The following is a 62,348-nucleotide window of genomic DNA, read 5'->3' on the forward strand; positions in this document are numbered from 1 at the left end:
TCTAAAGTTTGTATGGAGAATTGGGGCGGTTCGTCGCTGTTGTGTACAAGCAAAAATTGCATTCAATATGTGGAAGTACACTAACAAAAATGATGGTAATGTTCATCAGAGAGTGATGACAGATTTTTTTGTAAAAAAGTGTAATATTGCATCAGGAAATGATGAATTTTCTTCAGATTTTTGTAAATTTTCACCAGGTTCACATTTTTACATATTTTTTTATGTAATATTAATCAAAAATGAGGTAATATTCAATCTACCAAATTTTCAACATTTCTAAATTCAACTATTTTTTTCTGTGTAGGTTACGTGGCTCGATCAAGTGCAATGACAGATGTAAACTAAAGTTATACAAAATCAAAAAAAAAAAAAAAATAAAGAACGAAAAATAATAATTTTTGGTCAACATTTGATCTTCAAAAAGTATTCAAAAGACAAAAACTTTGAAAAATATTATTTATATTTATTTTAAGTTATCAGAAATTATGGAAAATAAACAAGTAAATAACATCTACAATTTTAATAATCAAACAACAAAACATGAAAAAGAAATTCCCTGAAACTTCCAAAACGATGTTTGTTTGCATTTTTAAGTTGGCTATGTCAGTGCATTTTTTATTACCAAAAAGAAAATTGTGCATCAATATTAATACAATCCATTTAAAATTTCATTTTGCATATAGAAAATTTCGTATTCTTGAGAGCGGTTACTATAGAAAATAAAGTCCAAAGTCTTTTTTTCAAGATATTAAATGAAATAAAAAAACTGTTTAAATTTTTCGTTAAATCCAGATTAAATCCCAAAATTTGGGAAAATGTGCATTAATAATTTTATATTTGTGCAATTTACAGCGTTGAACAAGACTCCTAATCGGTTTCAGTTGTTTCAATAATTGCAGCCTGTCCATGTTCGCATACACAGAAAAAAATGATGGTAATATTCATCAGGAAATGGTGACAGATTTTGTGGCAAAATAAATGATAAATTTTACCTCAGAAAATGATGAATTTTCATCAGTTTTTGATGAATATTCATCAGGTTCACATTTTTACACATTTTTTATGTAATATTACACAAATAAAGAGGTAATATTCAACCTACCAAATTTTCAACATTGCAAAATTCAACTTTTTTTTCTGTGTAAATGTCCCATATGAATTTTCATAATGTTTGAAAATATTTTCAAAGGTGACAAAACATTCTAAAATTTTCCTCTCTTGACATTGTTGAGATGCAGCTTCTCAAAGTTTAAATTTGATGAAAAATCATGTTTTCCCATTGTCACCCCTTATTTTCAACTTGTCCTGGAAACTATTGGATCAATTTTCAATGTGAAAAATATAACCTATGGGAAATTTGTTGCACTTTCCTGCCAAAAATCATCTAAAAATTAAAAAAAAATAATCGAAATTATGAAATAAGAAAAAAAATTCAACTCGAAAAGTGTGCACATTATCAAAAATGTTTTGAATTGTTTTCGATTGGTAATCAAAACATGATCTTAAAAAAAATATTTGTCATTTTTTCAAAACAAAATTGAAATTCAAAAAATCTTATTTTGGGATTTCAAAAGTATAAAAGTCAAAAGTAAAATAAAAGAAAAAAATCCTAATCCTAATCATAACCTACAACTTTGCCGAAGACACCACATCGATTAAAACCCCATTTTCTATGATAAAGATTTTCGAACGTTCATAAGCCCGCTTTGTATGACCATCCTTTTAAATAGTATGGTGACTTTTGTGGGAAAATAAATTATGTAAAATTGCTTTAGGGTAATTCTCTACCAACTCACACGAAATCGGGAAAAGTTGCCCCGACCCCTCTTCGATTTGCGTGAAACTTTGTCCTAAGGGGTAACTTTTGTCCCTGATCACGAATCCGAGGTCCGTTTTTTGATATCTCGTGACGGAGGGGCGGTACGACCCCTTCCATTTTTGAACATGCGAAAAAAGAGGTGTTTTTCAATAATTTGCAGCCTGAAACGGTGATGAGATAGAAATTTGGTGTCAAAGGGACTTTTATGTAAAATTAGACGCTCGATTTGATGGCGTACTCAGAATTCCGAAAAAACGTATTTTTCATCGAAAAAAACACTAAAAAAGTTTTAAAAATTCTCCCATTTTCCGTTACTCGACTGTAAAAATTTTTGGAATATGTCATTTTATGGGAAATTTAATGTACTTTTCGAATCTACATTGACCCAGAAGGGTCATTTTTTCATTTAGAACAAAAATTTTCATTTTAAAATTTCGTGTTTTTTCTAACTTTGCAGGGTTATTTTTTAGAGTGTATCAATGTTCTACAAAGTTGTAGAGCAGACAATTATTAAAATTTTGATATATAAACATAAGGGGTTTGCTTATAAACATCACGAGTTATCGCGATTTTACGAAAAAAAGTATTGAAAAAGTTACTTTTTGTGTTTCTCTTTGTTTCGTCGTCCGTGTCTGTCGCGGGTGACCATGAACGGCCATGATCGATGACGACCAACTTTTTCAAAACTTTTTTACGTAAAATCGCGATAACTCGTGATGTTGATAAGCAAACCCCTTATGTTTATATATCAAAATGTTTGTAATTGTCTGCTCTACAACTTTGTACAACATTGTTACACTCTAAAAAATAACCCTGCAAAGTTAGAAAAAAACACGAAAATTTTAAATGAAAAATTATGTTCTAAATGAAAAAATGACCCTTCTGGGTCTATGTAGATTCGAATAGTACATTAAATTTCCCATAAAATGACATGTTCCAAAAAATTTTACAGTCGAGTAACGGAAAATGGAAGAATTTTTAAAACTTTTTTAGTGTTTTTTCGATGAAAAATACGTTTTTTCGGAATTCTGAGTACGCCATCAAATCGGGCGTCTAATTTTACATAAAGTCCCTTTGACACCAAATTTCTATCTCATCACCGTTTCAGGCTGCAAATTATTGAAAAACACCTCTTTTTTCGCATGTTCGAAAATGGAAGGGGTCATACCGCCCCTCCGTCACGAGATATCAAAAAATGGACCTCAGATTCGTGATCAGGGACAAAAGTTACCCCTTAGGACAAAGTTTCACGCAAATCGAAGAAGGGTCGGGGCAACTGCTGTGTGAGTTGGCGGAGAATTACCCTTAATGGACATAAGGAATGCATGAGTCTTCCAAACAAAAAAAAAGGCAAAATATCAAAATTCTAGATAATAATTCAAAAACAGTTGAAATAGGAAACTTTTTTAGCGATTCTATTTACATATGTAGTTATGGAAATGAAAAAAATAAACAATAAGTTGAATATATTCCTTTTTTTTAAACACTTTTCCTCAGGACACATCAATTAGATCCGTTTTTTGAAAGTTAAAGAATTTTCTGACTGAAATTTTGAGTTTGTGTCAAACTGCTTTCCAAAAATTAGAAAATTTTGAAATATACACCCAGAACTGGACATCGGCATACGAGAGGATAAAGAGAACGATTCGGTAGTAAAATGGTACCGTGTGCGGACTGAGAGGATAAATCCCGAAACTACCAAGAGTACTTTACTCATGGGTTCATCTACAAAAAAAGTTCATCTATCAAAAAAAAGTACCGGTACCGAGACGTGAACCCAAGACCTTCGGCATAATGAACCGTGCCTTTGCCCATTGGGCCACCATGGTTCGGTGACTAAATAGCGGTCATTTGTCCATATAAGCCGCTCAATAGGATGAACTGTTCCAATGGACGAATGAACACGCGAGAGGACTATACTCTCGCAAAATAGCACTTTCTTCACGTTTCTTTTCGTGAGGACTATCCTCTCGTTCTTTAACTTTGGGTGTGTGTTTCTCTAGGTTTATCAATTTGAATTGTGCAAATGTTTATGCTACTTATTTTAGTAGAAATACTCTTTTATTCAAATTAAATATTGTTAAAAATATAGGAAATGCAACAAGTTACAACTTGAAGCGTCAACTTCAGCCACGACTTCTTCTCGATCATTCTCACGAAACCCGCAACATCGCTGAAGTTTCAAACAATCCCCCTTACATTGCGTAACCCAAAGTCGGTGTGAAAGTATGTGCTCGGCCCGTAAAGTATCTGCTCGATTCACAATAAGTACATTTCCTTGTTACCCTGGCGCGGCCACGTCACTCACACTTTCGCGCGTTGTCAGACATCATTCATGGACACAATTTTCCTCAAGTTTTTCCCTCGTTCGGGTGCGCGCAATTTGAAGCTTCATTGGCGAGCTTCGGCTCACAATGGACGGGCAAAAAAAAAAAACATTTTGTAAACATTCGAGCAGACACATTTCCTTTCGATTTTTTTTTTCGAGGAGATACACGCATGGAAACATAAATCCATAAAGAGGAAGCTCCGAAAAAAAGAGAGAAAGAAAAACGGTAGCGAAGAAGAAGCGAACCAAATTAATATCGTATAGGAAAGAAATAATCATAAAGAAAAGATAAGACAAAGAGCGAACGCAAAGCTATAGAGAGAAAAGAAAGAAAGAGTGAATTATGCAGGGAGCGAATGAAGCAAGAAGACGAAAAGGTAGAAGAAGCAAAAAGGTTATTTTGATTGTAGTTTACAAACTTTCACTCGCTCTAGCCATTAGCGTATTCACGCAAATGAGGCTCTGTGAATCTTTTTATTTTTACTTCTCTTTATTGTCTTCTTCTTTTCTACTTGCTGCTCATTTTTATGATGCCTCTGGTCTGGTAGTCAAAATGTGTGCCGGCGCTGCGATTGGTTTCGCCTCGGTAAGATTCTCTTCATTAATTCATTACGAACTCTTTACGCTAATAGTGTATCATGCACACAATCAATACAGGCTTCAAAACAACGAGCTCGGAAGATGTATGTGAGTGCCGACGAAAGTAAAAGTGCTTGGAGAGATTTGGCTTTTTTAATTTATTTGCAAAATTAAAAAATCTTTTGTTTCAATGTCAAAATATTTCTTTTTATGTTTTAAACGGTAATTTGTAAATCAAACTTTGAATATACCCAAATCAAACTACGCTGACATTCAGTGATGACTAAGCGACTGACAGCAATTTGCAGCTTTTCAAGCAACAACTGACGAAAATATCTAGTTATCCTTGCTGTTGAGCAGTTCGCGTCTACGGATGCGTGACATTTCGCCGAATGGGACATTTTGTCGAAGGATTTTTCGCCGAATAAGAAAAAAACATCGACAAAAAATGTATTTTTTCGATTTTTTAGCTGTTTACGAATAAAAAATGATTTCCTGATTTTTTTACATTTTTGCTAAAATGAGCATTTCTTCGATTATTTCAAAAATAATGTTATTCATTTCTGTGAGTTTTTGATTTTTTTCAGCATGATAGGTTTGTTGAAAATATTTTTTTCCAAAGAAAACAAATCTAAGAGTTTTTGATCCTTTTCAACATGCCCAGGGCTTTTTAAAAATATTTTTATTAATTTTTGTATGAAAAAAAAAAAAATCTTTGATTTCATTAAAAAATATTGTTATGTTGAAAATAAAATAAAAATCTGTGAGTTTTTGAATTCATTTTAAAATACCAGTTAAAAAATCATTACGTTCTTTCCAACACAAATAAATCAATAAAACAAATTCTGAAGGTTCTTGCATTATTTTCCAAAAAAATAAAATTTTGGAAGGTTCAAAATTTTCATGGTTGAATATTTCCTTTTTTTTGAGTAATTTTAGCTAAAAATTGCGAAATTCAACAAAAAAAAAGTCAAATTTAACAAAATCTGTCACCATCCCCAAATTTAATATTAACCTATTTTTTGTTGTGTAAATCTTTGAAAATAAATCGTATTTTTGAATCATTTCTTGCATTCTTTTTCAAGAGACCTGTTTTTTTTAAAGTGTCCATAAAAAATCTGTGAGTTTTTGCATTCTTTTCAACATTAGCAATATTTTGAAAATAAACCGTTCTTGAATGTTTTCTGTTAGTTTTCACATTATTTTCAATATGATCAGTTCTTTGAAAGTAAATCGTATAGTTTAAAAAGGGGTTTTTTTTTATTTAAATCGATGTTTTAAATGCTTTTAACACAGTCCAGTTCTTTGAAAAAAAAACATTTTTTTGCATTCTTTTCAACAGTTTTTCTTAAAAACTTGTTTTTTTTCAGCAAACAAATATTTCTGTAATCTTTTGCATTTTTTTTTTGTAAATACCAGTACTTAAGACATTTTTTCTGTTTTTTAACATCTGTGAGTTTTTGCATTCTTTTCAACATGCACTGTTCTTGGAAAATACATCGTTTAAAAAAATGTCTGTGGGTTACTGCCAGGGTTGTTAAAATATCAAAATATCAGCTCTCAGCAACTACAATTATCCCGCCTGAATATTCATGCCTCAAATACAACTGCTCTTTTCTCTTCATTGAAACTCTCAGCGCCGAACATAGCCGAACACGTTTTCGTGTTTACCCACTCGCGATTGACATTTTCCTTTTCTCTCTCCTTCCCGCTTCCACGATCATCCTACCGCAAAAGCGCTTAACCACAAAAGCCGCCACAAAACCAATTTCACAAACGCAGTTTGACGGGACGTCATGCGTGGTCGGATCATAATCGCCATCTCGCGTTCTCTCATTGCAGTTTTTGGAGAGATTGAGAGACTCAGCGGTGAGAGCGCATAGTCGAGGAAAAGGGGAAGAGTGATAGAGAGAGAATGACATCGCTGGGAATCACGAGACACAAGAAGAGATCTCACAAGCTATAGTGACGGCCACTGTACTCTCGGATATTTTTGGTGCAGAGATAATCTATTGATAGCTTTTTTATCACTCATTTGCAACACTGGTTACTGCATTCCATTCAACATGACCAGTTCTTTGGAAATAAATTTGTTTTGAAAACAAAAATTCAAGGATTTTTTTCATTCTTTCAAACATGAAAGTTTTTGCAATCCTTGAAACATGTAATTCTTCATGTTATTTAAAGAGATGTTTTTTAAATTTATTTTTGAGTGTTTGTGCATTTTTCTTTGCATTCTTGAATAGTTCCTTAAAAACTAGCAGCTTGAGGAGCATTTTTCAATTATTTTAGAATTTTTAAACATGGGCCAAACATTTTTTGGACAGTATTTGAAAATTGGCAGTTTCTATGTTTTTAAAGAGTGATCTTCATTTATTTCTCTCAGGTTTTGCTTGTTTCAAACATGAGCAGTTCCTTTAAATCAAAGCTAAAGTGTTTTAAGAAAACGAAGGTCTGTGAGTTTTTTATTGGGAGATTTAGAATTAATGATCAGCAGTTCTTTTCAAAATAATTAGGTTTTCAAAATAAAACTGCAGTTTTAGCATTCATTCCAACAAGAAAATTCTTAGAACTACAGTGAACTCACTCGTTGTCGATATTAAAGGGACCGTCGAGAGCGGGAGAAAAAACTAGCAGCTCAAACTCAATTATTTTAGAATTTTTAAACATAGGCCAAACATTTTTGGACAGTATTTGGAAATTGGCAGTTTCTATGTTTTCAAAGAGTGATTTTCATTTATTTCTCTCAGGTTTTGCTTGTTTCAAACATGAGCAGTTCCTTTAAATCAAAGCTAAAGTGTTTTAAGAAAACGAAGGTCTGTGAGTTTTTTATTGGGAGATTTAGAATTAATGATCAGCAGTTCTTTTCAAAATAATTAAGTTTTCAAAATAAAACTGCAGTTTTAGCATTCATTCCAACAAGAAAATTCTTAGAATTACAGTGAACTCACTCGTTGTCGATATTAAAGGGACCGTCGAGAGCGGGAGGTTTCAAATTTTAGAACGAAAAATTAAAGCATGCTGCTTAAAGGGACTGAATAATTTATTGACAGCTGGGCAGCTGGATTCGAGAAGATCGAAAGTCAGAGAGTTGACTGAATTTTGATGCGAAAACAAGATTCTTCGAGAAGTCTTTTTTTTGAGGTTTGACATGTTGAACAAAATGTTATTTTCGGAATAAAAAACTGTGAATTTTGCATGTTTTCAAAAACAAAAACCGCAAGAATAATACCAAGCTTCTTCTCATGATTTTTAAAGCAGAAAATACTTTCGGTCTATTCGGCGAAATGACCTTCGGCGAAATGTACCAGATCCGAGAGCTCATGTAAGCTCCAGCTTTACAGAGCGGGACATGGCGTTACATCGTGCTGCCATCTGTTTTTTTTAGTGCAAAAGTGGAAAAGTGCTGAGTCATCGTCTAAAAAGACGGCGTCCTATCTCGCCCAATAAAAAGTCGATAAAGTAGTCGGTTTCGATGGAGGAAAAGTGGTCTAAAAATAGCGACGCCATCCCCCTATTAGGAAAGAGATTATGAGAGCAAAGAGTATGATTACATTCGGCCTCTCGTCTATCAATAAGAATTTATGGCTTAGACGAAGAGGCGAAGAGTTTCAGTTCGAATCCAGGTGGAATTTTTTTTTTCGAGTTTTCGACAGTTTTGAGCACTAGCGTGCCCAGAGCTTCAAGGAAGGTGGGGCAACAATATGAGTGTTTTGAAAATTTCGTCGGTTATGGACACTCCCTGATCAATTTTAGAACAAATTTCTGAGGGTGGTGAGGCAACAGCCCCTGCTAGTGGTTTTGAGTAAATTATTCTAACAAATCAATGAGTTCACGGTAAAATTCCCCCAAATTTGAGTGATTTCTAAGTCCTAGAGAACTTATTAGCAGCGTTCCAATTTCAAAAAGTTACCTCACATATTTCCCCAAGACCTTGAACGTGGCTAATCCTCCACTGGCCAACTCCGACGACGCGATACCACAAACACTAAACGGCAGGAGGGAAGTACCTAGTGTTCCAAGTGTCCGGATAATCGACATGTGCACCGCAAACGGCAGTAAAGTACAAACATCCAACAAACATCCGCGTTTCTTCGCGGAATCTTCGCCCGGTTTTCTTGCTGCCGGTGGAACTAATTAAGACAAGCGAGAGAGAGCAGCCCGTCCGTCGCGGTTGGACACGACTTGGCCGCGCGGAGGGACTAAGCTAGTTAGTGTTACGAGACGACGCTCGCGGTAATTACGGGGCAATTTGAAGTGAGTGTGATATGGCAAAGTGGGGTGCACCGTTCCTTGGTTCGCGCGGGATTATGCTGCCGGGGCTTGTTTGCCGAGTTATTAGCAGAGTCGTGGAACGCGCGGTCGGTTACTTCCCCGTTTTGGCGGGGACGGACGTAATCTCGACCCAGAGATCGGACCAAATCTTGGCGTTTTTTTCTCTGGTGATGCATTGCTCTAACGTGGATTATGAGGTCTTTCGAAGCAATTTAGATTCATTAGGCTGGTGATGCAGTGATCTCGGAACTGGTCGTTGGGGAAAATGGGATTCGTGGAAGTGGTGAACAACTTGGTGGAATTAGCTGGTACCAATTGGATTTTATCAGATTTTCAGTATTTTTTTTTTCAATTTTGTGAAATTATTTAGAAAAAAAATGCTTTAAATAGTCTACATTTAATATTCAATCCAAACTTCTCCAGAACCAATCGATTCCGTCCAAGCTTGTTTTTCACAAAAAAAAAAAAAAAAACAAATCGATACTTCCTGAGAAATCATCGAACTCGAACCCCGCGACCTTGGTGCAATTATTCATAAGTGGGGGACCCAGAACTCATGGTTGTTGTTTTTTCCCATTCCTGCCCTGGTTCTCGCGACCATACCAAGCAGGAAGCCTCAAATTATGTGTGACTCTCTGCAAACAAGTCGCCTTCAGACGACAGTAAACAGATGGGAGGAGAGGGGTTGGGGCACTCAATTAGGATCAATTATGCATCGATCGCTTTTGCGAGCTCATCCAGTTGTCTCTGACTGGGTGATTGGTTAACCCTTTAGAGTTCATACAAATTCCTTCATTTTTTTAAGCATTTCTTAAATTTGAAATCAAAACTGAATTCTTTAGCAAATTCGACCAAATTTGTCAATATTCAAAAACATTTCAATTGAAATATCTGAGATCTGACTTTTGATAGGCGAAAACTAAACTAATTTGAGTGATTCTCGTTTTATTTGTTCTGTTAAGGATGTCAAAAATCATCTACGACAAGGTAGATACCAAAATAGATGCATCTACTCTAAATTACAATGAAAAGGCATTTCCAACTTTTTTCCAAGGCTTCAAAAAATGGGAAATGTAACTTCAACCAGTTGTATCTCGGCGAAAAATCTACAGATTTGAGAGATTTTTATTGAATTTGATCTTGAAGAATGTTCAGAATAATCCTTACCAAGGAAGATCCAAAATAGGTGCATCTACCTCAAGTTACAGAGGAAAAGGTATTTCCAACATTTTTCAAGGGTTCAAGTAGTTGGAATGCAACTTCATCCAGCTGTATTTCGGCATAAACTCAACCGATTTGGATGATTCTTGTGTTATTTGATCTAGAAGGATGTCCACAATCATCTCCAACAAAGTATTTCCAAAAAGAAGCATTTACTCTAAATTACATTAAAAAAGATATTTCCAACTTTTTTTTCAAGTATTGTATCTCGACGAATTCTCAACTGATTTGGATGATTCTTGATTCATTTGATCTGGAAAGATGTCCAGAATCATCTCTACCAAGAAAAGTCCGAAATTTATGCATCCACCCGAAATTATAGGTGAAAAGATATTTCCAACATTCTTTGAATGGTTCAAAAAGTTGGAAATGTAGCTTTAACAGGCTGTATCTCGGCGTAAACTCAACCGATTTGGATGATTATTTTTCCATTTGGTCCGAAATTATGTTGAAAATCATCTCCAACAAAGTAGATCCAAAAAGAGACATTTTACCTTAACTTACATTGAAAATGGCATTTCCAACTTTTTTTCAAAGGGTTCAACAAGTGAGAAATACAACTTCAACCAGTTGTATTCTACCGGATTCTTTTCCGATCTAGATAATTCTTGTGTCATTTGGTCTAGAATGTTTTTCAGAGTGGGAGTTGGCTGCCATCGAGAGCAGAGCCTGGTGGTGTGTGGTACGCGGAATTTTAATTGTTCAGTCGGTTGTTTTTATAGTAAATCGCGTGAAAAGTAGTGAAAATATTATACAATGTGTAGATTTGCATGTGGAAAGTGAAGATTTCCTGCAGTTTTGGGAATTTGGACAGTTTTTCGCGATTTTTATTTTCTACACCGCTTGGTCAAAGGTTTATTTTTGGAAGTGTCATCAAGCAGCGCTCAAGTAATTTCATCTGCTACTGGAGAAGGTGTTGCAGATAGAGAAGAAGTACTTGGAAGCTGCTCGCGATAGAGGCTCGTGAGCGCAGCTGGAATTCCGGACGCATACGACCAAAATTAGGGGACAACTCCCGGGTGCTTAGGACTACCAGAAACCAGAAACTTGGTGAGATCTATCCAAACTGAAATTTTCACATTTTGCCTACTTTTTAACAATTGTTAAATACGCGCTGATCCCTGTCTTGCCTGATGGGATTGGAAGTTTCAAGATAGGTCGAGGACCCGTCTGGTTCTTGCTCTATGTTTAGGCGGGGCCAGACAATGCCCAATGACCTCGAAATTGGGCCGCTAGGATCTCTGCCATTCTGAAATGGGGCATTGGAAGCAATGCGAGGGCTGTCACCACCTAATACCCGGGACTGAGATAAGCTGTATAGGCACACCCCAAGTCTGATACAAACTATACTTTCTCATGCCGGCCAGCGGGTATGGATTGGCCCACACACACATACACACACATCGTTACCAAGGTAAATCCAAAAACAGATGCATTTACCCTAAGTTTCATAGAAAAAGGTATTTTCAATTTTTTTTTCAAATTGTTCAAAAAGTTGGAAATACAGCTTTAACTGATTCTTGTTCCATTTAATCCGGGAGTTTGTCAAAATTGATCTCCAACAAAGTAGATTCTTTCCAACAAGGTAGAATACCTTTCTAAAAATATACAACATGACAAGTTTTCATCATAAGCACAATTTTTACAACCTTTCGCACTTTTACCAAACACATTTTTTAGCATAACTTTTGAAGTACTTTACTAAACTTCATAATTTTCTAAAGGGACTTGTGGGATCCCAAGACGAATCGAATGACACCAACCCGGCCAAAATTGGAAATGCTAGTCTCGAGATAATCGAGTGACAATTTTCATTGAAAATCCTTACAAACCGACTTTTGCTCAAAATTTAATTCTGAGTCAATATGTATACGTGAAGGTGGGTCTAGGAGGTCTAATAAAGAAGTTTATTTTTCGAGTTATTTTACAGTCTTTCTTCAGTGAAAAAGGCAAAAAACGGATTTGAAAGGGTTAGCCCACAAGTAATTGTATGCAACCTGCACTTTGCTGAAGATTCCCCAGTAGGGTGGTCCAAATTCTCGGATAACTAATGGTGCTTTCAATTGAAAATTTGAGCTCGATTTTACCATGGGAACTTTGTCAAAATGTCCTGAGCAGTTCTCCCTGCAGATCCTACAGCGGATGTTAAAAAACTTTCCCCTATTTTTTCGTATAATTCTACGATTTTTTCCCACAAACTTCAAGGGTTCATGGAGAGAGGTTCCCGTGCTTAAATATGTAAGCCTAGTTATGAGTCAAAATGAAGATAGCACCATGAAGTACCCGATATTTGACCACCCTATTCCTCCGTCTCGATTGCCAGACCAAATGACACCGGACTCGGTGCAATCATGGACAAAGTGTCCACCGTCAGAGTGACGTGCCCTATTTCCCTTCGACTCCTTGAAGGTATTGCCGCAACTCGAGACATCCGGATCCAATTTCGATATGTTTACCACGATGGGCAAGGTCTGATTTAATGGCGATCAAGATTAATGATACCCCTACTGATGGCTGGTGGAACCCTCTGGAGAACGATTTTATTGCACCATATCGATTGGGGGTTTCTGGCGGTGGGAATGTGTAATGATGTTGACATTGCTGGGTTGACGACAGGTTGATTACTTTTGCCGTGGTGAAATACCTAATAATATCACAAAAGCTATCAACGATGATATTTCCATCGGAAATGATCACAATCGTCAACTAATAAGATTCAAGTGTTTCAAAACATTCATCTAATAAAACCTGAATTTCAACCTAATCAACCAGGTATCAAACAAACTTGAAACAAATCTCACCAAACATAAAAGCGCATAAAACTCGTTCCCAAAACGAAAGCATAAAACGTCGCTCGCTCGGATCGCTAGACCGTGAGCAGAAGCTCACCCTTAATGATCAAAATGATGATCATCGCCGCCGCCGCCGCCGCGAGTGAATGGGGAGTAGGTTCGATGGTATACGCGATAGTGAATCGTAAATGCCAAACGTCTAAAAACAAACACTGAGGGAGGAGGGAGTGCCGCGCAACATAAAAAGTGATGGTTGAGATAGTCGAGAGCTGTCGAGGTGATGGTAGATTGCCAAACTAAATCGAACGAAAAGTGGTCGCATCGCGCGGTCGTTGCACTCTTGCGGTGGAATAGGTGCAACCACCTTATTTTTTAAAATTTTATCTTTTTATTTTTTTTTTCAAAATTTTAAACGCAGAGATCATTTTAGAAAATGTTTTATTTTTACTATATTTTAAATAAAAAAAACCAAATTATCCAACCGTATTGTGCAATACCGGTATTCACAGTGGCACATAAGTACATTCAGGTAATTCAGCGTGTGTCGCTATAAAAAAAAGACGCACGAGGCCCAGATTGATCTTCATCATCGGCAGCAGCAGTATCGTCAGCGCTTTGAGTAATGGCAGCTCCACGAACTGACTGACTGACGTGGGGTAAAATCAACCGTCCCCTAACATGACAGTTTTCGTGAGTTGCGCGTATCCACCGACAGATGGCAAGTGGGCCTCACCGGAGTACGCCCATCAAATATGCTACTCAAAATTTGCATAGGAAACTTTTTTTTCGTGACGGCTTTTGTGGCACGCTCACTTCAACAGTTCTAGACTAATATTTGAACGTGGCGTATCTCTAAACAAGTTTTGAAAAAAATGATCCCATAATGCTTATTTTGTCGTTTTATACCAAAACAAGGCAAAAACTATATTTAATTAAACTATTCGCCATTTTCAAAAATTTTGCTAGATAATATCGAAGGCCGCCATCTTAGGCCCACTGGGCCCACAAAACGGGGTACGCTCAGTTTGTATGGGAGCTGTCAACATGCTCCCGGGCTGGGTAAAATGCCGTCAAAACAATGGGAACATAGTTGAGTTATCGCAGCTAGCGCAAATAGGGGAAATGTACCTATTTTAAGCACCTTTATGATTTTTTTTTCTTATTCTGGTTTGATTTTTTTTAATAATTCAAAATATTTAAAGTAGATAAAAAGTAGATCGAAATTAGATACTTTTACCCTACCTAGCATGCTGCATGTCCGCACATCAATTGTTTTATTAACGTGAAAGAGATTCCTTCGATCGGACAGTAAACACGATGGACCATCACGGGGACAGTTTTTGACTATTGCAACCGTGGGAAAGCGGGCGTTTCGGCAAAACCATTAAAAAGTTCCTGGATTTCGACATTTGAAATGATTCAGTTGTTTTATTACTTTTTTTTTTTAATTTCAAACGAATTCTGAAATTTGGGCCAAATAAATGCACAGTATAAATTTTCAAAATTCAAGGTTAATTTTGCTCATGAGAGTAAAAAAATCATAAAATGCTTAGATCGGTTAAAATACTGGAAAATCTATCAAAAATGTAATCTTTTTCCGACTCATAAGCGAAATTTAGTTAAAAAATTAAAAATAAACCAGATATGTGACAAGCAAAGAATTTTAAATCAAACTTGTACTTGCCTAAAACTGCCTTTTAATGCCTAGTTGTCCTACTTGGATCCTGAGTACTTTTGAAATATTCCAAACAAAAAGCTCATTCAAATTCTTATTGCGGGGAAACCAGACAGAAAATGTCCTAATGTGTTAATTTTAAATTAGACGATTGATTTTTATATTGAAAATGGGTTTATTTAAAAATAATTTTCTTTTTAATCATTTTAAAGGCTATTTTAAATTTCGATTTTTTAGACCACATTTCGACAAAAGACTTAAAAGTTTTGACATTTTGCAAATTTTAGATAGTAGCATAACTGAGCAGGGTGACCACTTTGGGAAAATCGTGTAAATATCCGGAATTTGATTCCACCGGAAAAAACTCAGGAAAATATAAAAAGATTATTTTAAATTCGATAAACTTCACATGAATGAATTGAATATTTCTCATTGATCTTTGAAAAATATTTGCAACCGCCTTGCAGATTGTTGATAAATCATTGAAAAAAATCGTTTTTTAAATAATTAGATTTGAATACTTTTTCTTCAATTTCTGAAATATTTGGCTCTTAACATACTTTGCAATACAGTGAAAACGTAGCCCAGTCACCGAATGCTGCTCGCTAACTGGGATGAACGATAAATAACGAGGGAACCACCGATGCATAATATTTTCCAAATGAAATATAAAAATAAAAGTTACTCAAATTTATTTCAAATGCTTACTTTTTATATTTTATATTGTGACTTGAAATTAAATAAAATTTTGAAAAAAAGTTTTTTATTTATTGAACATGAATTTTGCATCCATTAACCCCTCGGTCGTTTCGGTTTGTTTTGGTTTTTTGACGTTTGTCTGCTTTTTAACTAAGCTACAATCTGGTGAAATGACTCAAAAGATGGAATTGTTTAAATCAAAAACATTAAAAACTGATAATTTTGCACAATTCCATTTTCATGTGAAAAGATTAAAACTAATTGTTTTTTTTAGAATGTTTTTCTAGAATTTTTCTCATCAATACCTAAAATTATGCTGAAAGTATAATATCGATCAGAAAAATAATGTTTCCAGAAAAACCAATTTTCCGATATTTTTTATTAATTTTATGTATGGACAATAGGGTGCCCAGAAAAAATGACCCCCTGCTCCACAAGCGGAAAACGGGTTTTTGGGTTATTTTAAGCATCTGTGTAAATTTTGAGCGGAATTGGATGAGTTTAACCCATTGATACCCGAGCCTAAAGTTGGTGAAAAATACTTTTTTCATACAAAAATGACTTTTTTAAATTGCCAATAACTTTTCAGGATTGAGTTTTACAGCTTTGGTGTGTTCTAAAAAGTTGTAGAGCATTAAATTTCCAATAAGAATCTCACTTTTGAGAATATTTGGATGGAAGTAGCGCACCATGCAGACCAAACCGTAAGAAACTTGGGTTTCCCATACATTTTTTCGATTTTTCCCATACAAACTTCACCTCCGAGTATCAATGGGTAAATGATGACCGATTTTGCTCATATTTGGCCCAGAGTCCTAAAATAGGTCAAGGAACAATATTCAGCTTGTGGAGCGCCTAATGGATAACTGTCAAAATTGTATGTCGATTTGTATGGCCGAACTAATGATGCAAAAGAGAATTTTTTGATGAATGAGAAAGTACTCACCGAATTTCAACCAATAAAAAAATAAAATCATAAAAATTGCAAGTTATTGAGAGAATCGCTCTTCAAGAATTCATACGAGCTTTTTAAAAAGGAGTTGGCACAAAACATTAAGAGTATTTGCATAAGTGTTGTAAACTATGTATTTTGTAAAATGTTGTCTACCCAATGTAAACCTTGAATGATAATGATTTTCAAAATGTCCTAACTGCCTTCTCATGCTTTCCAGTAAAGACTAACATAATCCTCTAGAACAAAACGAAGATTTTTTGAATTTTAGTTTGAAAAAAACTGAAGGATGTATGAAGATAAAAAATCCAAAGCATAATATGGAAATTAAAGGTTTGGATTGATATGAATCGACACTTTTTTGTTTCAAAATGTTTAAAATCAGGCTTGAAATTTGTTTTGTTTTTGCCAAAAAAGGCAAAAGTATGAAAAAGTGCCAAGACACTCACAGTAACTGCTACACCCTTACCAAAAATCATGTTTTTTTGAGTTCCAAATCCCACTTTTTTTACGATTTTTTGAGTTCAGGTACCTACTACAACCATAAAAATAATTATATGGGTTGAACTGAAAAATTTGTATGAAAAGTGGGATTTGGAACTCTGAGTTCCACGTTCAATGAAGAGAAAAATCATGAGTCACTCATCATTTCTTCATTTTTTTTTTGTAATCACCTTAATGCTGTCAAAACAACACCCCCTCGCCAAAAGTGCTTGTAATCCCTTCGTATCGCATAAAATCAGCTCAAAACTGATTGATCTCACCCCGCTAAGTGAGACCGCGCGCGATCAAATTGCTTCGAACACAGCCCTTTCCCCGTGGATAGTGGTTGCACGTCGAATCACGATTTTAGTACCAGCCTGCCAGCGCAACAGTGAGTAGCGAGAAGCGTTAATTTAATTAAGCGATTATTTACGGCAGATGCTTCAAAGTTGGCGAAGTTACTCTGCGAGTGTGTGAGGTGTGGAATTTTTTTCTCAATCAGGCTTCCAGATTCCATTCGTGGGAAGGTTGGCATTATTTTAGTGATGGGCAGGAATTTGAATTCGTTTCGCTTTGCGAAAATTTTGCCATCAAATTAGTTTCGTTGACAAACCTTGTGCTGACCCAATTTTTTCAGCGGTAGCTTCTCCCAACTTTTAAAAACTAGCTGTAACAGATGATACCCGGCTGACATTTCGCGATTCAAAGCGTTCATTTGAAATGGCAAACCCATCCCCATTATTCTGTGGCATCAAGTTAGTCGACGATCATCAGTGAGCTTTGAAAAGGTTGGAAAGCACTGCCAAACGAATTGTCGATTGTGTTAGGTTAGCATGCCTACTCCCTCCTCTTCTGGTGTAGAAATGATTTGAATACAGAACAAAAGCGATAGCATCGCTTGAACTCTACGCTTTTTGGAGAAGGGGCTCGGACAATCGATCGTTAAAGTTGTTCAATGGATTTTGATAACGTTTGATTCATAAATCACATCAAAATATCTTTTTTCCTGTTGGGATGGTTGAACTTTTCCACTTTTTTGCATTTCCTATTGAGGAAAAGTTATACAGATTGTACTAACATGAACTTATTGATTAGTTTTTGTTGACTCACCTTCAAGTATACCTTCCGTTTCAAAAATTGAACAAATGTCTTTCGGTTTGTGATTCCACAGAAACCGTTTTAAAATGAAAGAAATGTTAAAAAATAATTTAAAATTATACTAAAACGATTTTGGACAAGTTAAAGAGTAATTACCCAGATTTTCGCATTTTTTTCTAGATTTCTACACAGTAAAAAAATCATGGTAATATTACATCTGGGAAGGAGTACAGCTTTTATGTCAGAAAAAATGTGTAATTTTACCTCTGAAAATGTTTAATTTTACCACTTTTCTGGTGTAATGCCACTTTTCAGTCTAAATTGAGGTAAAATTACAACATTGAAGAGGTTATAATTAACCATACAAAATTACAAAATTTTTAACTGTGTAATTTTGTATATTTTTTATTGATTTAATGCATCTATCAAAAGAAGAATGTTGCATCCTTAGTTCTTCCATACAGGACTCCATAAAATTTTGCGGGCTACACAAAAAAAAACCTTTATCCTAATTTTTTTTAAGATTGGGAAATTTAACGGAAAAATTAAAAATGAAAATTTCACCTGATGTAAAATTACACTTTTTTTGACACAAAATCTGTCACCATTCCTAGATGTAATATTACCATTATATTTTTCTGTACGGTCATACAAAATTGGCATGTTAATATTAGAAAATCTATATCTTAAGAAGGGATTTTCTGATCGAATTTGTGTCTTCGGCAAAGTTGTAGGTTAGCTTCAGACTTTTCTGAAAAATAAGAACACGGAAAAAAAACTCCCGGTTTTTTTATTTGACTTTTCATCACTATAAATAGGTATTTTTGGTTTTTTATAAGGTATCACTAGAAGACATTTTTTGCGCAAATAGCTTAGGATGGTGCAAAAACTGGTACCAAAAATATGATTTTTTGAAAAAAAAATTGTTTTTGAGAAAAATTTAAATGCTGTCGAATCAAACATGAAACATTATTTTTGAACGCAAAATCAAATTTGCAATCGAAAATGACTTGACTTTTTTTATATAAGGCGCGTTTTCAAGTTATATGCAGTTTTAAGTTATTTAAAAAAAGGTATTTTTTTTTGCAATTTAAAAATGTTTTTTGAATGAAAAGAACCCTTTCAAAAATCATCTTTTTAAATCTGAGAAATCTTCCTAAAATTTTCATTTTTTTTTACTATTTTGATAGGGCAGTTGGTTGATGAGTTTTAGCCTTTAAAATTTTAATTTTGTGAAAAATTAGTTTTTCTCAGTGATATCGAATCAGTCTTTATTTTCCAACAAGCAATATCTAGGAAACAATGTTTCGGATTTTCAGTGTAAAGAAAATAAACTTATTTCTAAATTCAAAAATTGAGAAAAACTGTTTGAAAGGGCTTAGAACTTATTTTTATTTTCAGAAGCTGGGCTTGATTTAGAAGGCTGAGAAAGATAAACTTATGGGAAATAGGACAAGCATTCCAGTAACAATATTTTTGAGGCAGAAAATTCAAGTTTTACTCATAGGAATGGCTAAAAACCACCCAAAAATTGGGCTAAATTCTTGTTTTTCAAAATTTTTATATAAAAAAACGATGTATCTTTAAGGTTGGAATTAGGACAATGGTCAATATAAAGACTTTTATGTAAAATTGTATGTGGAATCAAATCCCGCGAATGGTTTTTGAAAAAAATAAATATGTTTAGAAGTTTTAAATTAGAACACTTAACAAAAAATGTTTTAAAAATGCAGGCTTAGCCTATTTCCATTAAACAAATTGACTTTAAAACCTTAAAATTAAAAATGAAAATGAAAACAGCGTTTATTTTTTTTCAGTATATTTTTCTCAGAAACCCCGTCAAATATCCTATAACTCTTTGACCACATTCGATCGGTTTCGAAATGCAGCAATAATAAAATTACGAAATACATAAAAAAATAAATAATTTTCGCCTTTCTGAAATGTCATTCTCAAGTGCAACTGGCTCTATTGCTCAAGATAGAATTGTTAAAAAAAATACTTAGAAAACTTTTTTTTTAATATCGATTAATTGGCAACCCTGTCTAAAGCTATGTGTACTTAAATGAAACATGAATAGCCTTTCAAGGTTGGAGGGAAGAATTTTGATAAATATTACTTCCGAAGTCGTCTTACTCGTACCGAGAGAGTAGTATGAGTCATGAACTTTAAAATCTGGCAACCTTGTCATGGAGTTTTTTTTTTAAATCACGATGGAGTTATTTAACAATTTATGGTCGATTGTAATCAACTTTAATGAAAATGACTTTTAGAACCGTGTAATTTTTAAATTTATTTTAGAGTTCTGGAAACCCTGACGGATTTGTCAGTTGGAATTTAATCTTATTACATTTTACAAGATGTATATCTGCCAAACCTGGAAATCTGGGAACACTGCCAGAAGATATCGGTATTTATTTGAAAAGTATTTTATTCAGCCATTATAATAAAAAAATGAAGCATTAATAACACAACATTGAAAAAAAGTTTATAATTTAGCATAAATGAATTTTTTTTAATTTAAATTTTGAGCTAAAAAAATATAAAAAATGATCTTGCATCAAAAGCATGACTCCAAACGTGGCAACAACTCGATCGGTTATTTACGATTGGTTTGAGGAAAATAAAAACAGTCCACTAAAAGTATAAAACTCTTCAACAAAACCCCCTCGTTTTCTTCACAGCTTCCACATTTAGGAATGAATCCGACGTGCCATGTCCATCGGGGACGTTTCGATGCTCGGAGGGCAAGTGCATCCCTCAGACGTCGATCTGCAATTATCAGAAAGATTGCGAAAAGGGCGAGGACGAGCTGAACAATTGTCGTAAGTACCAGCAAAACAAAATCTAAATTGTGACGTTTCGGCGTCCCTTATAACCTTCTTCAGGGTATTAAACAATCCAAAAAATTGCATAATCGTTAATTCACACCCCCTAACACACACGCGTGGTAATTGATCGGTAATTGGGCCTTGGCACGTGAGTTAGACAGAATGTGCGGAAAAATGAAAGGTGTTCGATAACACTACTCGACAAAACAAAACTTGTGTCAAGGGATTGACGATATCTCATCCGTTCCTGAGAGAAAAGGCATCCCCGAATCCGATGCATTCGACAGAATTTGATTTTATGTCCACGCGGACTGATGCAAATCTGGTAAATTTTTTAACATAAAAAATCGAACAATTTAAAAAAAACCATGCGTCTCCTCCCAATTATATGAGCCATCTACAAGAATATGGAAGCGCCTGGTGCATAGCCATTTCCTTTAAGCACAACGGAAACAACCAATACAAATGTATAAAAAGTTGTCAAGGGGTCCACAGCTAGCATTTTTGTACGATTATAAAAATAAATATTAAAAGTTTAAAATTAATTTATTTAAAAACATATTTTTGATTTATTTGTTTACTAAAATTTTATGTATCTTAAAGGTCTTAAAGGTCATCCAAGGACTCCCTGGAGTTAAGATCTACGAGTCTACCGCCGTAACAAGCAAAAGGTCGTGAGATTTTGACCCCGGATCATGTGCGTATAGCATCAATGGATATGGTAGACTACTATATGAATGTGTTGGGATGTTCATGGTCATCCAAGGACTCCCTGGAGTTAAGATCTACGAGTCTACCGCCGTAACAAGCAAGAGGTTGTCGGATTTTGACCCCGGATCATGTGCGTATAGCATCAGTGGATATGGTAGACTACTGTATGAATGTGTTGGGATGTTCATGGTCATCCAAGGACTCCCTGGAGTTAAGATCTACGAGTCTACCGCCGTAACAAGCAAGAGGTCGTCGGATTTTGACCCCGGATCATGTGCGTATATCATCAGTGGATACGGTAGACTACTATATGAATGTGTTGGGATGTTCATGGTCATCCAAGGACTCCCTGGAGTTAAGATCTACGAGTCTACCGCCGTAACAAGCAAGAGGTCGTCGGATTTTGACCCCGGATCTTGTGCGTATAGCATCAGTGGATATGGTAGACTACTATATGAATGTGTTGGGATGTCCATGGTCATCCAAGGACTCCCTGGAGTTAAGATCTACGAGTCTACCGCCGTAACAAGCAATAGGTCGTCTTATTTTGACCCCGGATCTTGTGCGTATAGCATCAGTGGATATGGTAGACTACTGTATGAATGTGTTGGGATGTCCATGGTCATCCGAGGACTCCTGGTGTTAAGATCTACGAGTCTACCGCCGTAGCAAGCAAGTGGTCGTCTTATTTTGACCCCGGATCTTGTGTGTATAGCATCAGTGCATATGGTAGACTACTGTATGAATGTGTTGGGATGTTCATGGTCATCCAAGGACTCCCTGGAGTTAAGATCTACGAGTCTACCGCCGTAACAAGCAAGAGGTCGTCGGATTTTGACCCCGGATCATGTGCGTATATCATCAGTGGATATGGTAGACTACTATATGAATGTGTTTGGATGTTCATGGTCATCCAAGGACTCCCTGGAGTTAAGATCTACGAGTCTACCGCCGTAACAAGCAAGAGGTCGTCGGATTTTGACCCCGGATCATGTGCGTATAGCATCAGTGGATATGGTAGACTACTGTATGAATGTGTTGGGTTGTTCATGGTCATCCAAGGACTCCCTGGAGTTAAGATCTACGAGTCTACCGCCGTAACAAGCAAGAGGTCGTCGGATTTTGACCCCGGATCATGTGCGTATAGCATCAGTGGATATGGTAGACTACTGTATGAATGTGTTGGGATGTCCATGGTCATCCGAGGACTCCCTGGTGTTAAGATCTACGAGTCTACCGCCGTAGCAAGCAAGAGGTCGTCTTATTTTGACCCCGGATCTTGTGTGTATAGCATCAGTGCATATGGTAGACTACTGTATGAATGTGTTGGGATGTTCATGGTCATCCAAGGACTCCCTGGAGTTAAGATCTACGAGTCTACCGCCGTAACAAGCAAGAGGTCGTCGGATTTTGACCCCGGATCATGTGCGTATAGCATCAGTGGATATGGTAGACTACTATATGAATGTGTTGGGATGTTCATGGTCATCCAAGGACTCCCTGGAGTTAAGATCTACGAGTCTACCGCCGTAACAAGCAAGAGGTCGTCGGATTTTGACCCCGGATCATGTGCGTATAGCATCAGTGGATATGGTAGACTACTGTATGAATGTGTTGGGATGTTCATGGTCATCCGAGGACTCCCTGGAGTTAAGATCTACGAGTCTACCGCCGTAACAAGCAAGAGGTCGTCGGATTTTGACCCCGGATCATGTGCGTATAGCATCAGTGGATATGGTAGACTACTGTATGAATGTGTTGGGATGTTCATGGTCATCCGAGGACTCCCTGGAGTTAAGATCTACGAGTCTACCGCCGTAACAAGCAAGAGGTCGTCGGATTTTGACCCCGGATCATGTGCGTATAGCATCAGTGGATATGGTAGACTACTATATGAATGTGTTGGGATGTTCATGGTCATCCAAGGACTCCCTGGAGTTAAGATCTACGAGTCTACCGCCGTAACAAGCAAGAGGTCGTCGGATTTTGACCCCGGATCTTATGCGTATAGCATCAGTGCATATGGTAGACTACTATATGAATGTGTTGGGATGTTCATGGTCATCCAAGGACTCCCATGAGTCTACGAGTCTACCGCCGTAACAAACAATAGGTCGCCGTTTGGCTTAAGTGGTAAGCAAGGATATACGCACAAGATCCGGGGTCAAAATAAGACGACCTCTTGCTTGATACGGCGGTAGACTCGTAGATCTTAACTCAGGGAGTCCTCGGATAACCATGGACATCCTAACACATTCATATAGTAGTCTACCATATGCACTGATGCTATACGCACATGATCCGGGGTCAAATCCGACGACCTCTTGCTTGTTACGGCGGTAGACTCGTAGATCTTAACTCCAGGAGTCCTGGATGACCATGAACAACCCAACACATTCATACAGTAGTCTACCATATGCACTGATGCTATACACACAAGATCCGGGGTCATAATAAGACGACCTCTTGCTTGTTACGGCGGTAGACTCGTAGATCTTAACTCCAGGGAGTCCTTGGATGACCATGAACATCCCAACACATTCATATAGTAGTCTACCATATCCACTGATGCTATACGCACATGATCCGGGGTCAAAATCCGACGACCTCTTGCTGTTACGGCGGTAGACTCGTAGATCTTAACTCCAGGGAGTCCTTGGATGACCATGAACATCCCAACACATTCATACAGTAGTCTACCATATCCACTGATGCTATACGCACATGATCCGGGGTCAAAATCCGACGACTCTTGCTTGTTACGGCGGTAGACTCGTAGATCTTAACTCCAGGGAGTCCTCGGATGACCATGAACATCCCAACACATTCATACAGTAGTCTACCATATCCACTGATGCTATACGCACATGATCCGGGGTCAAAATCCGACGACCTCTTGCTTGTTACGGCGGTAGACTCGTAGATCTTAACTCCAGGAGTCTTGGATGACCATGAACATCCCAACACATTCATATAGTAGTCTACCATATCCACTGATGCTATACGCACATGATCGGGGTCAAATCCGACGACCTCTTGCTTGTTGCGGCGGTAGACTCGTAGATCTTAACACCAGGGAGTCCTCGGATGACCATGGACATCCCAATACATTCACAGTAGTCTACCATATCCACTGATGCTATACGCACAAGATTCGGGGTCAAATAAGACGACCTATTGCTTGTTACGGTGGTAGACTCGTAGATCTTAACCAGGGAGTCCTTGGATGACCATGAACATCCCAACACATTCATATAGTAGTCTACCATATCCACTGATGCTATACGCACATGATCCGGGTCAAAATCCGACGACCTCTTGCTTGTTACGACGGTAGACTCGTAGATCTTAACTCCAGGGAGTCCTTGGATGACCATGAACATCCCAACACATTCATATAGTAGTCTACCATATCCACTGATGCTACGCACATGATCCGGGGTCAAAATCCGACGACCTCTTGCTTGTTACGGCGGTAGACTCGTAGATCTTAACTCCAGGGAGTCCTTGGATGACCATGAACATCCCAACACATTCATATAGTAGTCTACCATATCCACTGATGCTATACGCACATGATCCGGGTCAAAATCCGACGACCTCTTGCTTGTTGCGGCGGTAGACTCGTAGATCTTAACACCAGGGAGTCCTCGGATGACCATGGACATCCCAACACATTCATACAGTAGTCTACCATATCCACTGATGCTATACGCACAAGATCCGGGGTCAAAATAAGACGACCTATTGCTTGTTACGGTGGTAGACTCGTAGATCTTAACTCCAGGGAGTCCTTGGATGACCATGAACATCCCAACACATTCATATAGTAGTCTACCATATCCACTGATGCTATACGCACATGATCCGGGGTCAAAATCCGACGACCTCTTGCTTGTTACGACGGTAGACTCGTAGATCTTAACTCCAGGAGTCCTTGGATGACCATGAACATCCCAACACATTCATATAGTAGTCTACCATATCCACTGATGCTATACGCACATGATCCGGGGTCAAAATCCGACGACCTCTTGCTTGTTACGGCGGTAGACTCGTAGATCTTAACTCCAGGGAGTCCTTGGATGACCATGAACATCCAAACACATTCATATAGTAGTCTACCATATCCACTGATGATATACGCACATGATCCGGGGTCAAAATCCGACGACCTCTTGCTTGTTACGGCGGTAGACTCGTAGATCTTAACTCCAGGAGTCCTTGGATGACCATGAACATCCCAACACATTCATACAGTAGTCTACCATATGCACTGATGCTATACACACAAGATCCGGGGTCAAAATAAGACGACCTCTTGCTTGCTACGGCGGTAGACTCGTAGATCTTAACACCAGGAGTCCTTGGATGACCATGAACATCCCAACACATTCATACAGTAGTCTACCATATCCACTGATGCTATACGCACAAGATCCGGGGTCAAAATAAGACGACCTATTGCTTGTTACGGCGGTAGACTCGTAGATCTTAACTCCAGGAGTCCTTGGATGACCATGGACATCCCGAAGTACCCATAGACCTTTGAGATACATAAAATTTTAGTAAACAAATAAATCAAAAAATATGTTTTTAAATAAATTAATTTTAAACTTTTAATATTTATTTTTATAATCGTTCAAAAATGCTAGCTGTGGACCCCGAGAACTTGACAACTTTTTATACATTTGTATTGGTTGTTTCCGTTGTGCTTAAAGGAAATGGTTATGCACCAGGCGCTTCCATATTCTTGTAGATGGCTCATATAATTGGGAGGAGACGCATGGTTTTTTAAATTGTTCGATTTTTTATGTTAAAAAATTTACCAGATTTGCATCAGTCCGCGTGGACATAAAATCAAATTCTGTCGAATGCATCGGATTCGGGGATGCCTTTTCTCTCAGGAACGGATGAGATATCGTCAATCCCTTGACACAAGTTTTGTTTTGTCGAGTAGTGTAATAGGCTTCGCTCCTTTCTTTTTCCAGCTCGCAGTTGTAATACCTCCTCCCAAAAAAAAAAAAAAAAAAAATCAGAAAATACAGAAGAAGAAGAAGAAGAAGAGTTAGCAGCTGCCATAATTTACACGAGCATGAAGCGTTGGGGCACGTGCAGATCGTCGGACCACATGTCCGAGCGCGCGCGCTCCATGATGATTAGAGTGTGGTGCAGATCGAAACAGCGCCGTGAACATAGTTTGAGTACGATGGGCAGCAATCTCACAGTTGGTTTCCGCGATTGATTAGGACGTGAGTTTGTTGGAAGGGGAGATTGATTGTAGTTACTACACCTTGTAGGGGTGGTATGCAAAGCTTGTTCAGGATAGCAAAACATTGTTGCAATTCTTCAATTATTGAATGTTGCTTTTTGAAGAGCTTCGAAATCTATGTTTGTCATATTTTTAATGATATATCTAGACCTTAATGCTTTTTATGCAGCTTATCTATTTTATCAATTTTATTCGCAAGAAATCGATATTTTCATGAAATTTTGGTAAATCGACGATCGTTGACCTAGTTCTTGAACATTCGTTCTATAAAATACAGATTCTTGATTCTTTATTTTTTTAAACTTAAAAACAAGGATTAAATCACTTTCTCTTACATTTAAATGATTCTTATAATATTTCTTGAATAAATTTCATAAATTTGCTAAATTTTTAAAAATTAAGTAAATTTTATAAGTTTGCTAAATTTCATTAGTTTCATAAATTTGCTAAATTTTATAAATTTTCTAAATTCATAACTTTGCTAAATTTTATAAATTGGCTTATTTTCATAAATTTTCTAAATTTAATAATTTTGCTAAATTTCATAAATTTGCTAAATTTCATAAATTTGCTAAATTTCATAAATTTGCTAAATTTCAAAACTTTGCTAAATTTTATAAATTTGCTAAATTTTATAAATTCCATAAAATTTCAAAATTTCGTAAGATTGTTGATTTTTATTAATTTGCAAAATTTTATAAATTTGCTTAATTTCATAAATTTGCAAAATTTCATACATTTGCTTAATTTCATAAATTTGCAAAATTTCATAAATTTGCTAAATTTCATAAATTTGCTAAATTTCAAAACTTTGCTAAATTTTATAAATTTGCTAAATTTCATAACTTTGCCAAATTTCATAAATTTGCAAAATTTCATTAAATTGCAAAATTTCGTAATTGTTGATTTTCATAAATTTGTAAAATCTCATAAATTTGCTCAATTTCATAAATTTGTATAATTAATTATAAAAATTCATAAGTTTTTCATAAGTTTCTGAATTTGTTAAATTTAAAAAAATTGCTAAATTTCATAAATTTTACAAATTTGCTAAATTCATAAATTTGCTAAATTTGATACATATGCTAAATTTTATATATTTGCTAAATTTCATAAATTTGCTAAATTTCATAAATTTGGTGATTTTCATATATTTGTTAAATTTCATCAATTTGCTCTCAATTTCATATTTTTTTTAAATTTCATAAATTTCATGAATTTGCTAAATTTCATTAATTTTATAGATTTTCAAAATTCATAAATTTGCTATATTTCATAAATTTGCTATATTTCATAAATTTGCTGAATTTCATTGATTTGCTAAATTTCATAAATTTGCTAAATTTCATAAATTTGCTAAATTTCATAAATTATCAAAATTTCATAAATTTAATAAATTTGCTAAATTTTATGAGGAAATTTTGTAAATATAAATCATAAATTTTAGAATATTCATAAATTTGCATAAATTTTCTAAATTTAAATTAATTTTCTCAATTTCATAAATTTTCTAAATTTTATAAATTTGCAAAATTTCATAAATTTGCAAAATTTAATAAATTTGCATAACATCATAAATTTGCAAAATTTCATAAATTTGCATTACTTCATAAATTTGCAAAATTTCATAAATTTCATAAATTTCATAAATTTCAAAATTTTTATCTTAAATTTCATCCCAAATTTCATCTCAAACTTCATCTTAAATTTCATCCTATTTTTTATCCTAAATTTCATCCTAAATTTGCAAAATTTCATAAATTTGCAAAATTTCATAAATTTCAAAATTTCATAAATTTCAAAATTTTTATCTTAAATTTCATCCCAAATTTCATCTCAAACTTCATCTTAAATTTCATCCTATTTTTTAATCTAAATTTCATCCTAAATTTTATCTTAAATTTCATCCTAAATTTCATTCTAATTTTCATCCTAAGTTTCATCCTAACTATCATCTCAAATTTAGTCCTAAATTTCATCTTAAATTTCATCCTAAATTTTATCCTAAATTTCATCCTGAATTTCAACCAAAATTTCATCCTAAATTTTACGTAAATTTTATCCTAAATTTCATTCTTAACTAACTAAATTCCACAATTTTTAATTTTTTTTTAGAAATTTCGTAAATTCGTAAAAATGGATAATTTGGGGAACAAAACGGTTTTGGCGCTGTACCGTGAAATATATTTAATCAAAAAATTAAAAGAGACTGAGAATTACAAATAAATAGATAAATGATTATGAAAATAGAAGGCCTTCTCTAAAAATAAAAAAAAAAACTAAAAGAATGATACAATTATTTAAAAAACATAAAAATTAAACAGATAAAACATAAATCAAAGGAAGTAATTGATTCAGTCTTCTAGAAAAAAAATCATTTTTTTTTATTTCCTGTTAAAAATCGATTTGCACACAAACATTTTTTCAAACTTGCCAATGTTGCCAGTAAATTTTTATGTTTTAAGAGATTTTTTATTTAGTGCATAATTTTCGAGGTAAATCCACTGAAAGTTTGATTTTTGCTAAAATAATGTAATTTATCGGGTTTTTTTTTCTTGCAATACTGCCCATAGCTGCATATTTTTCGAAAACATAAAAAGATTTTTTTTTATCTCGTCGATAAGTATTATCAGAATTTTTAAATTTAACACTCACATTTGAAAATGGCCTAATATATAAAACAAGGCCTTTTTTAAATATTAGTTTTAAGTATTGTCTATGCAACCACTTAAGTTGCCGTCAAAAGATTTTGAAGAAAAAGATAAGAGAGTTTTTTAAGGGTGATGCCATAAATTTCACAGCATTCCCCAGAGAGGACTAATTGCATCACAAGCTTGGGCAAAGTTTGTTTCCTGGAACACGAATTATAATTTCAAGAGGTTTTTAAAAAATCCATAAATTGTTATGGTTGGTACCAAACTTCAAAGCCAAAATGTCAGGTTTTGTCGCAACACGGAAAAAATCAGTTCATAAAATCGTGAACATTTATTCACGATTTCGTGAACAAATTTTTCTCCGTGAACCATTCAAGCTCATATTTGGTGTTCAGACTCAGTAAACCTAAGCGATAATGCTTTCAAAAATGGGTGATTTTTTTAACATCTTTCTGTGTTTATATTTGATCATCCCAGGAAACATTCACTGGTTCATATGGGATGTGGTCATTTCCAATTCGGGTTGGACAACATTGTCTCTGTTTTATTTTTTATTTTTTATCTCCGAACCCACAAAGTCACCACACGTCTCAATGTTCCCTGTTTTCCTCGCTTCTCTCCTCCGCAGCTCCCCCGGAATGCGAGCAGGGCCAGATCAGCTGCGGCCAGTACGTGTTCAACAAGACGTACTGCATACCGCCGCACTACAAGTGCGACATGACCGTGGACTGCGTCGACGGCACGGACGAGTCCGACTGCAGTAAGTATCTTTATCAGTCGCTTCTCTACTAATAAGGTAAGGTGGTCCCGACTTCTGAAGCTCATCATCATCGACTGGGTTGAGTCCAAACGTTGTGACTTGTTCACGACTGGGTAGAACACAACTCTGCAGCCGGTTTGTACCGGTTGGCAAATCTAGTTGGAATTAATTTAAATAATATTTAAACATATATAAAACAGCATGACTTTAAGTTGAAGCATCCAAGCTCTCCGAGTTCTAAGCTTTGGACCCAGAGCGCACTTCAAGGTGATCCACTTTCCAGAACTTGCTTTCCGCGCGCGATCTTGTATGCGCTTCTAAATGTTGCTTTATTTGTGTTTGTGTGTCCTCGTGTGTGTGCCTGTTTAACTGTGCTTTGCCGGCATTTTTTATTGCTTGCGCCATCCCACGGGGCAATCGATTGGCCGGTTTGTTGATGTTGATAGAGGTGATCAAGCTCGGTGGACTCAAGTTATAGAGGTATCTTGTTGCCAGTTATCGCGAGAAGTTATAGCGTATAGCGTAATTATAGGATGTTGTGAGAAAAGTTCAATTCAATTTATAAGGAAAGGCAATTTAAGATGAGTCAGCCTGGAAGTTGTGTCATGTAGTGACAGTTGTCGAAGACTTTCCCGTAATTTCGTTGCCGGCCTCTAATAACGAATTGGTTGAACTCATACAAAAATGGTGACGCAAATCATCAAACAGGCCAGATTTTTAAAGATTTACTCTATACTCTTTACTCTTTACTCTTTACTCTTTACTCTTTACTCTTTACTCTTTACTCTTTACTCTTTACTCTTTACTCTTTACTCTTTACTCTTTACTCTTTACTCTTTACTCTTTACTCTTTACTCTTTACTCTTTACTCTTTACTCTTTACTCTTTACTCTTTACTCTTTACTCTTTGCTCTTTACTCTTTACTCTTTACTCTTTACTCTTTACTCTTTACTCTTTACTCTTTACTCTTTACTGTTTACTCTTTACTCTTTACTCTTTACTCTTTACTCTTTACTCTTTACTCTTTACTCTTTACTCTTTACTCTTTACTCTTTACTCTTTGCTCTTTACTCTTTACTCTTTACTCTTTACTCTTTACTCTTTACTCTTTACTCTTTACTCTTTACTCTTTACTCTTTACTCTTTGCTCTTTACTCTTTCTTTACTCTTTACTCTTTACTCTTTACTCTTTACTCTTTACTCTTTACTCTTTACTCTTTACTCTTTACTCTTTACTCTTTACTCTTTACTCTTTACTCTTTACTCTTTACTCTTTACTCTTTACTCTTTACTCTTTACTCTTTACTCTTTCTTTACTCTTTACTCTTTACTCTTTACTCTTTACTCTTACTCTTTACTCTTTACTCTTTACTCTTTACTCTTTACTCTTTACTCTTTACTCTTTACTCTTTACTCTTTACTCTTTACTCTTTACTCTTTACTCTTTACTCTTTACTCTTTACTCTTTACTCATTTTTTTTTCAATTTTGTCAATGTTGTCAATGTTGTCAATTTTGACAATTTTGACAATTTCGACAATTTTGACAATTTTGACATTTTTGACAATTTTGACAATTTTGACAATTTTGACAATTTTGACAATTTTGACAATTTTGACAATTTTGACAATTTTGACAATTTTGACAATTTTGACAATTTTGACAATTTTGACAATTTTGTCAATTTTGTCAATTTTGTCAATTTTGTCAATTTTGTCAATTTTGTCAATTTTGTCAATTTTGTCATTTTTTTCAATTTTTTCAATTTTGTCAATTTTGTCATTTTTTTCAATTTTGACAATATTGACAATTTTGACAATTTTGACAATTTTGACAATTTTGACAATTTTGTCAATTTTTTCAATTTGTCAATTTTGTCAATTGTATCAATTTTGTCAATTTTGACAATTGTGACAATTTTGTCAATTTTGACAATTTTGCCAATTTTGCCAATTTTGCCAATTTTGCCAATTTTGCCAATTTTGTCAATTTTGTCAATTTTGTCAATTTTGTCAATTTTGTCAATTTTGTCAATTTTGTCAATTTTGTCAATTTTGTCAATTTTGTCAATGTTGACAATGTTGACAATTTTGACAATTTTGACAATTTTGTCAATTTTGTCAATTTTGTCAATTTTGTCAATTTTGTCAATTTTGTCAATTTTGGTCAATTTTGTCAATTTTGTCAATTTTGTCAATTTTGTCAATTTTGTGTCAATTTTGTCAATTTTGTCAATTTTGTCAATTTTGTCAATTTTGTCAATTTTGTCAATTTTGTCAATTTTGTCAATTTTGTCAATTTTGTCAATTTTGTCAATTTTGTCAATTTTGATAATTTTGTCAATTTTGTCAATTTTGTCAATTTTGACAATTTTGACAATTTTGACAATTTTGACAATTTTGACAATTTTGACAATTTTTACAATTTTGACAATTTTGACAATTTTTACAATTTTGACAATTTTGACAATTTTGACAATTTTGACAATTTTGACAATTTTGTCAATTTTGTCAATTTTGACAATTTTGTCAATTTTGTCAATTTTGACAATTTTGACAATTTTGTCAATTTTGTCAATTTTGACAATTTTGACAATTTTGACAATTTTGACAATTTTGTCAATTTTGTCAATTTTGACAATTTTGTCAATTTTGTCAATTTGACAATTTTGTCAATTTTGACATTTTTGTCAATTTTGTCAATTTTGACAACTCTTTGACAATTTTGACAATTTTAACAATTTTGACAATTTTGACAATTTTGACAATTTTGACAATTTTGACAATTTTGACAATTTTGACCATTTTGACAATTTTGACAATTTTGACAATTTTGACAATTTTGACAAATTTGACAATTTTGACAATTTTGATAATTTTGACAATTTTGACAATTTTGACAATTTTGACAATTTTGTCAATTTTGTCAATTTTGTCAATTTTGTCAATTTGACAATTTTGACAATTTTGACATTTTTGTCAATTTTGTCAATTTTGACAACTCTTTGACAATTTTGACAATTTTAACAATTTTGACAATTTTGACAATTTTGACAATTTTGACAATTTTGACAATTTTGACAATTTTGACAAATTTGACAATTTTGACAATTTTGACAATTTTGACAATTTTGACAATTTTGACAATTTTGACAATTTTGACAATTTTGACAATTTTGACAATTTTGACAATTTTGACAATTTTGACAATTTTGACAATTTTGACAATTTTGTCAATTTTGTCAATTTTGACAATTTTGTCAATTTTGACAATTTTGACAATTTTGACAATTTTGACAATTTTGTCAATTTTGTCAATTTTGTCAATTTTGACAATTTTGACAATTTTGTCAATTTTGTCAATTTTGTCAATTTTGTCAATTTTGTCAATTTTGTCAATTTTGTCAATTTGACAATTTTGTCAATTTTGACATTTTTGTCAATTTTGTCAATTTTGACAACTCTTTGACAATTTTGACAATTTTAACAATTTTGACAATTTTGACAATTTTGACAATTTTGACAATTTTGACAATTTTGACAATTTTGACAATTTTGACAATTTTGACAATTTTGACAATTTTGACAATTTTGACAATTTTGACAATTTTGACAATTTTGACAATTTTGACAATTTTGACAATTTTGACAATTTTGACAATTTTGACAATTTTGACAATTTTGACAATTTGACAATTTTGACAATTTTGACAATTTTGACAATTTTGACAATTTTGACAATTTTGACAATTTTGACAATTTTGACAATTTTGACAATTTTGACAATTTTGACAATTTTGACAATTTTGACAATTTTGACAATTTTGACAATTTTGACAATTTTGCCATTTTTGACAATTTTGACAATTTTGACAATTTTGTCAATTTTGACAATTTTGTCAATTTTGACAATTTTGACAATTTTGACAATTTTGACAATTTTGACAATTTTGACAATTTTGACAATTTTGACAATTTTGACAATTTTGTCAATTTTGACAATTTTGCCAATTTTACCAATTTTGCCAATTTTGCCAATTTTGCCAATTTTGCCAATTTTGCCAATTTTGTCAATTTTGTCAATTTTGTCAATTTTGTCAATTTTGTCAATTTTGTCAATTTTGTCAATTTTGTCAATTTTGTCAATTTTGTCAATGTTGACAATGTTGACAATTTTGACAATTTTGTCAATTTTGTCAATTTTGTCAATTTTGTCAATTTTGTCAATTTTGGTCAATTTTGTCAATTTTGTCAATTTTGTCAATTTTGTCAATTTTGTCAATTTTGTGTCAATTTTGTCAATTTTGTCAATTTTGTCAATTTTGTCAATTTTGTCAATTTTGTCAATTTTGTCAATTTTGTCAATTTTGTCAATTTTGTCAATTTTGTCAATTTTGTCAATTTTGTCAATTTTGACAATTTTGTCAATTTTGTCAATTTTGTCAATTTTGACAATTTTGACAATTTTGACAATTTTGACAATTTTGACAATTTTGACAATTTTGACAATTTTGACAATTTTGACAATTTTGACAATTTTGACAATTTTGACAATTTTGACAATTTTGACAATTTTGACAATTTTGACAATTTTGACAATTTTGTCAATTTTGTCAATTTTGACAATTTAGACAATTTTGTCAATTTTGTCAATTTTGACAATTTTGACAATTTTGTCAATTTTGTCAATTTTGTCAATTTTGACAATTTTGTCAATTTTGTCAATTTGACAATTTTGTCAATTTTGACATTTTTGTCAATTTTGTCAATTTTAACAACTCTTTGACAATTTTGACAATTTTAACAATTTTGACAATTTTGACAATTTTGACAATTTTGACAATTTTGACCATTTTGACAATTTTGATAATTTTGACAATTTTGACAATTTTGACAAATTTGACAATTTTGACAATTTTGATAATTTTGACAATTTTGACAATATTGACAATTTTGACAATTTTGTCAATTTTGTCAATTTTGTCAATTTTGTCAATTTGACAATTTTGTCAATTTTGACATTTTTGTCAATTTTGTCAATTTTGACAACTCTTTGACAATTTTGACAATTTTAACAATTTTGACAATTTTGACAATTTTGACAATTTTGACAATTTTGACAATTTTGACAATTTTGACAATTTTGACAAATTTGACAATTTTGACAATTTTGACAATTTTGACAATTTTGACAATTTTGACAATTTTGACAATTTTGACAATTTTGACAATTTTGACAATTTTGACAATTTTGACAATTTTGACAATTTTGACAATTTTGACAATTTTGACAATTTTGACAATTTTGTCAATTTTGTCAATTTTGACAATTTTGTCAATTTTGACAATTTTGACAATTTTGACAATTTTGTCAATTTTGTCAATTTTGTCAATTTTGTCAATTTTGCCAATTTTGTCAATTTTGTCAATTTTGTCAATTTTGTCAGTTTTGTCAAATTTGTCAATTTTGACAATTTTGACAATTTTGACAATTTTGACAATTTTGACAATTTTGACAATTTTGACAATTTTGACAATTTTGACAATTTTGACAATTTTGACAATTTTGACAATTTTGACAATTTTGACAATTTTGACAATTTTGACAATTTTGACAATTTTGACAATTTTGACAATTTTGACAATTTTGACAATTTTGACAATTTTGACAATTTTGACAATTTTGACAATTTTGACAATTTTGACAATTTTGACAATTTTGACAATTTTGACAATTTTGCCATTTTTGACAATTTTGACAATTTTGACAATTTTGTCAATTTTGACAATTTTGACAATTTTGACAATTTTGACAATTTTGACAATTTTGACAATTTTGACAATTTTGACAATTTTGACAATTTTGACAATTTTGACAATTTTGACAATTTTGACAATTTTGATAATTTTGACAATTTTGACAAATGTGACAATTTTGACAGTTTTAACAATTTTGACAATTTTGACAATTTTGACAATTTTGACAATTTTTGACAATTTTAACAATTTTTACAATTTTTACAATTTTGACAATTTTGACAATTTTGTCAATTTTGTCAGTTTTAGTTTTTAGTTGTTAGTTTTTAGTTTTTAATTTGTACCTTGGATGTTAAAAGTGGAAATGTGAAACCAAAACATTAAATATTAAATATTTTAAAAATTAAGCGTCAAATATTACAAAAGATGAAAATGATTCATTTTTCAAGATGGCGTCCAATATGGTGTATGAAGTCGAATCTGTCGATTCTAGAACATCTAAAGATCTTTGAAGAGACTCTTCCCACCAACCAGTCCACAACAGTTTGTATGCACGATGCCGCACAGAACATCCCCCCTCATAATTAGCTGCAATGAGTCGTTCAGAGCCATTACACTCGCTGAACATTGCAGTTGTTGGCCAGCGCAGTAATTGAGTCTGGAATACCGTGAAGCACATAAAATCAGTGTAGTACGTACTTAATGTTGCTCTGACTCTCTACTCTTTACTGCGCAATCACAATTGACCACACCATAATGACACTAAATTGTTTAAATTAATCTCCCGAGACTTCCTGTGTTTCATTCTCGTGATCTTTCTCTCTCCCGCAGCATACCGCAAGTGTCAACCGGAGGACATCCACTGCGGGGCGCCGACGACGGGTCTGCTGTCGCCGGTGGGCCGCGCCGCCAACATCTGCGTGCCAAAGGAGAAAAAGTGCGACGGTTATCTGGACTGTCGGACGGGGGTGGACGAGGACGGGTGTCCGGGGACGGCCTGCCGGCTCGATCAGTTCCGGTGCGCCAACGGGCAGCGCTGCATCGACACGGCGCTCAAGTGCAACCACAAGAACGACTGCGGCGACAACTCGGACGAGCTGAACTGCAACTTCCCGCCGTGCCACGGGGGCCAGTTCCGGTGCGCCAACTCGCTGTGCATCCCGGCGACGTTCCACTGCGACGGCTACCACGACTGCTCGGACGAGAGTGACGAGGCGAACTGCACGGCGATCGCCTGTCCGGACAACAAGTTTTTGTGCCCACGGGGTGGTCAGAACGGTCAGCCCAAGTGCATCCCCAAGACGAAGCTGTGCGATGGGAAGCGGGACTGCGAGGACGGAACGGATGAGGAGACGGCCTGCTCGACGGCGTCGTGTCCGGCGCTCGGCTGTGAACACAAGTGTGGACCGTCGTTGACGGGGGGTGTGTGCTACTGCCCGCCGGGAAGAACACTGTCGGCGGACAACCGGACCTGTGCCGATCTGGACGAGTGCACCGTGTGGGGTCACTGCGATCAGCTGTGCACGAATACGGACGGGTCGTTCATCTGTGCTTGCGCCAGTGGGTATACGTTGATGGACAAGTCGCGTTGCGTGGCGCCCACGGCGTCCAATTTGGAGCTGATCTTCGCGTACGATCGAGCGATCGTACGGATGAGTTCCCACGGGCAGGACTTCAGGACGATTGCGAACGCAACGGGAGCGAGTGGTTTGGCGTATCACTACGGCAAGAATCTACTGTTTTGGTCGGACATCAAGACGAGGAAGGTGCAGTCGCAGGTGCTGATGGACGGCGGTTACGGAGGGCATGACTTCACGCTACCAGGAACCTGGGCACCGGTCGCGATCGCGATCGACTGGATCGGAGACAAACTGTACGTGGCGGATCTCGTCGGCCAGAAGGTCGACGTGTTCGAGCTTGACGGACGGTGGCACGCCGTCGTACTCGGATCGAACCTCACCAGTCCAGCGGATATCGCACTCGACCCAACCTCCGGTCTGATGTTCGTCGCTGACGGAAGTCACGTCCTCCGAGCCCACATGGACGGAACGCACGCCAAATCGATCGTGTCGGAAGCCGCCTACAAAGCGTCCGGAGTCGCGGTAGATGTCGTCGCGAAGCGAGTCTTCTGGTGTGACTCCCTGCTGGACTACATCGAGTCGGTCAACTACGAGGGCGAGTACCGCGTCATGATCTTGCGAGGTCAACAGGTACCTTCCCCTTCCCGACTAGCTCTCTTCGAGAACCGTGTCTTCTGGACGGACGCCACCAAGCAGGGCATCATGTCCGTGGACAAGTTTGAGGGATCCTCCAGCATCCAGTCCATCTTCAAGGCAAAAGACATCCGAGAGCCGAAGGCGATCATCACCGTGCACCAACTGACGCAGCCCAAAGTGTCCAACCCTTGCGGCACCAACAACGGCGGATGCTCGCAGATGTGCGTGGTGACCGCCGTCCAGGGCGCCCCATCAGGCCTAGGCTACCGCTGCGCCTGTCACACCGGTTGGCAACTCTCCAAAGACCTGATGGGCTGTCACCTCGTGCGTCAGTTCCTCATGTACTCTCAGCAACGGTTCATCAAGGGCAAGGTCCTCGATCCGGTGATCGAGGGCTTCAACGACGCGATCCTCCCGGTCGTTTCACGACGAGCTCGCTTCGTCGGCCTCGACTTTGACGCCGTCGACGAGTTCATCTACTACTCGGACGTCCTGCAGGACGTGATCTACCGAGTGCACCGCAACGGAACCGGTCGCGAGATCGTGCTCGCCTCGCAAAACGAAGGCGTTGAAGGCCTAGCCGTCGATTGGGTGTCCAAGAACCTGTACTACATCGACAGTCGCAAGGGAACGCTGAACGTGCTGTCTACCCGAACCGTCCAGTACCGACGAACCCTGCTTAAGAACCTGAAACGACCCCGCGCGATCGTCGTCCATCCAAACAAGGGTTACATCTACTTCTCCGAGTGGGACCGCCCCGCCAACATCAGCCGAGCCAACTCCGACGGCACCGGCCTCATGGTCTTCAAGAACGTAACCCTCGGCTGGCCCAACGGCCTCTCGATCGACTTCAAAGCGGATCGCGTCTACTGGTGTGACGCCCTGCTCGATCACGTCCAGCACTCCAACCTGGACGGAACCGACGTCAAAACCGTCAACTCCCGGCTCATCCGCCACCCGTTCTCGATCGTGATCCACGAAGACTGGATGTACATCACCGACTGGCGGCTGGACGCGATCGTCCGGCTCAACAAGCTGACCGGCGAGCAGGAGGAGATCATGGTGCGGGAACCGCAAACCAACCGTCTGTACGGCGTCAAGGTGTACAGCCACGAAACGCAGTACGTGGACTCGACGCAACCGTGCTCGCTGAACAACGGAGACTGCGAGAAGCTGTGCTTCGCCGTGCCGAGGAACGACTCCAGCAGTGGGCTGTCCGTCAAGTGTGGCTGTCCGTACGGGGAGCGGCTGGCGGACGACGGTCGTCGGTGTCTGTCGGATCCGAACGCGGAACCACCGCTACAGTCGTGCCCGAACACGTGGGACTTTACGTGCAACAACCAGCGGTGCATCCCGAAGAGCTGGATCTGCGACGGGGATGATGATTGCTTGGACAACAGCGACGAGGAGCAGAACTGTACGAGTGAGTATTTTGAGGTTATGTTGATGTAATCAACGTTTCTAACGATCAACCCTTTTCACAGAACCAACGTGCGGTGCCAACGAGTTCCAGTGCAAGTCGGGCCGCTGCATCCCGCTGAACTTCCGGTGCGATCACGAGAACGACTGCGGTGACCATTCGGACGAGTTCGAGTGCGGGAACGTGACGTGTGCGGCTTCGCAGTTTGCGTGCGAGAACGGGCGCTGCATTCCGAACATCTGGAAGTGTGACAGCGAGAACGACTGCGGCGACGGGTCGGACGAGGGTGATTTCTGCGCGGAGAAGACGTGCGCGTACTTCCAGTTTACGTGTCCGCGGACGGGTCACTGCATCCCGCAGAGTTGGGTGTGCGACGGGGATGACGATTGCTTCGACAAGCAGGACGAGAAGGATTGTCCGCCGATTACGTGCTTGGCGAACCAGTTCAAGTGTAACGATTTGAGGCAGTGCGTGGAGGAGACTTACAAGTGCGATGGCATTCCGGATTGTAACGACGGCAGTGATGAGTTGGGTTGTCCGACGATGGAGCCGAATCAGTGTAATCTGGAGAAGCACTTCCGGTGCAAGAGTTCGGGGGTTTGCATTCCGGTGGCGTGGCATTGTGACGGATCGAACGATTGTGAGGATCACTCGGACGAGGAAGAGTGCGGCAAGATCACGTGTCCGAACAACTTCTACAAGTGCAAGAACAGCAAGTGCGTGTACAAGTCGTACATCTGCGACGGTAAGGACGATTGTGGGGACAACTCCGACGAGGGTGTCGAGCATGCTTGCGTAACGCCACCGTTGAGATGTCCGCATGGACAGTGGGCTTGCCCGGGAATTACGGGACGGTGCGTGAACATGACTTCCGTTTGTGACGACGTTGAGGACTGTCCGAACGGAGCTGACGAGGGACTTGGATGTGATCTGGCTCAGTGTCAGCATCAGACCGGATTGTGCTCGAACGGATGCCAGAAGACACCAAACGGTGCACTTTGCATCTGTCCACCTGGAGAAGAACTCGGTCCGGACAAGTTTACCTGTCAAGATTTGAACGAGTGCGATCCTCCGGGACTCTGCTCGCAGATCTGTACCAACACCAAGGGATCGTACTTCTGTTCCTGCACGGACGGGTACATCCTGGAACCCAACAAGCACAGCTGTAAGGCGGTGAACCATTCGTCCGCCTTCCTGATCATCTCGAACCGACACTCGATCTTGGTCGCCGATCTCAACGAGCAAGGTCTGGAACGCGTGCCGATCATCGTGGAGAACGTGGTCGCGACCGCATCCAACATGCACACCGGCACGATCTTCTGGAGTGACATGAAACTCAAGAAGATCTCCCGACTCGATCGCGGCCAGGAGCCACAGGAGATCATCTCAACCGGCTTGGACCTGGTTGAGGGACTCGCGTACGACTGGATCGGTCAAAACCTGTACTGGCTCGACAGCAAGCTGAACACGATCGAGGTCTGCAACGAAAATGGCTCCAACAGGATGGTCCTAGTTCGCGAGAACATCACGCAACCTCGTGGAATGTGTCTCGACCCAAGCCAGAACGCCAAGTGGCTGTTCTGGACCGACTGGGGCGAGAATCCTCGCATCGAGCGTATCGGAATGGACGGAACCATGCGCGAGACGATCATCAACACCAAGATCTACTGGCCCAACGGGCTAACGCTGGACATCTCAACCCAGCGAGTCTACTTTGCCGACTCCAAGCTCGACTTTATCGACTTTTGCTACTACAACGGAACGGGACGTCAGCAGGTGCTCGCAGCCAGTCACTACCTACTTCACGCCCACTCACTCTCACTCTTCGAAGACACCCTGTACTGGACGGATCGTCAGCTGAACCGAGTCCTGTCCGCGAACAAATTCCGCGGCAACAACCAAACCGTGGTGAGTCACCTCATTTCCCAACCACTCTCGATCCACGTCCACCACCCCTCCCTCCAACCACTGTACGAGAGTCCCTGCAAGGGAGCCCCATGTCAGCACATCTGCCTGCTCAGCCCATCCGAGAAGACCAACTACTCGTGCAAGTGCAAACCGGGCTACAAGCTGATATCCGAGGGACGCTGCGTCGAAGAGGAGAACGCCTTCCTGATGGTGCTCAAGGGTAACCAGATCGTGGACGTTCCGTTTAACGGTGGTGACGCCCGAGCTGGAAGTCTGATTCCGGTGGTGGGAATCGAAAGCGGCATCAGTCTGGACTACGATCGCAAGGGGGAGACACTGTTCTGGGTGCAGGGCAAGGAAGATGACGACGAAAACTGCACGATCTTCACGAGTCCGTACGGTGGGGGTAACAAGACGGAGTTCTTGGGCGTCAACAACGGACTGGTGGGAGCGGCTTACACGATCGCGTTCGACTGGATCGGACGGAACCTCTACATCGGCAACAGGATCGCGAGCAACATCGAGGCGATCAACGTGGACGGCAAGGTCAAGTACCGAACCGTGGTGATGGTCAACAACGGGAATGCCACGTCGGTGAGCAAGCCGAAGCAGATCGCGTTGGATCCGCCGAGTGGAAAGCTGTTCTGGATCGACGAGGGAGGCTTCGGCGTTCCGACCAAGATCGCGATGGCCAACATGGACGGTTCGAGCCCGGTGATTCTGGACGAGAAGGTCAACTATCCGGAATCGATCACGGTCGATATCGACAAGCGAACGGTGTACTACAGCACGCAGCATCCGCCGGAGGTGCGATCGATCGATTACGAGGGAAACAACAAGAAGACCATTCTGAGTGAGGTGAACGCGATCTCCAAACCGCGAGGTTTGGGAGTTCTCGAGTCCAGGCTGTACTTTATGGATCCGGTGTACGAGAAGGTGGTGCGGGTTGACCTGCCAAACGGTGACAACGCAAAGACGATTTTAGATAACGATGCCGACCTGAAGAACATGGTGATCTTCAAGAAGCGATCGATGCCGCAGCATCCGTGCATGATGAGCAACGGCGGTTGCGAGCACATCTGTATTCCGTTTGAGAACGGAGCTCGGGTTTGCGCTTGCGGAATGGGTTACAAGAAGGAGAACGAGGTCGTTTGTACGCCGTACAAGACGTTTGCCGTGGTTTCTCAGCTGGATATGACTCGTGGGTACAGCTTGAAGGACAGCTCGGAGGCGATGGTGCCGATCACGGGTCCGGGACATCACATCTTGCACGTGGATATTCTGTACCGCGAGTCGTGGATCTACTGGGTTGAGTACAACCGTGGACATTGGAACGGAATCTTCAGGATTCGACCGAATGGTACGGAGTTGACGAATATTATCAAGGATGGTATTGGTAGCAATGGTATTCGAGGTATCGCGATCGACTGGGTCGCTGGAAACATGTACTTTACGAACGTATTCCCGCACGAGAACTACGTGGAGGTCAGTTGGTTGGACGGCACGCACCGTAAGATCATTGTGAAGACTACGAACGATGCTCCGAGGGAGCTGGCGGTGAATCCGATCAAGCGACTGCTGTACTGGATCGACTACGGACAATACCCGAGAATCGGCAAGTGCTACTTGGATGGGTCAAATTGGATTCCGGTGGTGACGTCGGGTATCTCGAACCCGCGCGATCTCACCATTGACATGCTGACGCACGACGTGTACTGGGTGGACTCCAAGCTGGACATGATCCAGAAGATATCGTACAGCGGCGGTAACCGACAGGTTATTCGGCGAAATCTCGCTAACCCGATGGCGATCGCGGTCTACCTGTCCGACATCTACTGGGTCGACCGAAACCTGCTTACGGTCTTCAAGGCGTCCAAACTGCCTGGAAACACTACACTTCCGGAAAAGGTTCGCACGAACCTGCAGAAGCTGCGCGACATCTCGATCTACGACATCAACAACCAACCGATGGACGACAACAATCCGTGTCTTCGACTCGGAAACGGCGGTTGTGATCAACTCTGCTTCAGCTACCCACCGGAAGCGAACCAGAAGCCGTCGTACAAGTGCGATTGCGCCGTTGGGCGACTGTCAACCGACGGGCGTCGCTGCGAGCAGACCGACGAGTACGTGGTGTTCTCGACCCGTACGGAAATCCGCGCGATCGAGCTGGATCCAGCGTCAACGAACGTGCCGTTCTCGACGGTCGCCAACCTGACGAACGTCGTCGGGCTGGACTTTGACTACGCCGACAACAAGCTGTTCTTCACGCAGATTCGTCCGTGGGCCAAGATCGCGTGGACGCCGGGCGATAAGCCGGATACGACGAAGATCACGCCGGTCATCAGTCGGGGAATCAACCCGGAGGGAATCGCGTACGATTGGACGCAGAAGAAGATTTACTGGACGGACAGCTCGAACAACTCGATCTACGCGATGAACTTGGACGGGTCGGATTTGGTGATGATCGCGCGGGTTGAACGGCCGAGGGCGATCGTGCTGGATCCGTGCAATGGAACGCTGTACTTTACGGACTGGGGACGGTTTGGGACTTCGGGGAAGATCTTCCGTACGACGATGGCGGGGTCGCTGAAGCGTGCGATCATCGATAAGGATCTGTCGCAGCCGAGTGGGTTGGCTATTGATTACGAGGAAGCGATGCTGTACTGGACGGACGCTGTGAGGGAGAAGATCGAGCGATCGAAGCTTGATGGAAAGGATCGCGAGGTGTTGGTGTCGGCTACGATTTATCCGTTTGCGATCACGGTGTTTAGGAATTACATCTACTGGACGGATCTCCAGCTGCGGGGAGTTTACCGGGCGGAGAAGCATACGGGAGCGAACATGGTTGAGATGGTGAAGAGGTTGGAGGATAGCCCGCGTGATATTCACATCTACAGCCACAGTCGACAGCAGTGTCAGGCGAATCCGTGTCTGCAGAACAACGGAGGATGCGCGCAGAGTTGCCATCCGGGGCTGAACGGGAAGGCCGAGTGCAAGTGTGACGACTCGACGAAGCCGGTGAACGAGGGACGAATGTGTGCGCCGAAGAACCATACGTGCGACTCGAGCAAGTTCTACTGCCAGAACGGCAAGTGTATCTCGAGGATGTGGTCTTGTGATGGGGACGATGATTGTGGAGATAACTCGGACGAGGACACGAACTACTGTGCGTTCCATTCGTGTGGACCGAACGAGTTCCGGTGTAACAATGGACGGTGTATCTTCAAGTCGTGGAAGTGCGATCACGAGAATGACTGCAAGGACGGTTCGGACGAGGAGAACTGCTCGTATCCACCGTGTGTTGATGGGGAGTTCACCTGCTTGAACGGGCGGTGCATTCCGCAGAGTCAGGTGTGCAACGGAGTCAACGACTGCAAGGACAACGCGACTTCGGATGAAACGCACGAGCGGTGTCCGAAGAACACGACCTGTCCGGCGAACCACCTGAAGTGTGACAAGACGAACATCTGCGTTGAGCCGTACTGGCTGTGCGATGGGGACAACGACTGCGGTGACAACTCGGACGAGGACGTGCTGCACTGTGCCCAGCGGACGTGTCCGCAGAACAGCTTCCGCTGTCCGAACCATCGGTGCATCCCGGCTACTTGGTATTGCGACGGAGATGACGACTGCGGTGATGGTGCGGATGAACCTCCAGAGTACTGCAAGTCCGAGGGAAGAACGTGCTTCGGTGATCTGTTTACTTGTGACAACGGCAACTGCATCCCGAGGATCTACATCTGCGACGGGGACAACGATTGCCTGGACAACAGCGACGAGGATAACCGGCACCAGTGTAATGACCGGAAGTGTGACGAGGAGACTGAGTTTACCTGCATGGAGAACAAGGCTTGGGCGAGGGCGCAGTGCATCCCGAAGAAGTGGATCTGCGACGGCGATCCGGATTGCGTTGACGGGGCAGACGAGAACACGACGATCCACAACTGTCCGACGCCGCAGCCGTGCAGCGATGATCAGTTTGCGTGTGCCAACGGAAGGTGTATCAATCAGGTAAGGTCGTAACGTCTTCAAGATGTGAATTTAGAGGTGAACCATGTGTCTCTTTGAAGGGTTGGGTGTGCGACCACGACAACGACTGCGGCGACGGGTCGGACGAGGGCAAGAACTGCAACAGCCAGTACAAGACGTGTTCGCCGCAGGAGTTTACCTGCCAGAACTTCAAGTGCATCCGGAAGCAGTACCGGTGCGATGGGGAGGACGACTGCGGGGATCACTCGGACGAGGTGGACTGCAAGAAGGAGAACAACACGTGTCCGGAGGGCAAGTTTACGTGCAACAACGGGCAGTGCATCGATAGTCAGCTGGTGTGCAACAAGGTGCCGGACTGCTCGGACGAGTCGGACGAGCCGCTGCACTGCAACGTGGACGAGTGCGCCAAGGTGGAGATCCACCGGTGCGGCCACAAGTGCGTGGACACGCTGACCGGGTACTACTGCGATTGTAACCATGGATACAAGTGAGTATTAAGGAGAATTTGAGAGTCCAGCTGAAACCTAACCTCAAACGTGTCTCTTTTCAGACTCCTAGAAGACGGCAAGGCGTGCGCCGATATTGACGAGTGTATCGAAACGCCGGGTGTTTGCTCGCAGCACTGCTCCAATACGCCGGGTGGGTTCTACTGCAAGTGTGACGAACGGTACTACGAGCGGCAGAACGACGAGCACACTTGTAAGAGGAAGGACGCGACCGAACCGTGGTTGATCTTCAGCAACAAGTACTACGTGAGGAACATGTCGGTTGACGGACGGCAGTACAATCTGATCCACCAGGACTTGATGAACGTGGTGGCGATCGACTTCGACATGAAGGAGGAGGAGATGTACTTCTGCGACGTGACGGCCAAGACGATCTTCAAGAGCAAGTTTGGCGCGATCGTGGACGATGTGAAGATCGAGAAGGTGCCGGTGATCAAGCATGACTCGCACGGCTTGGAGGGCATTGCGATTGATTGGGTTGGAAGGAAGTTGTACTGGTTGGATAGGCACTCGAAGAATTTGGACGTATCTGAGTTGGACGGAACTAAGCGGAAGACGCTGAAGAGTGGAGTGGTTGATCCTCGAGCGATCGTGGTTCATCCGGGTATTGGATATCTGTACTTTACCTCGTGGCATCTGCAGGCTTACATCGCCAAGATGGGTATGGACGGGTCGAACTTCACCAGGATCTTGACCTGGGAGGACGACATCGCCTGGCCGAATGCGCTGACGATCGATTACTTTACCGATCGTATCTACTGGGCGGATGCTCACTTGGACTACATCGCGTTCGCGGATCTGGAAGGTCGCCATCGGCACGTGGTTCTCTCCGGTAACAAGGTTCCGCACGTGTTTGCGCTGTCCATCTTCGACGACATGCTGTACTGGACGGATTGGAACATGAAGGCGATCATCCGGGCTAACAAGTTCACCGGACAGAACTTCACCGTGATCAGAAACACGACGCACAGACCGTACGATGTCCACATCAGTCACCCGTTGAGGCAGGTCCCGTACAACAACCCCTGCGGACAGACCAACGGCGGTTGCACGCACCTGTGTCTGCTCGCCCCACCACTCGAATCAACCTACCTGAACGTCGAGGGCTACATCGAGGAGGGCGCCCCCAGCTACAAGTGCGCCTGCCCGAACCAGTTCTACCTGGCGCGAGACATGAAGACCTGCATCGCCAACTGCACAAGCGGTCAGCATCGCTGCGGCGGAGCCGACGAGAAGTGCATCCCGTGGTTCTGGAAGTGCGACGGCGAACCGGACTGCAAGGATAAATCGGACGAGCCGGAGTCGTGCCCGGCGCGGCACTGCCGAGCAGGCACCTTCCAGTGCGGCAACGGAAACTGCACCCCGTCGACGACGATCTGCGACGGCACGGACGACTGCGGCGATAACAGCGACGAACAGAACTGCGACCTGCCCTGTCCGGTGTCGGACTTTAAGTGTCGCTCGAGCGGACGCTGCATCCTGGACAGCTGGAAGTGCGATGGGGACGCCGACTGCAAGGACGGCAGCGACGAAGATCCGGAGATTTGTCGTAAGTATCATTTCTTCAAAACTAGATCATTTTAGAAACCTAACCTCAAATTTCTCAGACAAACGATCGTGCGATCCGGACACGGAGTTCAGCTGCAAGAACGGGCGCTGCATTCCGAAGCTGTGGATGTGTGACTTTGACAACGACTGCGGGGACGATTCGGACGAGCCGGCGTACATGTGCCGGCAGCGGAACTGTACGACCGGATGGTCGCGTTGTCCGGGCCAGTCCAACTATCGGTGCATTCCGAAGTGGTTGTTCTGCGACGGGAAGGACGACTGTCGGGATAATAGCGACGAGCTGCCGGAGAACTGTCCCAAGTGTAACGCGGAGACGGACTTCAAGTGCAACAACAACCGGTGCATTCCGAAGTGAGTTGGGGGGTTTGGACTCAGGGTGGTTGCTTAAGTCGGGAAAAAGACTGGGTATTGTGAAAAAATCTCGAAAAGCGGGATAGTTTTGGCAATTAGCAACTTTTATTTTTTATGTTCGGAAAACTTGGGAATATAACTCTTTATATTTTAAAGATCAAGAAAATCTCACGATTTTTCAAAATAAATTTTACGAAATTAGCGAATTTAACCAATTCTACAAAATCATTGACAAAATTTACAAAATTTACAAATTTACAAAATTTACAAAATTTACAAAATTTACAAAATTTACAAAATTTACAAAATTTACAAAATTTACAAAATTTACAAAATTTACAGAATTTACAAATTTACAAAATTTACAAATTTACAAAATTTACAAATTTACAAATTTACAAATTTACAAAATTTACAAAATTTACAAAATTTACAAATTTACAAAATTTACAAAATTTACAAAATTTACAAAATTTACAAAATTTACAAAATTTACAAAATTTACAAAATTTACAAAATTTACAAAATTTACAAAATTTACAAAATTTACAAAATTTACAAAATTTACAAAATTTACAAAATTTACAAAATTTACGAAATTTACAAAATTTACAAAATTTACAAAATTTACAAATTTACAAAATTTACAAAATTTACAAAATTTACAAAATTTACAAAATTTACAAAATTTACAAAATTTACAAAATTTACGAAATTTACAAAATTTACAAAATTTACAAAATTTACAAAATTTACAAAATTTACAAAATTTACAAAATTTACAAAATTGACAAAATTGACAAAATTGACAAAGTTGACAAAATTGACCAAATTGACAAAATTTATGAAATTTACGAAATAGACGAAATTTACGAAAAAGACGAATTTATGAAATTTACGAAATTTACGAAATTGACAAAATTGACAAAATTGACAAAATTGACAAAGTTGACAAAATTGACAAAATTGGCAAAATTGTCAAAATTGACAAAATTGACAAAATTGACAAAGTTGACAAAATTGACCAAATTGACAAAATTTATGAAATTTACGAAATAGACGAAATTTACGAAAAAGACGAAATTCTCTAAATTTATTAAATATTTTTAGAAATAACAAAATTAACGAATCATATGAATACAAAATTCTCAAATTTCACGAAAATTACAAATTTCACGAATTATGCATTTCTTGAGATTTTTTTAAATTTTTAGTATTCTACAAATTTTTGAATTTTAACGAATTTTTGGGATTTATAAACTTATGAATTTAAAAAAAATGCGAGATTTACTAAATGAGAGAATTTGAGGACATTATTAGAATTTACAAATTTATGGTTTTTACAAACATTACAAAATAAAAAATACAGATTTTAGGATGTTACGAACTTTACAAGTTTAGATTTTTTTTTCAGGTTAAGCAATTTTATAAAATAATTTAAAAAAAATACATATTACAGGAGTTTGAACTATTTTCTATGGAATTTGAAGAATTTAACTAATTTTAGTAACTTTATACATTTTGCGAATTTGACTTTCTTGATATTTTTAAAGTTTATGAATTTACAAATTTTTACGATTTTTAATTGAACTGAGTTTACCATTCATAGTTGAATCTTATTTTATGAATTTTCCCTTCTACAAATTGGATTATTTTTTTTGTCAAACTTCACGTATTTTAGAATTTTAGGAATTCTATATTTTTTTTGGTTTTAAACAATTTTAAGATTTCCAAAAATTTAACAAATTCAAAAAAAATCAGAAACTTGCAAATTTTATAAATATTCCGAATTTTACAAATTACGAATCGATGGTTTAAATTTTTTTAAGAATTTTAATGTGTGGCTGATTTTACCACATTGTTAATATTTTATAAATTTCAGAAATCTTACTTATATGACGTTTTTTTTATGTTAAATTTTACCAATTTTACCGATTTTACAAAATTTATTGAATATACAGAAAAATCCAAAGTTATTTTTTTTATTAATTTTGTAATCTATACGAATATAACGAGGCTTACAAATATGAAGAATTTGACGAAAGTTTTAAATTTTCAAAATTTGTTCAAATTACAAATTTCACGAAATTTAAGAAATTTGAAAATGTAACAAATTTGTTAGGTTTAAGAAAAAAGAAAAAAATATCATGAAATTTAAGAATTACAAAATTAGAATTTTAGAATTTAAGAATAAAACGAAATAGATAGATTTTTAGAATTTTGAAATTTTGGAATTTAGACATTCAGAACAAAATAATTTAAATATTGTATGTTTTAAATCCTTAAATTTTAAAATTTTTAAATATGTTTTTTTAATTGAAGGATTTTTAAATTCTTAAAAATAGCAAATTTCAAAGTTTTTCAAAATGTAAACGAAACTATTGGCACTAAGCCCCCCGGGGCATGGCCTTCCTCTAACGTGGGATTTCTGCTCCAGCGCCTCTGACGAGACAGGAGAAACCGGGACCGACGTTTTACTTCACCATCCGATAGAAGCTCAGTGGATAAGGCGGGAATCGAACCCGTGTCTCATAGCATCATCGGGATCGGCAGCCGAAGCCGCTACCCCTGCGCCACGAGACCCACACAAAATGTGAAATTTTCAAATTTTATAATCATCAAATTTTATTATTTTATAATGTTAGAAGAAGTTTATGATTTTATAATTTTAATTTTTTTTCATTTTAAAAATTTCATAATTTTAAAATTTATGATTTTACATAATACATTAATTTTGTAAGTGTTAAAATTTTATTATTTTGCAATTTTAAAATCTTTTTATTTTAAAATTTTATGGTTTTAAAATACACTCAAACCCCGATGGTTTGACACCAACTGTTGTCAAACGAACGGGGTCACTTTTTACTTTTACACCCCTTTTACACGGAGTTCACACACACTACCAAACGTTTGTTTTGATAGTGAGTGTGGGCGCCGTGTAAAAAGTGACAGTTCGTCACTTTTTAGTTTGATTTTGACCAACCAACGGGGTACAAACCAGTGTTGTCAACCATCGCGACGCTCATTTTTGGTTCGTGGCACATTTTTTGTTTGTAGTGCTTTTCAGTTACGGAATTTGACAAAGTTGTGTATGAAGGACTTGTAGAACACAGCAAATCGTACAACTTTGCTGAACATAGTGTTAATTTTTGATGAATACAAAAAAAGTTTCAACCAAAAATGCGTTGGCCAAACAAAAGCACCGCGAACCATTGGTCCTGAGGTCGGAAATCTTCTTGTAACTTTTTGCGTAAGAATTTTACAGCTATACAATGTTCTGAAGAAATGTTGCTGTTGATGAGTTCTACAAATGCTTCCAACACCATTTTGTCGAATTCCGTAACTGAAAAGCACCACAAACGAAAAATGTGCCGCGAACCAAAAATGAGCGCCGCGATGGTTGACATCACTGGTACAAACAAAAAAAGTGTCAAACGAAAAACTGAGCAACCACCGGGGGTTGAGTGTACTATCATTTTAAAATTTCTGAATTAAACAATTTAAAATTTCATTATGTTCAAACCTTGTAATTTTGAAATTTTATAATTTTAGATTTCATACTTTTAAATTTTTTTCACTATTAAATTTCTTATATTCAAATTTCATAATGTTCATATCTCAGAATTTTGAAATTTTTGATAATTTAATAATTTTCGAATTTAATAATTTTTAAATTAAATAATTTTCAAATTTTATAATTTTCAAATTCTTTAATTTTTAAATTTTATAATTTTCAATTTTTTTAATTTTCAGATTTTATAAATATTAACTCCATGAATTTTTAAATTTGAGAATTTTAAAATTATAGAAAAAAATAGTATTTTAAATTATTAAATTTGAATTAATTTTTACATTTTAATTTTTTTTAATTTTCCGGGAATTTTGAATTCTATAAGGTCGCTTTCTAACTCTTCTTTTCCCTTTTCCAGACAATGGATGTGCGACTTTGCGGACGACTGTGGGGACGGATCGGACGAGTCGGACGCGCAGTGCAAGGGCAAGTACCGGGAGTGCTCGGAGTCGGAGTTCCGGTGCGGCAATGGCAAGTGTATCTCGAGCAGATGGCGCTGCGACCATGAGGACGACTGTGGGGACAACTCGGACGAGTTTAATTGTGAAGGATTCGCGTGCAAGAACGGAACGTTCCAGTGTACTTCTGGGCATTGCATTGCTTCGTACTTTAGGTGCGATGGCGATCGCGATTGTCGGGATATGTCGGACGAGATTGGGTGTCCACCGAGGTTCCCAGGGGGGAGGTATTGTCCGGAGTCGCGGTTCCAGTGTGCGAACAATTTGTGTGTGTCGCCGTCGGATCTTTGCGATGGAACGGATGATTGCGGGGATAACTCGGATGAGGCGGCTTCGGTTTGTACTAACTTTAACTGTGACACGCTGAGGAGGTTCCAGTGCGCCAATCATCGGTGTGTGGCGAGGTATCAGATCTGCGACGGAGTGGACAATTGTGGGGACGGGTCGGATGAGAACAATATGACGCTGTGTGCGACGCGGCAGAAGTCGTGCGATTCGTACACGCAGTACCAGTGTGCGAACAAGAAGTGTATTGATCGGGCGCAGATTTGTGACTATGCGGATGATTGCGGGGACAGTTCGGACGAGCTGGGATGTCACCACACGAGTGGCGGTGCACGGAGGACGAAGAGTACGAGGTGCGATGAATCACTGCATGAACTTTGACCGATGGTGGGTACATTTGTGCTTGCTACAGGTTCATATGACGCGCAGAACAAGAAGCACTGCTTGAGATATTGACGATCGTTGCGCCGACTGGAACGTGTGACAGATTTGAACGTGTCAGCAGAATTTGCTCGTGCTCTCTGCCGGATGCGGCTGGCGATGCCGTTCTGAGTTGAGACGACGTGCTGACAGTTCAGCAGGCGGCGAACGATCTGAAGTCAGCGATCAGTTTGACGATCAATTTGAACGATATTGACAAAGCGACCGCAGATGACTACAACCCGGAGACGCAGATGATCTTCTGGGCGGACAGCTACGACAAGACGATCAAGCGAAGCTACATGATCAACGCTTTGAATGGGGAGGCCAAGATCGGGTACGCTCAGGACCTGAACATGAAGGGTAACTCGAAACCAACGGCGCTGGCCGTCGACTGGGTTGCGGACAACCTGTACTGGGCGGAAACCGATCGTACCGGATCGAAACCACGAGGTCGTGTAATGGTGGCGAAGACCGATGGCCGGTACCGTCGTGCCCTGGTCAACGCTGGCCTCGAAGTCCCGACCTCGATCGCGGTTGATCCTCAACTGGGTCGCCTGTTCTGGGCGGACGCCGGTTCGGCTCCCAAGATCGAAGTGTCCTGGATGGACGGATCGAAACGACGCCCGTTGATCACCGAGGCCATCCGCCATCCGGCCGGTCTGACCATCGACTACTCCCAGGACCACATGGTCTACTGGGTGGACACCAAGCTGAACACGATCGAGGTCATGAAGCCGGACGGATCGATGCGCAAGGCCATCCTGAAGGGCGAGATGCTGAAGCACCCGGTTTCGCTGGACGTGTTCGAGTCGTACCTGTACTGGATCACGCGGGACACCGGTGAACTGCTGCGCCAGGACAAGTTTGGCCGCGGAGTGCAAGTCGCGGTTCAACGAAGCCTCGCCAATCCATCTAGTTTGAAGGGTGAGTTGATCAGCATGTCTTCTTATACTTCAACCTCTAATCTTCTTCTCCCCTCCAGTTTATCACGACCTTCGTTACAACACCTCGCTGAACAACCCATGCTTCAAGAATCCGTGCACGCACTTGTGCTTGCTTGTTCCCGGAGGACGACGCTGCTCCTGTCCGGACAATACCGTCCAGCAGACGTCGCACCGCAGCACGGCCGAGGTCGTTTGCGATGCCCGTAAGTACTCCTGAAATCCAAATCATCCACAAGATCTTAACCTCAATTTCCCCCTCTCTAGCCGTGGAGCGCATCCGGCCCTCGCCCCGGATATGCCCCTGCCAGAACGGTGGCCAGTGCCGCGAGGACGACACCGGCAACGAGCTGGTGTGCGTGTGTCTGGCCGAGTTCAGCGGCGCGCACTGCGAGTTCTACAGCGAGCGCATGTTCGGCTCCAGCCCGGGCAGCGCCGCCGCCATCTACATCCCGATCCTGGTCGCGATCCTGATCGCCGCCACCGTCGGGCTGTACTTTATCATCAAGAAGAGGCCATTGTGAGTCGCATGTCTTCATCTTAAAAAAGATCACCCTAACCTCAATCAATCCTTTTCCCAAAACAGCGGCAAACCAAGTCTGACCTCGTCGCAGAGTGTGTCGTTCCGACCGGGGACGAACGTGGAGTTCAACTCGCCGGACTTCCCCTCGAACAGGCCCCCCACGGGGGTGATACCGGCGGGTGGTGGTGTGGCCCCGCTCGACGGGTACAGCCTCGATACGCTCGGTAACAAGACGACCGATTTTAGCAACCCGATGTACGACGCGGTGCAGTCCGGGACGACGGCCGATCCCGGCGGCGTTGGGAACGGATCGGGTGAGTGGATAACGGAACATTTATAGGGATTACACTAGAAAACTGATAAACTATTGTTTGCAAACTCATTTTTTTATTTTGGTAAATGTTGATTAAATATTTCAAAAATCATACAAATTCGCAAAAACTTATCAAAAATTTTGAAATTGTACTGTAAAATATTGTAAATTTATTTAAAAAAAAAATACTTTAGAAAATCTAATGCTGTACAACATTTTTCATCGCTTTGTACCAAAGTTGTTAACAATAAAATTAGCGAGGCTCGACAACGATAACGATAGTTCTAACGTTACCGTTATTGCGATAATTCTATCGGCGATAATCTTCCTAAATCCTGCAATGCAATCACTAAGAATATATTTTTTGCAAATGTAGTAAGTTTCATAGTAAAAATACTCTAAATTTTTCACAAAATACCATATTAATTCTAAAGAAGTCAAATTTTCATAATTTGTAACATGGGTCACATTTTCACATTATTAGACTTTTTTTTCTATAAAATACTTCAATTTTCAAAAAATACTCAAACTTCGCTTCGTTTAATAAACATATTGTTTTTTTTAATTGGAGTATTTTCGAAAAAATGCGGTATTCTATGAAAATTTTAGAATTTTACAAAAAAAAAACTCTAATAAAGAGAAAAATCATACCAAATTTCTCTTCGTTTGACACCCATATTGCAAATTTGGAAAAATTGAATATTTTAGAAAAAAAAATAGAGGTCGTGAGTTCGATTCTCGTACCGGGATGATGAAGTTTTAAAATCAATTTTAGAAAGATTTTAAAACTGAGTTATCGTCCGTTATCGGCCGTTATCGCTGATGTTGTTATCGAAGTAACGATAACGATAATGTTATCGTTAGTCGCTAATATTATCGAAGATAATTTTATCGAATAACAATCTTGCTTAGTACCCATATTGCAAAAAAATGTACTGTGTGAAAGTTAGTGTTATTAATCTTCAATCTCTAATGTAGTAAAAATTCATACAAAATGGACATTGTTTTAAACTTACATTGAAATAGTTTTTTTTTTTTGTATATTGTAAATTTTGGTTGGTTCCCAAATTATGATATTTTCTAAATCTTAGAAAATTTACAAAAAATTCTAAAATCATTGCATTAAAAAAAATCATTAAAAACGTTTTTAGTGAAAATGTTTTTGTCGTTTGTATCAATGTTGCAAATTTTAAGTCGTTTGTATCGATTTTTAAATTTTTGCAAATTTAAGTTTTTATGAAATCCAGTATTCTTTGAAAAATGTAATATTTTCATCAAATACGGTATTTTGTGAAGATTGAACAATGCATACCAAAACCATAAATAACTTATGTAAAACTCATATAAAATTTAACGTCGCCTAAAAACACTGCAATTTTTTTTCTATTTTCAAAAAATACCATATTTTAAAAAAATCCATAGGCATTTTTATTACTATTTTTCAAACGGACATTTGTGAAAAAAGTTTGATTCAGGCTAAATTTTGCACCATTCGCTATATTGCAAAATATGATAATTTTATTGTTTTCATTAATGTCGGAGTTTTGTGAAAATTAGAATATTTTCATAAAATAAGGCAAATTTTTACCCAATAGTAGTTAAAAACCATACAAAATTTTATCGATATTGTAAATTATAAAAATATGAGTAATTTTAAAAAATATTCTTTTTTTATGTTTCAAATTTGAAAATAAAGATATTTTGTGGAAGTTAGGGTGTTTTTTCATCAGAAACTAAAACACTATGGAAATTTATCAACAATACATATTGAAAAATTATTAAAAAGTATATTTTCAAAGAAGGTAATTTGTGTAAAAATCTATTTAAAAACGTCGTCTGATACCTACTTATATTGAAAATTATGAAAATTTTAGTATAAAAAAAACAGTATTTTGAAACTAAAATCGATTTGAAATTTGGATTAGTTTGATATTTTAAATTATGATAATTTGAGTATTTTTTTATTTTTCTTATTTTATTGATATTCTAATTACGAAAATTTGAGTATTTTCAGGAAATATGGTTTAAAAAATATATTGTCAACATATTCAGTGTTTTGTGAAAATTTTAGCACTCGACAGAAAAACAAATGTAGCAAAAATGTATCCAATATCTCGAGCCGTTTGATAGGGATCATCCATAAACCACGTGGACACTTTTTTTGGTAATCTCAACCCCCTCTCTTCGTGGACAATTGTCCAAACAAAAAAAAAACTTTTTTGTATGGAGCGTGGACAATCGCCATACCCCCCCCCCCCCCCCTCCTTAAGTTGTCCACGTGGTTTATGGATGGTCCCATATCCATATTGCAAATTATTTAAAAAAATGGTGGTTATAAAAAAAAGTTATAGAACTTATGTTTTGAAAATGAAATAAGGATTTAAAAGTCAGAGATGATTTTATTTGAACTAGTTATTTTTTATATGAAATTGGTTTCAACAATTTTTTTCTGTAAAAAAGAAAGGCATTTTTTTTAGAATAGTCCATAGCAAATTTTTATTCAAGTTTTAAAAAATCATCTTAAAATCAGGTAGCAAAAAAAACTGCCAAAAATTTAAAATTTTCTTCTTTTTTTCTTTTCAAAAACCTGTACTATTTAAAATACATTGTGTATAGTTTATTTTTATATTTCTAATTCAATTAGGACTCTTCGCAATTTTTTTAATTTGTGACTCATGATCGAAAAAAAGACATTAAACCATAGAAAAAAAAAGTTTCATAAATTCATTGATATTTGGAATAACTGTAAAAATATAATAAGAATTTTGTGATACTTTTTCATTCAAAATTTAAAAAAGGGTTGAAATATAATATTTCATTTTATTAGCCTGCCAGAGCCGAATCACAAAAACTTTAAATAAAAATTGTTTAAAGTCTTAAAACTAATATAGAATTATTTATGCAATAATAAAAAAAAAATCAAAAAACTAATTTTTCAACCATGTTCGAAATTTAAAAAGAATACGAATTTAAAACATGTTTTTCAAACAATTCTAAATTTCGCCAAAGAATAAAAGAATTGAAGATTAAAAAATGAAATTCACAATTTAAAAAAAGATGGTAATACGAGAAAAAAAACTCAGATATCTGATTGAACAAAAATCAACAAGCTTCCATAAATCATTTTAAAATATAAATAAATTAAACTAATATTGCAATATAAGAATCAGTGTTGGGCTTTGTCTATTATTATTTCTGCAATTTTTAAAAATATCAATTTCCATCCAAATTCTCCAGGTATCTACGAGGTCCCGTCCGACGTGAGTGCCAAGGGTGGCAAGGGGGGAGCCCCCTCTTCGGGGCCCTTCGTGGAACCCGTTTCGGCGATCCTGGCGCCGAGCAGTATAACGCACCGCACGTCCCCCCAGCTGCACCTCCGCCCCAAGGAGCTGAGCCCGTCGTCCCACGACACCGGCCGGGACACCCAGCTGCTGGTCGAGGAGGACAAATCCGAGTGCTGATGAGCTGAGGGAGAGGAGAGAGCGGAGCATCAACCAATGAGAGCGGGAGAGAAACATACACAGAGAGAATCGGAGCAATACCGTACACGTCACATATGCACACACTCACACAGAAAGAAGAGAGAATGAAGAGAGAGTGAAGGCACGCACGCAGTAAGGCAGCTTCTAAAAAAAGTGAGAGGGTGTTAAAAAAGTAACAGAAGATGTGCCTTTTAATATTTATACTTTTTTTTTTAATTATTATTTTGTTGTTGATTGGAGCCAAGCTCAAGCGAAATGGTTGGCCAAAAGAAGGAAGTCGTTCCGGAGGGGTTTCCGGAACGGTAAGGTGGCCAAGCGTGCGGTGTCAAACTTTGTGAGTGCATACACAAAACTAGAAAACGTCGAATCATTCCTGGTTGAGAAAGTTTTCTCAACTGAATATTTATACAGCAAAAGTGAGTGAGAAAAACTACGAAGATGAAGAAAACAAAAATCACAAGTGAGCTTTGTAAGAAACGTTTGTACATAGACTCTAACTGTAAGCTCGTTAAATTTTTAAAATGATATTTATAACTAGCTGAGAAGCTGAGCTGAAGCACAAAATACACACCAATTTGGAAAAGAAAAGTTAACGACATCATTTTTATCGCAAAAACTATTTTGTGGGGTCCAAGATATTCAAAATTTTAAAGACATGTTATTACTATACAAAAAAAATACATTACATTCAGTGTATGTAGCTTTTAAATAGAAGAAACATAAAAAACTGTAACATTTGATGACTGATTGTGCAATCGAGAGCGAGAACGCGAGAGAGAGAGAGTGAACACAACTCATGATATTCTTTGAGCTGAACGAGGTGATATTTTCTAACGCAAGCAGACACAAAATATTCAGCGCAAAAACAAACAAAAAACAGCATTCCTACTTGAGAGAGCAGCAAATCCGTCCACGAGAGAAACATTCCAAATTTGAACGAGAAAAAGCGAGAGTGCCTTTGTTTTTTTATTCGGCCCATTCCGGCGGATATTTTGTACAAAGAACTGAATTACTGCTGAGGCGAAGAGAGCGCAGCAAAGCATATCAGAGAAAAAGCGAGAAACAAATAATATCACACACTTGTTAAACTTTGTAAACTATTTGAGCAGAAGAGAAAAATCAAAACAGAAAAAAAGCAAACACACAGTACTATTGAGAGAAAGAACGAGAGAGAGCGAAACGTGAGTGATTTCCTAATTTTATTAAGCGAACCAAACGCGCAGCGGGGGAGCGAGAAACAGTTTTGAAAAGAAGAGGGCGAAGAGAGAGGCGAGCAATCGAGAGAGTTGCTCTGCTGTGGTGGTAAGGGAAACAGGTTAGACAGATAGTGGAATAAAGAGAAGACGCCGACGCAGAGCGAGAGAGAGATAATTATTTTAAAGAGAAACTGTTTTAAATAAAAAGTATTTTAAAGATAACAAAAATGTGTTTTGAGGATAAAGCATTCCGAAAAAAATACTTTAAATAATATTTCTTTTTAATTGATTTTAAATCAAATTTAATCACATCATTAATATACAAAATTCAAATAATAAGGTCTCATTAAATAATTTCAATCAACATGAAAAAATAAATAATCAATAAGTTTTTACTGTTAATCTTTTTTTTTTCAGAATGTTACTAATATTTACAACTTAACTGCAAAAAAAAAAAACAAACAAATCAATCCAATTATTTTGAATATTAAAATGGCATTTTTGTTATTTTTTTTTGAGTTTTGACAATTTCGTCAATTTCGCAAGTTTTTCAATTTTGCCAGGATGTATTTTTTTAAAATTTTACATTTTGTATAAATTTTGTCAATTTTGTCAATGTTTATTTTGTCAATTTCATCATTTTTGAAAATTTTGTAAATTTAATCAGTTTTTTTTTTAAATTTATTCAATTTTGTCATTTTTTTAAATGTATCAGATATTTTAAATCTGGCAAATTTGTAATTTTTGCCAATCTGATCAATTTTAAATTTTTTCAAAAAAAAACTTTTGCAAAAAAAAATAACAAACAAATCAATCCAATTATTTTGAATATTAAAATGGCATTTTTGATAATTTTATGAGTTTTGACAATTTTGTCAGTTTCGTAAATTTTTCAATTTTGCAAGGATGTATTTTTTTTAATTTTTCATTTTTTGTAAATTTTGTCAAATTTTTCAATTTGTTTATTTTGTCAATTTCATCATTTTTGTAAATTTAATCAGTTTTTTTTAAATTTCTTCAATTTTGTCATTTTTTTAAATGTATCAGATATGTTAAATCTGGCAAATTTGTAATTTTTGACAATTTGATCAATTTTATATTTTTTTCACAATTTTATGATTTTTGTCAATTTTGTTCATCTTGTGAATTTTTAAAAATTGTCTATTGTGTCAAGATTAAAGTAAATTTGGTCAGTTTTGTCAATTTCTAATAAATTAAATAAAAAAATGCTGTTTTCGCAGAGAATAAGAATTTTTTTTGTTCACTTAAAAAAATCGATCCTTACATTTGAAAAAGCCGTAACTTCAAATCTAAGTTTTAAACAAGTCCAAACCAACGAACCCATCCGTGTCTGAAAATATTTTAATCGGATTCTCCGGAAAATTTAACATACTATATTCTAAAATGGGAGAAGTTCATCAACAGGATTCCGAGAAATAAGCCTTTTTAAACTGTTTTCCCTTCAAAGCACTTCCTTTAACTTTTATTTACGTCCAAAACTGATCGGTTGAAAGGGTTACTTTTTTTTGAAAATAAGTTTTTGATATTTTGAAAATTTAATCCTTTAATCGAAAACAATGCAGGAGGCTGACAATAACTTTAGATAATATTTTGTGAATTCGGGTGATTAAAACATTTACCATACAAAATGAAGGGGTTGGATTTAGCGATATAAAAAGAAACAAAAAAAAAAAAACACTTAAATTTACAAACATCCAGAAGATTTTTTTCTGATCGACTTCTTGTCTTCGACAAAGTTTTCGGTAATAATATTTTTTTTAATCATCAAAACAACGCAAAGCTTAAAAGTTTACAATTTTTCATTTTTTTTTTTCATTAAGGTTAAGAATTTTTTTTGGCATTGCTGACCTCAAGGTTAATACAACATTTGTTGTAGTGATTGAAAATCATGAAAAATATTATGTTTTTTTCTGAGACGTAATCAGCAAACTGAATTTTTAATTTGAATTTGCCTATTTTAAATTAAAATGTACAAAGTAAAAACAAATCATGGTAAAACAGTCCAGACACGATTATCCGAAGCCCCGATTATCGGAAGTTTCGATTATCAGAAGTTCGATTATCCGAACGTTTGTATAGGATTTCGAATAATCGAATCACGAACAAAGAATGTTTTTTCGTGGTTTGGTTGAGCGTTTTAGCAGAATGCATTACTGTGAATACAAAGAGACGAGTTGTTCCTTTTAATTCCGCTATATATATATAGCGGAATTAAAAGGAACAACTCGTCTCTTTGTATTCACAATGTTTTTTCGTTTTTTTTCCATTTTTTTTGTTTATAACATAAAATTTGAGTTCTACGACCCCACACAGAAAAAAATCATGGCAGTATTACATCTGGGAAGGGGTACATCTTTTATGTCAGAAAAAGGTGTAATTTTACCACTTTTCTGGTGTAATGCCACTTTTTCAGTCTAAATTGAGGTAAAATTACATCATAAAAGAGGTAACATTCAACCTTCCAAAATTACAGCTTCCAAATTTACATTATTTTTTACTGTGCATTTGAGTTAAATTTGAGTTGTTGATTGCCTTTCAAAAAATAAAATGTATTTTTTTCAATATTGCATCGCCGCCATTTTGGCCGCCATCTTGGAATTAAAAATTCTAAATAATTTTAGCGTAGTTTAGGGGTCATACCTATGCTCAACAATCAAAAATTAGACAACGAAAATTTTTTTTCGTGATTCGATTATCCGAAGTTTCAAATTTACTAAAAACTTTATTTCGTCGAAAATTCTTTTTTTGGGGCAAATCACGTTCAACATGTAAAAAGATATTTTTTTAACATAGGTATTTTGGATTGACTTGATTTATAAAAAAAATATGCAAATGTTAAAAAAATATATTGGTTTTGGTTTACACAACAAAAAAATCATAATAATATTAAAATATGGAACATTCGTGAAATTTTCCGATCTTTTCGAAAACAATATTTTCAAAATTTTAAAATCAAGACTTACATTTCAAACGGGCGTAACATTGAATGTTTAACCCTTTTGAAATGTTAGTCTTGATCTAATCTAATCTAATCTAATCAGACCCTAGCGCAGCCAATCTTTCGAAGGGATCCTGGAGAGTGCCTTAGGTTAGATGACGCCTAGCACTCTTCTTGTCATTTATTAACATTTGTAGTGCGCCATTACATTGAAATGCATTGAAACATCACAAGCGTTAAAGCGGCCAGGCCTACTGCGTAAAGCCGTATCGCAGAGATGACTCGTAATTGGGTTGAGTTTGAGCACTGAGTGTTCGAACAACAACAC

At 37.8% G+C, this 62,348-nt stretch overlaps 1 protein-coding gene across 1 annotated transcript; it reads left to right on the plus strand.

Annotated features, from left to right (window-relative positions):
* The first annotated feature begins 13,126 nt into the window (after nucleotides 1-13,126).
* Nucleotides 13,127-59,283, plus strand: LOC6051449 (low-density lipoprotein receptor-related protein 2). Its single transcript, XM_038266523.1, is given in 15 exon segments — nucleotides 13,127-13,199; nucleotides 20,607-20,747; nucleotides 30,019-30,150; nucleotides 36,738-39,545; nucleotides 39,607-45,464; nucleotides 45,524-45,930; nucleotides 45,994-47,498; nucleotides 47,557-47,869; nucleotides 51,799-52,531; nucleotides 52,533-52,559; nucleotides 52,561-53,530; nucleotides 53,589-53,753; nucleotides 53,815-54,067; nucleotides 54,134-54,384; nucleotides 57,621-59,283. Coding segments are annotated over 15 exon segments (13,860 nt in total). The 3' UTR covers nucleotides 57,845-59,283.
* Nucleotides 59,284-62,348: the final 3,065 nt, after the last annotated feature.

Source organism: Culex quinquefasciatus, chromosome 1, assembly GCF_015732765.1.
Source record: "Culex quinquefasciatus strain JHB chromosome 1, VPISU_Cqui_1.0_pri_paternal, whole genome shotgun sequence".
Lineage (NCBI taxonomy): Eukaryota > Metazoa > Arthropoda > Insecta > Diptera > Culicidae > Culex > Culex quinquefasciatus.